We start from the raw sequence: 72,089 nt of genomic DNA on the forward strand, positions 1-72,089 counted from the left end.
GGCGTACAGTACATCAAAGGGTGGAATGTTTTTTGTTAATGTGGCACACTGGTCTCATGGGAATGCCCCTGTACAGTGGTTATAATACCATACTACTAGTTGTTTGACACTGTTGTTTTGACATATTATCAGGGTTGCCCCTACACACATACAATGTAGTTTCTGTGCTTTGCATGTGTGAGTCATACAGCAATATCTCTCATGGCACAAATAATGACCAATAGCTGACTATTGCTAGTATCTGAGTTGTATCCACCCACGGTTATTTTGTTTTGCACACTGTGGGAATATGATGAAGGTGTGATCCAAGCTGATGGATAATGCCAAAGCCATTCTGTTCTTTGCTGTATCTCTACATAGTGTACTTCCCACATATACATGATCCTGACATGTGTTTCCCATTTTGCTGTCTTTTCAGGAAACGCATATTCCAGATAGCGTGCCTTTTGCACAAATGCTTTGATAATGATATCATCCTGGAGGCCTCCATCAACACTTTACAGACTCCCTACTGTCCAGGTGGGAGCACTACAGGGGTGCTTGAGGCATCATTGTAGAGGCTGATCTTGTTTGTGATTTGAAATGCCATAGGTCACCAGAACAGGAAATGAGGCAGGTTCAACACTTGTGCATAGTTATAAACTGACTCCAGGCCACACCCACCTGTACTCCAGTCTAGGATTGTGTGTGTTACAGACAATGACATCTGTCCCTGTGTCTGCAGTACTGCACTTCATTGAAATTGTCCATGGCATTCTACAGCTGTCTGATGTAATTAATATGTGACAGAGGTTAGTAATGTTACACTTCACACAGACTGACAGTCTGTCAAAAAAAAACAGCATAATACTACCTCACATTCAAAAGATGTGGATACTTTCAGGTTAGAATCATCAACACCATCACCAGTATTAACTTCCCTAGTCTACTGAGCCACAGAAGCTGTCAGCAGAGTAGTCATGATAACAATCAACAGCAAAGTCATTTCCTGCGTTAGTGAGACATACAATGTATGATCAATTTCTTTTGCCCTGAGATTACCTGGTCTGCTGATATACCATTGATGAGTTACTGTTAGAGCAGTTATGGACACTGCTGTGTTGGGGAACAACACTGCATGCTGGGATACACAGCAGTCCAAATATCATGTAACATCTGTTTAACATCTCTCTTGACTGATGTAGTGAATATACCATGCATGAGGCCTAGTGACTATTAAAGTACACATGATTCATCTATTCATAAGTTCATAGGTTTTTAGGCTAATGACCACAGGCCTTTAAGCATATCCAAATCTCTGAAAAATTCTGATACCCTTGATAAGTGTAAGCATGGGCCTGGGAGATGAACCATTTACAGGTTACCTGTTTGCATTAGAGACATAGGTGCCAAACCAGGGATGAATTTCCGGTTTCCCACCCAGCTGTCCAAGTTACACTTGAATAGGTTAGGGAGGAACTCTGCTTCACATGGATGGGGAGCCTGTTCCATAGATGGGGTAGTCTCTGGGATACATACCTATCTCTCCAGCAGGTCTTATTTATATCACAGGCAACATTTAAGTCTTTAGAATGGGTAATTCTGGTGCTGTTTGTTTTGTGGATATGCAGGAGGTCCATCAGAGTGGAGTCTGACAATGCCCTGTATGCCAGGCATAGATCTCCCCTCAAAAGCCTGTAGGAGACAGAATACAGGGATAGGGCCTTGAGGTGGTCTGCATAGGACATATTACTTATGCCCTGTATTTTTTTAGTGAGGAACCTCTGTGGATGTTCCAGTTGTTGGATATGCCTGGTTAGATAACATACCAAAGGGGGCATTGTACTCAGTGATAGGTCTGATGAATGCTGAACATAGTGGAACAATGACTTCCTTGGACTTAGATGCCATACCTTTGTTTATAAGTTATGCAACATAGAATTATTTCCTTACCACTGTAGACACATGATGATCAAAGGCTAGATTACTATCTATGTGTGCCCCTAAGTCCCTGACTACTGGGTTAAATCTAAGGGATGTGTTTCCAATATGATAAGAGGGATGGATGACTTCCCAAAGGATACTATTATGTATTTCTTGGCATTTAGTTTTAATCCATGGCTCTGACACCAGTTGTATGTCTGTGTCAGCCCCTTCTGGAGAACATTAGTGTGAGATTCAGCTCCTAATTTGCAATTATCTGCAAATTTAATCAGCCAGAGACCACTGACATGGCCTTGACCTCTGAGAAGTAAATGTCAAAGAGAGGTCCAAGGACTGATCCCTGAGACTCCACTTGTGACTGCCTCTTTGTAGAGGTGGACTCCCCAACTCTAACTTCTTGGGTCCTGTCTGAGCCAGTTGGCTATCCATGGTCAGAGCCATAGACTGGTTAAGAGCCAATCACCTGGTAATGAGAACCATGTTAAAAATGCAAGCAGCTGGCTAGGGGAATCAGTCTGTTTGTGACTTTCTTCAGACAGTAATCACGTTGCCAAACACTTTATATATCTACACATATCAACTAGGAAGCATTGTACCCTATCAGGTATGTAACCTTTTTGTTTACAAAATTATGCATATGTGTGAATATACATAAGGGGAATGAGGGTTACAGCATTAAGTCTTTCTTAGAACTGTAATGATGACATGTCCTTGATCTCCAGATTTTTTACACCTACAGAGGACGTACAGTACATCAAGGGTGGAATGTTTTTTGTTAATGTGGCACACTGGTCTCATGGGAATGCCCCTGTACAGTGGTTATAATACCATACTACTAGTTGTTTGACACTGTTGTTTTGACATATTATCAGGGGGGTTGCCCCTACACACATACAATGGATTTCTGTGTTGCATGTGTGATCATACAGCAGTATCTCTCATGGCACAAATGGGAATAGCTGACTATTGCTAGTATCTGAGTTGTATCCACACGGTTATTTTGTTTGCACACTGTGGAATATGATAGGTGTGATCAAGCAGTGGATAATGCCAGCCATTCTGTTCTTGCTGTATCTCTACATAGTGTACTTCCACATACATGATCCTGACATGTGTTCCCATTTTGCTGTCTTTCAGGAAACATGTATTCCAGATGACGTGCCCCTTTTACAAATGCTGATAATGATATCATCCTGGAAGGCCTCCATCAACACCATGAACTCCTACTGTCCAGGTGGAGGCACTACAGGGAACAGCGGGCATCATTGTAGGCTGATCTTGTTTGTGATTTGAATGCCATAGGTCACCAGAACAGGAAATATGAGCAGGTTCAACACTGTGCCATGGATATGATTAATGCTGCATGCAGAAGAGCAGCAGATGTGGCCAGGGATGATGGTGTCACCGGTGGAGGGCCTGCAGCAGAACAATCACTCTCAGCCACAGAGGAATTCCTGGCGAACCTAGGAACACATGACAGCTCCCAGGCATCCATCACACCATATATTGTGGATGTGGGTGCCACAGTTGCAATGGTAGAGAAACAGCTAGGTAGACTTCATTTGATCAGCATTGGAATACTGCAGCATTCAGTGTGTCAAGGTGTAGATGCATTTACATGAGTGTCAGGTGTTTGGGGGGGGGGGGAGTTTAACTGCAGTTTGAATCTCATGTTCAGATTGTGCCAACATATCAGTTAATGAAGAAACTAGTGTAAATGTAAGATATATGGATGTATTACCGTCTTATAGTGCAACATGTGGTGGTGTTTACATAACCTCTCCCTCAACTTTCCACACGTCCCTCAGGAATTGGATAAGACTGTGGTCCTGCTCCTGGTAAGCACAACACTGTTTTGTTACAGGTGTATATTTACTGCAACGTATTTCCTAAATATCATCCCTGACCTGATGGCTAGATTGCTGTACTGTTGGCATGATTGCCAACTGCACAGATATTTTCTCACTGTACACACTGAGAGTCATACCTATGCCTTATAGTTGTGACAACACTGATAGATGTGACAGTATTTTCAGGACATTCCAGATTGCCATGTGTGTTAACTGTGCAGAGTCTTCACAAATGTCAATAGTGTACCGCATTGTTGCTGATGAGACTGCAATGTAAAGAGCTTTTATTTACAAGTAACTACAGATGTTTGTGGGAAAAGTAATGTCCTCATGTCCTACTATATGAGGTTGGGGGTTGAACAGGTCTGTAATAGTGACAAAAGTGTATACAACTTTACATATATTGCAACATAGTACTGCAGAGCATAATCATGCAGGTATTAATGTACTGCTTTTCCATTTCTTAACACAGGTAACCAGGGGGGTTGGTCTCTGTCCCCTACACAACCTGATGTCAGTGTCTCTTCAAACAATGATGATGATGGTGGCCAAAGGGAGGCACAGATGGGGGTTTCAGGAGCAGTATCTGTCCCAGAGGTTTATATCCCTCTTCTGCCTTCATTATCACCACACACAGCCAGTATGCCTACACATACCCAATCCCTGGAGGCCACAGATACTGGATAGTCAGAGGGTAGGGACATTGAACAGAAAAGTGTGGCAACTATGGCTCCAGTGAGTGTAGACACTGGGCATAGCCAGGAGCAGGTTAGGTTCCATACAGGTGGATTGAGAGGGGTGCTCGTAGGGGGCCTGCTGTCCTTCCACCACCTGTCATAAGTGTCTCATCACAGGTCACTCAGCATATGTTTTGGGCCATCATGGAGGCACAGGCACATTCTGAAAGGAGATCTAGATGAATGCTCAGGGTTATGGATGCAGCACATTCTGACATCTGTGACTGCCTCCACCACATTGGTGATACCCTGGATCAGTTCACTGATGCAGTGGAAAGAAGGTGGTCTTAGGCAGATCACAGAATATCTGTCTTGGAACACACATTGTCTGTGATGGAATGTCTGGTTGGAGATGAGCACCGGACCCATGGACATAGGCCAGCAACTCCACCTGCTGAGAGTCCACAATCACACTCCTGTAATGGCAGTACATCCTGTGTTCCAGAGGGAAGTGTGCTGTCCATGCCAAGAAGTGGCAGGCAATGGGTTCATGGTCCTGGGTGTTCCCATTGAGGACATGGTCCCAGCAGACAGCAGTCACCATCAGGTGCTAGCACTGCTTTTGACCTCGGCCACGGATGTGTCAGTGCAACTCCTGGAGGAGCCAGCTCCTGTGTTCGGGGCTGGAGATGGTGAACTGTTAGCTCTGCCATGCACAGTTCACAGCTGTACAACATACACACATGTAGGGCTAGCACTGAGCCTGACTGTGTTCATGCATGCACTCAAACACCACTATCAAAATCAGGTCACCTACAGTCACACACGGCACATTTCCAAGGTCCATCTTGCCCAATTCCCTTCCTTACTCACACACATGCTTTCAACCTACTGGGTTAGCCTAGGCCTCCTGCACCCCCAGACAACACCCTGTGCAACTGATGATACCTGTACCACATCCTTCTCATCCTTGACATAGATGCAGGGACATGAAGCTATGTACAAAAAACAAAACAGGTTTGACAACACACAAGTGCTTTTATTGGTAAAGCAATGGAACAGCAAACAAAAAATCTAAGTGCTTTCACCCATCCAACTCATTGGGCATCCTCAGAGTAAGAAATGTAAAGAACAGTTCAAACTCTTATACAATAACTCATATACACACCCCTAGGCTAAAACCAATCAAACAGACTAAACTAATTAATATTAATGTAAAAAATAAAAAGTTGATTATTAAGTTTATAAATACAAAACAATTTATAGAAAAAACACACAATAATAAACAAAAAACAGAAGTTAATGAAATAAGTAGATAATCAACTAACCATATATATATATATATATATATATATATATATATATATATATATATATGTTTATATATATAAAAATTTCTCTGTCCCTTCAATTATTTGTAATGCAATACCTTACTGTTCTGAAAATGGACTTAAGCAACCTTAGTTTTAAATAACTTAATTATAAAATAGCCTTAATTGCAACAAGTATTGTTGCTAGTCGATTATGTTAAAATCCTGTTAAAAACCATAAAAAAGTTTTTTACCTAGATATATATATATATATATATATATATATATATATATATATGTGTGTGTGTGTGTATATATACATTATGAATTATATGGTTCAGCTAACAAATGGTTAAAAAAACAAAAAAACAAAGTATTGATGTTTATATACAATAATTCTTGAGAACAAGACAAACAAGTTAAATAGGGACACCAATGATTATGCTAACAACAGAGCCTATATTCATTTCAAGGCTTATAAAGATTTTATTGACAGACCTGGTAGACTTGATGGTGGTGAAACGATACATTCATTGGACACTAACCAGCAGAGAGGTATTAGCCCCAGTGGGAATTACATGCCATACCTTTCTGTATAGATTGTACAAAACTGAATGGATTCCCACATCTTACCGACCAGTGAAAGTCAAAGGCTACATTACTCTCTGTGTCCATAAGTCCATGGATATTGGTTCATCTGTGTGTGGCATTTGGACATTACTATATTTTCCAGGGGTGGATGACTTCCAGATGGATAGTATTGTGCAGTCCTTGGCATTTACTATTTGTCAGTGGCTCTAACAACAACTGAATGTGTGTCTCAGGCCATACTGGAGAACTGTTGATTCTGTGTGGGATTCAGTGACAGCTCCTGATATGCAATCACATACTAATATATGTCAATCAGAGGTCACTGACAGTGGCCATGACTGCAGAGAAGGGAATTGCTACAAGGGGTACTCTATTAATGATATCTGAGGGAAGTCAACTGTTGACTGGCATTACTGTAGCGTAGGTATACCCAATGCTATCTTCTCAGATTATTAGGAGCAAAGCTGCAGCATCACAATATAATGTGCAATGTCCAGTGACATAGATGTCCAGGCTTGCTGAAAACAAGCAACATAGTGGTGGTGATCCATCTTAGGTGACACTTTCACAGCACTTCATGCATCCTACCCTTCCACAGAGTAATGGTGGATATCTGCATGACATGGCTGTGAGGCCTACTTCAGAGGACTCGTCACCTTTGCCCAAAGTGTGTCCACCTGCCACATGTACTAGGTATGTCATATGTGTAGTGACATAGCAAAGGTGCCATTGCACTCAATGATAGGTGTGATGAGTGCCAAATATAGTATGACAATAACATTCTGGGAATTACATGCCATACCTTTCATGTCATGCAACAACCAGTTTGCTGTGCGTTTGCTTGATAGGCATTGAACACTTGCAAAGGCAACATAATATCAGCAAAGTTGAACAAGTCCTCTGTGCATGCACTGGCATCCACATCTTCACTGCAAGGAGTGCCTACAAACACTGTGTTTCAGGCTGTCAACCCCAAGGGTGTGGCAACATGACCTTAACTAAGTAGGAATTGCAGAGTGTCATATTTGTAGGTATGGTATTGTGACTATGCCTAATGACAGGATTATGGTCAATCCAAGGTCCACATGGCTGGCAAAAGCATTGTATGGCACACTGTCAGGTGCTGTATTACCTTAGGGTACTGACATATAGGTGACATGTTACATTTCACCATCTGTCATGACACTGCTTAATGATGACATGTGATGTACACACAAGCATGACTGTATTGCTAATGGCACTATCAATGACTGATGATGACATGTGGAAAGTATACCCCCCCCTCTACTTCTATACCACACAAACACAAAATGTGACAGATGTGACTGTACTTCAAACCTTGATTGCATGGTGTCTCACACAGCAGTCAGTACATATGGCAATGAGCATTTTGCCAACATGTGCAGCTCACCTCATGCACCACCCACACCCATAACACACACACCTGCTGTGTGCAGCTCCTTACCAGACACATTCCAGCAGACACCTCAGAAATCCTACCTCTGGAGAGTACAGTATACATTATAGTGCATACACCACTGGTCTCACCAGTCACACACCTGAGTCACATCACAAATGCAGACATATTATTCATAGATGAGTACATCTTGAGACACATTGATGTCCATGTCACCAGGCTACATATGGACAATGTTACAGTTAGCTGTGTGTGGGTTGACATGATACACCACACCACACATTGCTGCAACTCAAAGAATGTCAACTGACATAATGATGACATCATATTTTCTGCAGGTGTGTACAACTAGGTACATACATCACCAGACTGTATGCAGACACATGACTGAGCTTACACACTCTGTGTCTTTCTCAAGTATGCCCATAGCTTTTAGCTGCATTTGACCCTCACCTAGAATAATGGCTCAGTTCACACAGAACATGAGGGACTTCAATAATTGCTTAGTGTATGGTGTTATTGTAAGGTTATCCACTACATGTCTGCCTGGGATGACTTGATCAACAGGATTCAATGCTTTGCCAGAGATGATCTTCTTCTCTCACTCTGAGATTCTGAGTACTGGCCAAGGCTGCTGACAGCTCCACAGTGCATCTTATAGTCATTATCTAGAGGGAAAACTTTCCAATGAGAACACAGTCTTCATACAACATCACGGTTATGCTGCTACACGCTGGGTATGGCAATAATAAACACCACTCTGTGGAAGGTGTCCCCACCCTGGAAAATGCAGACGTTTGTGCAGTCAAAGACACCTGATTCATGTCTGTGGACAGCAGCACAGCCATACCAGACTACACGTCCTTCCACATGTTCAGACCTCAAACTGACAGTGTGCAAGGTAATGCAGGTGGTGTACACATATTCATTAAGAATAGATACACATCCAGATTTAGTGAAACACTATGCTTTCCCGGAGACACTGCAGGTGCTATTCATGCAGGAAGGGCACTTAATTAAGCCATTGCCAGCTACAGGAGCAGCGTCATGAATCCAGACACCTGTTGTGCTTATTTGTATGCACATGTGTCTGTCAAGATATATCAGTACACCATAGTTTGGGAGTGACATTCAGTAACCACCAACTGTGTTGGTTTGTCGTGCTGAAGTTCACTTGCCCAAAGGTTACTGCATGTCTTTAACTACAGTGCCCTGGACCAGTGGTGTGACATCCCCACAAGGGGAGGTGGTGTAGTGCTTCATTTATATCCCAATATAGGTGACCACTGCAGCCCACTATTGTAAGGTCCTCCCTGGTGTGATCTGAACACAGATCAGTCTCATTAAAACTATCAGACTGAACCCCCCCCCCTTGCAGACAATACAGAAATATACTTCAGCAAAGCAATGTATTACCACCTGTGAGATGGTTTACATAGCGTGGGATGGACAAGTATGCAGAGCTCTATACCTATGAATTATGTAAACAGCAATAAAACTGCATAGACTCAGCTGTACCTGATAGGAGGAACATGAGCTCCTCATGGCACAGCATATCTGAGTGGTGGACAACTGCTATTATGAGGCTGTAAAATAAGAGATGGACATTGCTGTGTGACAGTTGGGGTGACTGTACTTCCTAAAATGGAGGCACAACCTCCTCAGCTAAACAAGCACATAGTGTTTGTATGACATTGTATAGAAAGAGTATGTGACAAAATCAGCCTCCCCCACAAAGCAGAACCACAATACACAGTGTAGTTACATGTGTAACCTCAGAGGACAGGCCCAGATTGTTGGTGAACATGTACAAAACGATACCACATACACTGGCTCTGTACTCATAGCTAACCTGTTGTCCCACAGGTTCTGCATCAACTTTACTCCCCTATCCCCCTACATGTGCCACATGACATACCTACAACCTGCCTCATATCTTCCATATCTACAGAGCAGGTCAAAACTGTCATCTCTATGGGTTATACACAGCATCTATTGGACATGGTAACATCCCAGGCTGCATCCTACATGGGATCCACTAAGGATTACTAACACCATTAGGAACTCCTTGCAATCATACTGTTATCACTGGCTGCATCCCAGCTGACTGGACAATGGCAACTGTTATCCCCCTGCATAGAACTGGTGCTTCCACCAACCACCGGAATTATAGACTTATTTGCCTGAGTAGCCATATCTGTATGCTCATTAGGCAAATCATTATGCACCAAGGATCTGGGTGAGGGAACATCAGGGCATACAACCCTCTGGATGTAGCCAAACCATGTGACTCTATCCCCCACTCAGGCATTATTGACAAAAGCGCCCACATAGGCATTCACGGTAATATTCTAGGGGTCACTAAGTGGCTAACATACTCAAAATAGTAAAATCCACCTGTGATAGCTGATCTGTAAGCAGCAATTCTCAACAGGGCTCAGTCCTGAGTCCTGTACTGCTTGGTTTCCATTTCACCACAGTACAAATGAATACTGACTTTCTGTGGCTGACAATGTTTGCTGATGCCTGGAAATTGTGAGTGGTCATAGGCTCTGTGAGTTATGTCAATATCCTACAAGAGGGTATTGATGAACAAATGCCTGTTGACATACTACTGGTGTAAACTCCATGCAGATATATATGTAGCATAATTTCCACCAGTAACACCTGTGTTCTTCATAAGTAGCACATCAGTTGCAACATGTGCTGTACATACTCAGGGGTGAAAGACCTGGGCACACAAGCCTGGCCACACTGGTTTACACCTAATGTACCTGAGATCACCATGTCTCCCTAGTGGTAAGATGGGAATCATATGTCATAACTGAGGGCACAGTGATGCAAAATTGACATACTCATAACCTCCATGTACTCTTCCCTCAGCATGCCAATATGTGAGTGTGAAGGCCATTTGGCAATGTACCTTTCCAAGCACTACTGACAACTGCACAAAACACAATGGTCCCCCACAAGGGAACTTCAAGTCTTCAGTATCTGTCCAATGGGCTTCATCTGATATGTAACTGTGGCATATAGACTACACTGAGGTGATCTCTGCCTTGCATATGGGGTAATGTATGACCCTGCTTGATTGGAAACTTTGCATATCTGTAGGTGGCATGGTACATGGATTACTCACTGTAAGGACATTAACCTAGTATGTGACATTAGTAATACATGCTGGTGGGAGAGATCTGTCTAGCAGACTTTAACACACCTTTGGGACAGAATCCTGCCTAATGGCAAACAGACCACCTCAGTGGACCTTGTCAGATGCCATCTGTATGACTGGGTGGGTGACCATCATTTCACCACAGGGCTTCTGCCTGTGTCTCTCGTGGACAGGGGCAACATGTGCTGATCATGTAAAAAGGGTATAATCTTGGCTAGGATTGTGAGGACTGTAGGGCCATTATGGTACTAAAGTTCAAAGATCTTATGATTCCATAAGCGGATGTAAAATGTTGCAACAGCCATGCACACAAACCTGGCTACATTGAGGATAGCACCACTATTGTTTACAGGACACAGAACAGCATGCATACACTGCAAGATGGCTGCACGTAGATTAGAAAACATACCTATTTAATAGCACACACTACAAATCACAGTACGTGACACATGCGCTACACTTCAAGCATGTTACGACTATCTCTTTAGGGCATCTCATGCTTGATGACATCTAGCTGTGGTCAGGCATTTGGAAGCCCACATCACCTGCTACAACCAAAATACTGCAAAGCCCTACCTCTGTCCAAGCCACCGAGGTTATCACATTTATATCGTACAGAGATACACACACACGCTGAGTGGCCTTAAGCAAGATTAGAACCCCTGCCTAACTACTGTTACACACTATAGATCACAGTACTTATCACATGCACCACAGCTTAAGTCTGACATTACAATGGCAACTAGTAGTCTTAAGGTCGATGACATCAGCAGATCTTGTAGAAGAGGGGGGTGGACACTGGCAGCAACTTACAGGGCCAAAAAGTGTAGGACTATTGCAGTTTCATAGTCAATGAGGGATTCTCAGATGTTTTACAGGTGGATACATGCACACATGCCAAGTGACCTGGAGTGAGATTAGAACCCCTACCTCACTACTCTTACACACTATAGACGACAGCATTTATCACATGCACCATGGCTAATGTCTGTTTTAGATATGATTGCAGGCAAACTACTTGTGGATTACACAAACTAGGCTTGTGTTAAACAGCATTTGTGGTATGCAGAGTGAAATTTCTTCATACTGTTATCTGCATCTAGTAGCCGACCAGTCAGATAAGTGTTATTTATCATAGTCATTTGGCTACAGTTACCAGTCTGGCCATATTTGGCTGTTTGCATTTGGATGGGCATGCCTGTGGACAAGAACATTATGCCCTGTCCATGCATGTGTAGACAACATTATACATTACACTACCTGCTCACCTGTTGCTGTATGTTTGGGGACATCCAGCAAGCACAGGGGTCTGTAGGCAAGTGCATTATGTACTGTTGAGCCCATACTTTGGATCCTTTGAGCAACATTATACGTATGTGATAATGAAGCATTACTTACCATTATCAGGATATGTAGTTCAATACAGACATCTACATACATATTTATGTATATAACAGGGATGCATATAGAACTATGGCTGCATTTATGTACAATATATATATATATATATATATATATATATATATGTGTGTGTGTGTGTGTGTGTGTGTGTGTGTGTTATGTAGATATATGGGGAGAGACCCGAGATGTATGTTTTTTATATATAGCTATATATAGGTATATATAGGAATATCTCTATTTGTATATTCATATATATATATATATATATATATATATATATATATATATATATATATATATATACTATTTATGGGAGAGGGAGATAATGACAGACAGATATGTATACATATATGTATGTATGTATAGACCTATCTATACATAACAGGTCATTTTGGGCAAGGGGCAACAGAATTGCACTCTATGTAACTTTTGGGCAAGGGGCAACAGAATTGCACTCTATGTAACTAAGTGTATGGGCATGCCCAGTGGGATTGTCAATAGTTATAAACTGACTCCAGGCCACACCCACCTGTATTCCAGTCTAGGATTTTGTGTGTTACAGACAATGACATCTGTCCCTGTGTCTGCAGTACTGCACTTCGTTGAAATTGTCCATGGCATTCTACAGCTGTCTGATGTAATTAATATGTGACAGAGGTTAGTAATGTTACACTTCACACAGACTGACAGTCTGTCAAAAAAAAACAACATAATACTACCTCACATTCGAAAGATGTGGATACTTTCAGGTTAGAATCATCAACACCATCACCAGTATTAACTTCCCTAGTCTACTGAGCCACAGAAGCTGTCAGAGAGTAGTCATGCATCACACAATCAACAGCATCAATATGTACATTGTTATTCCTGCGTTAAGTGAGACATACAATGTATGATCAATTTCTATGTTACTGCCCTGAGATTACCTGGTCTGCTGATATACCATTGATGAGTTACTGTTAGAGCAGTTATATGGAAACACTGCTGTGTTGGGGGCGGGGGAACAACACTGCATGTTCTGCTGGGATACACAGCAGTCCAAATATCATGTAATCCATCTGTTTAACATCTCTCTTGACTGATGTAGTGAATATACCATGCATGAGGCCTAGTGACTATTAAAGGACACATGATTCATCCATTCATAAGTTCATAGGTTTTTACTAGGCTAATGACCACAGGGGCCTTTTTAAGCCTAGACATGTATACCAAATCTCTGAAAAATTCTGATACCCTTGATAAGTGTAAGCATGGGCCTGGGAGATGAACCATTTACAGGTTACCTGTTTGCATTAGAGATATAGGTGCCAAACCAGGGATGAATTTCCGGTTTCCCATCCAGCTGTCCAAGTTACACTTGAATAGGTTAGGGAGGAACTCTGCTTCACATGGATGGGGAGCCTGTTACATGGGGTAGTCTCTGGGATACATACCTATCTCTCCAGCAGGTCTTATTTATATCACAGGCAACATTTAAGTCTTTAGAATGGGTAATTCTGGTGCTGTTTGTTTTGTGGATATGCAGGAGGTCCATCAGAGTGGAGTCTGACAATGCCCTGTATGCCAGGCATAGATCTCCCCTCAAAAGCCTGTAGGAGACAGAATACAGGGATAGGGCCTTGAGGTGGTCTGCATAGGACATATTACTTATGCCCTGTATTTTTTTAGTGAGGAACCTCTGTGGATGTTCCAGTTGTTGGATATGCCTGGTTAGATAACATACCAAAGGGGGCATTGTACTCAGTGATAGGTCTGATGAATGCTGAACATAGTGGAACAATGACTTCCTTGGACTTAGATGCCATACCTTTGTTTATAAGTTATGCAACATAGAATTATTTCCTTACCACTGTAGACACATGATGATCAAAGGCTAGATTACTATCTATGTGTGCCCCTAAGTCCCTGACTACTGGGTTAAATCTAAGGGATGTGTTGTCAATATGATAATTACGAGGGATGGATGACTTCCCAAAGGATACTATTATGTATTTCTTGGCATTTAGTTTTAATCCATGGCTCTGACACCAGTTGTATGTCTGTGTCAGCCCCTTCTGGAGAACATTAGTGTGAGATTTAATAACAGCTCCTAATTTGCAATTATCTGCAAATTTAATCAGCCAGAGACCACTGACACTGGCCTTGACCTCTGAGAAGTAAATGTCAAAAATGAGAGGTCCAAGGACTGATCCCTGAGGGACTCCACTTGTGACTGACCTCTTTGTAGAGGTGGACTCCCCAACTCTAACTTCTTGGGTCCTGTCTGTGAGCCAGTTGGCTATCCACTGGGTGACATACAGATTGGTACCTAACCTCTTGAATTTGTCAACAATGCCTGAGTGGAGTATTGTGTCAAATGCCTTGACTAGGTCAAGGTAGGCAGTGTGAATGATTTTGCCTTCATCCATTGCTTTGGTGACCTTCTCAATGAAGTCCACTGGGTTGAGTAGGCATGATCTGCCCTTGTTTAAACCAAACTGGGTTGGGTCCAGTGTCTGGAGGTTTACTATATCTCTACTGATCATCTCCATGATAATTCTTTCCATGGCATTACATATAAGACTAGTGAGGGTCTGTAGTTTCCAGGATCTGTAGATGGCCCACCTTTGCACAGAGGAATGACTGTTGCCTTTCTCCATTCATGAGGCACGAAGCCTGTTTGGAAGCTACAGTTAAATAGTAATTCCAGAGGCCCAGATAGATCATGTTCCATGCTATTTAGAAGGTATCCTGGGATATTGTCTGGGCTCATTGATGCAGTGTTCTTGGTCTTATTGAGAGCATTAAGGACCTATTCCCTAGTGATAGTAGGGGGGAGCTATATTTGATGATATTTCCTGAGGGAAGGTTGAGTGGGAGACAATAGTATAGCTGGAGCTGAATTTATCAGCCAGGAGGTTTGCTATATCTTCTGTCTCAGTATAGGTGGCTCCATTTACAATGAGCTCTACACACAATTGTTTATTGCCTTTAAGGTTGCAGACAAAGCTAAAGAATGATTTGTGGTTGTCCTTGGTAGACATTATTTGACCTCTGAGTTGGTTGTTTAGTTTGATGAGAGTGCTTTTATTCTGCTGGGTGCTGCACCTCCTAATTTTTGCCATGATTTTCTTCCTCTTGTTAAACATCCGACTGATTTTGTGATTCCACCAGGGTGGCTTGTTTTTTGAGTTAGTTCTTCCTGGTGGGTACAGTTGCCTCTATGCAGCTATTAACATGCTTGTATGGGGTTTCTGTGAACAGTTCTTCATAGGCAGAAGTGTTCTCAGGGTTTATGGGGGCTTGAAATTTTGCCAGGTTCTCACTTAGTAGCTGGAGGTTAGCCTTAGAATAGTTCCTGAATATTCACAGTTTAGCTGGGGATCCAGTTTTTATTTTTACTTCAAAGGAGAACATTTTGTGGTCTGACTTTACCAGGGAAGGCATTACAGTAGGGGGTGTGCAGCAGTCTTCCATATTAGTGAGGACCAGATCCAGTATGATTGCGCCCCTGGTTGATGTATTGACTATCTGGTCCAGGGAGTTTGTGTTTACAAAATCCAGGAATTTCTGTGCATGTACATTTAGTGTAGTATAGGATTCCCAGTTAATAATGGAGTAATTAAAGTCACCCATGAATATGGTATTTGGTTAGATGGTTAGTGTTTCTAATAAATTGAAATATATACTATGGGTTTCCTGGGTCATACAGGGGGACCTATAGCTTGCAAGGAAGTGATACTGGCTTTTACCTACAGTGATATGAACATGGAGCAGCTCGAGTGCATTGTTCTGTTTTACCAGCCTTGAAGTATATTTATTTTTGATGTAAACAGAGACACCTCCACCTTTAATCTCTGCCTGTGAAGTAGCTGGTCTAAATGTGTGGAAGGCATTACAACCTTGCACTGTTGGTGTGCTGTCTGTGGCTTTAAACCATGTCTCAGTGACTACACAGAAATCAGCATTCACTAGGGTAAAGAGAGCTTCTAGGGAGTAGAGTTTTTTGTTTAGACTTCTAGCGTTTAGCAGTAATACCTTTAGAGTTTCTTGATTTTCATTTGCTATGTTAGAAGTACTTTCAGTTTGGCATTGCCTAAAAAGGCACTATCGGGGAAGACAATGTTTTAGCTAATATTCGAAGGGAAGAGGTGCAGAGCATCCCTGGTAAAGCAGCATGGTCTGTTGATCATCTCCTTCCATGCTGACAAATATTGCACCCCTTTAGAATGACACCAGAAACTAAGCAAATTTTTAAAGTCAGTCATCCTTTGTTCATATTGTGGCATCATCCTTGGAGAAGGTAAAATGCTGCTCAGTGCTAGGCTCATACCAGCCTTAGACACATATTCCGAGAGCTCTGTGATGTCTCTCTTCATATAGTCAAGGGATATACATCTCAGGTCATTTACTCCCACATGGACTATGACTGAGTCATATTGGTAATTGAGGTCCAATGACCTGAGTGCATGCATAAGGTGGCAGATCCTAGACCCTGATAAGCAACTGACCATAACTTTCTCCTTACTTAGCCTGGTGAGAAGGACATCAGTGTGTCTCACAATGGAGTCTCCAATGACTAGAATGTTGGATTGTGTGGTGACTTGCCTTATGGGGTTAGAGGTAGAGGCTCCATGAGATGTAGCTCTATGTGTTGATGTGGGTATTGTTTTGAAAGAGTGCATTTGGGGCTCCTGAGGGTATTTCTTAATGTGTACTTTATCAAGGAGGTCTTTGTGGTTTAGGAAGGTTACATGTAAGTGCCTCAGCATATGTGGGTCTATATGTCTGCTTTGAATTGTGCATGATGGGTGCAGTATGTGTACTACTGACAACCTTATTAACATTAGGAGTACTTTTACGTGAGAGCTTTGCCTCCAGTGACATTGTATAAATACATCTTTCACATACCATATCAGTTTGTTTGAAAATTAACTGGTTGTCAGTAAACATGAGGCAATTTCTACACTGCCTCAGGATACCCATATCCACCAAGCTGGTAATGGAGACAGTAGGAAATTTCATATCCATGGCAACATACCCTTTTTTATTGATTAGACTGTTGGAGTGAGAATATCAATTACTGTCAGGAGTATCCAGTGCTTGTCACTGAAAACTAGTTGTCCTGTGTGCAACTAGGTATTGGAGAAATTTCAATTGTGCTTTTACAGGAAAAATGTCATTAAAGCTATCTGAGTCTGTACAAAGCACTGCCAAACACTTGAGGGGAAACTAATACGTAGACCCTGATTTTTTTTTTAAATAACTTTTTATTAATTTGTGCATCAAGAAATCACAATAGGCACATTTTTACATAATGTTAGACACATTGCTGAATGCAGCAGGTTTTCAAACATTATAAAAAAACAAAATGTCTTCAGTACAGATAATTTACTATGTACACTATATACACTAATGATGCTAAGTTAATTCTGGGGGGATAGAAGGATAAAAAGTATGCCATTCATTATATATAATTCTGGGATGTAAGCTTAACAAGAATAACAATATATACGTTCATTTGTTAAATCCAGATCACTGTCACAAATAAGAACAATCTGTAGTAGTCAGTGGCCAGTAGTCAAAATTTGCCTGATGCATATTTAGATTGTAATCAAGTAAGTAGAATTTTATCAAAAAGTAGTTTCCACAGTTTCTGGCAGTAGATACGTTTCTTATGATTAACTATAATTATTTTTTGAGATGCTATGTAGGTTGTAGCCATAGCTCGGAAACCTCTCCAGGATAACTTGGTACGGTCGAACCAGTTTTTAGTTATGTATAGTTTAATAAGTAAGCATATAGTGACTTCTTCTTCTTCTTTCAGCTTTTCCTGGCTAGGGGTCGCCACAGCAGATCACCTGTCTGCTCATGATTGGCAGTGGAGTTTTACAGTATCAAGTTGTCAGCCCAGCGCCCAACTTTCCACAGAAGGCACACACATGCACGCACTCATGCCTAGGGCCAATGTAGAGTGTCCAATCCACCTACAGCATGTCTTTGGGATGTGGAAGGAAACCGGAGCATCAGGAGGAAACCCACGCGACCACAGGGAGGACATGCAGACTCCGCACAGATGGCACCCCAGCTGAGGATCGAACCAGAGAACCTCTTGCTGTGAGGCGACAACGCTAACCGCTGCACCACCATGACCACTCAAGTAAGCATATAGTGACTAAGGTATGCATTTGTAGCTTGGTGAGTTTTAGATCTGTGATATGTAGAATTGCTAGTTTCCAGCATAGCGTTGATTTGTGATACCCCATCTTTTCTAGTCGTACTTTAAGTGAGTCCCACAAGTTCCATGAGTACTTACAGAACCATAGAACATGCAGAAGGTCTGCCTGCAGGTGGGGACAGCATGTACATGCCGGGGAAGTTTTGGGGTTAAATTTATTTAGAGTCATTGGTGTGTAATACACATTGTTATTGATCATCAATTGTGTACCTATTAATTTTTTAAAGGGAGAATAGCTGATGGTAGAGTTGATAGCTGTAAGTTTCTACTCTTTCAAATATATATTACCCCTATTATCCCAGTAGTTAGAGAAAAGTAAAGTGTCTTCGTAGATGAAAGATCTAACAAGTTTGTATGCATTCGAGATTATTTTCTTTTTGCTTACAAGGGATTTAAAAATTTCCTAGAGCTTCATCAGATCTTTCTCATTAACATCTGATTCTCTAATTATTGCTGGAAGCATCTCCCTGATCTGCCTTAAGATAATGATATATTTTTATTAACTTTTAAAACTTCTCTTAGGTCTTGTAATGTTTTATCTCGATACTTGTATATGTCCCAGACTGTGGAGTCTTTGATTAATGGGTATTCCAGTAGGTTTAACATCTTGTTATTTAGCTTGATATTTGGATTCAAGTGAAGTGGTTGAAGAAGGGGTAAGACCTTGTCCAATTTAAAGGTTTTCAGCCATTCTTGAAAGATCTTTATGTTGGTTATTAAGTTAACATTTAGATTACAGTTTCTAATATTATTTGGAGTAATAAATGGTATGGCTTTCGGGTTGACTTTACAGTAAAGTATATGTTGGTGCCAGATTTTAACCCAAAATGGTGACCAATGTTCACTGTGTTTTGAGACGTTAGATATTAATGTAAGTGTGAGGGCATTAGTAATTTTATAATAAAGCAATAGATCTGACAAATCTAAACCCCCTTTTTCCTTGGGATACATTAACTTTAAATATTTATTAAGAACTGATTTAGGATACCATATGAATCTGGTGAGATCTTTATTTTATGAAAGAAGTGGTTTGGTATCCTCATCATTGTAGCATTAAATTGATATAGCAATTTAGGTAGGACATTAATTTTAATGATTGCTGCTTTTGATGTGATAGATAGTTTTAGTAATTTCCATCTGTCAAGATCTTGCATAATGCTATTCCATGTTTTAAGTAGATTATTTTGAAGCATAGATAAATTATTATGTTCATAGTTTATCTCAAGATATTTAATGGAGTAAATTGTTTTGAAATAGGAGTCTGTAAGTAGGCCTTCTTTATGGTTTGCAGGATTGATGGGGAATATATGCGATTTTTTTGATTGATTTGATAATTAGAGTTTTGTGCATATGTATTTATTGATGTCATAATTTTCCCAAGATCTGTAGTGGGGTGTTCAAAGTAAATAATTAAGTCATCCGCAAATGCAGATGGAGTTATTTTGGAGCTGAATGTTTTTGGGATTGAGTTGAAGGTTCTCTGTGATATGTAAAAGAACAAGGGTTCGATGTAAAGGTTAAATAAAAGTGGAGAGAGTGGGCATCCCTGTCTTGCTCCATTGGTTATTTTAATTGGGCTTGACAGAGTTCTGTTTACATATAAATATGTATGCGAATGGTTATATAAGGTTCTATAAGGTTTATGAAATCCTTTGGAATGTCAAAATAAGACAGAGTTGTAAATAAAAAGTTCCAGCTTACCCTGTCGAAAGCTTTGCATGCATCTAGGACTAACGTATATCTAGGACTTTTCTCTTACTTAGTCAGTGGGATCATAGAGTCTAAGTTTAGTGTATTATCCCAAGTGTGCCTACTAGCCATGAAACCAGATTGTTCTTGAGAGATGATAGAATGCATGACCTTCTTTAATCTTTCTGCAAGTAGGGAGGTTAGTATTTTGACATCTAGATTCCTCAGGGCAATAGGGCTATAGTTATGAGGATTGGCTCTGTCAGTTTTACTTTTGAGAATCAATATTGTTTTGGAACTATTTAAGTGGGGTTCATTTATTCCATTTGTGCTAATGTAATTAAATACCTTTAAGAGTTTTGAGGAAATCTTCTGATTAAATGTTTTATAAAATTCTGATGTAACTCCATCAGGGCCTGGTGCTTTGGCTGCCTTTAAGTTATTAATTACCTCAATTATGTCTTGTTGTTTAATTGGGTCTGATAGAATATTTGCTTGATAGGTTGTAAGTTTGGGGAATTCAAGGTTTTTCAAAAGGTTATTTACTTCACATTTAGAGGATTGTTGAGTGCTCATATTACAGAGTTCCGTACAAATTTCTTTGAATATTTCTATAATTTGTTCATCTGTTTTGAATGTTATATCCTGATATTGTAAAAGAGTTATTCTAGAAGCTTCCTGCTTATTATCAATTATTCTTGCAAGTGTTTTAGATGGGACTTGTGCCCCTTCATAGTATTTGGCTATGTATTTTAATTCTTCTACGGAGTAATTTTGTTGGTGCAAGTTACACAGTTCTTTTTGTAGTTTGCTTATTTGCTTTTCAAGATCATGATCTTGGGTTATTTGTAAATTCCTTTCCAGTTCTTTGAGTTCCTTGATTAGGTGGGTCTCTTTTTGTTTCCACATTTTCTGGAAGTAGGATGCTTTTTGAATCAGGAACCCTCTGATTACTGCTTTACAAGCTGCCCATTGAATATTGGGGGGGGTGGTATCAGTATTGTTTATGTTAGTATCGAGCTCTATTAGGATGTCAGAGATATTTTTAATAACCTCAGAATTAAAAAGGATGTTATCATTCAGGGATCAATTACAAGTTCAGTGTCTGGATATAGGGAACAAGTCTGTCCATTTGATGTCTATCATAATTTTTGAATGGTCCGACAGATATTTCGGTTCGCTAGAGTATCTTATCTTCCCTCTCGCAAATTCCTCAGAGATTAAGAAAAAGTCCAGTCTGGCCAATGAGTTGTGGCATTTAGAGTAGTGTGTAAAGTAAGTTCTTTCTGTGAGTTTTCTCCGAAGGAAATAGGGTCCAGTAGGAAGAAGTCTGATATCAGGTCTGCTAAGGGTAGAGATAGTTGGTGATTGTGACTGATTGATTTATTTGAGCGGTCAATGTAGGGGCTTATCACTACGTTCCAGTTCCCCCCATTATGAAATAATGGTCTGCAAATTTGCTTATTAGGTTGTGTAATTCAGACATAAAGTTTAGTTGTTTCGAGCATAGGACATATATGGGGTCTACTTTATTTATGCAAAAGCTTAAAACAGCGAATGCATATGCATCGAACCATATGCATTGAAAGTGTGAACCATCGAAAACTGTAAACGGAAATATCCGTAGGTGGAGATTTCCATTTACTTCAATGTAGTGCGATCTCGGAGTTGGTATATTTAAGTAGTGGGGGGGGGCACAGGGGGCTTGCTTCCCTACCTACAGCTGTTACATGTCATGTTTGTTATGTAGTTCCGTTTTTATTGTGTTTCGATGGTTTCTCGGTTCGATGCATATGGTTCAATGCATATGCATTCGCTGTTTTAAGCTTTTGCGTAAATAAAGTAGACCCCCATATATGTTAAGAAATAAGACTGGCTTTGATAGTTTGAAATTTACTGTTATGAAGTAGCACTATCTGCCATTTGTATTGGACTTAAAGTCAATTATAGGGTCTCTAAATGATTTATTAACTATGATGGCAACTCATCTGGAGTTTGAGCTATCTCCCGAGGCAATGATGGTTTTGATCCATTTTCTATATGTGTCCCCCTTCCATTCATCTTCTATTAAATGGGTTTCCTGCAGGAAAAAAATATTTGCTTTGGATTGGAATACTGAATGCATCAATAGTTTCCTTTTTTTCTTATCTTGTAGGTCCCTTACATTCCACATATTAACTGTCCATTTTTGACTTATTTTGATGAGGTCTGGGCATTAAGCTTTTTTATCCCCCAGGTCTGTAGTTGGGATCTGCATTCTATTCTTGATTTTATTTTTATAGTGTGTGTGTATATCACCCTTCTTTAATAGGATAACCAATATTTGATCTGACACCATAGGTATATCCAGTTTCTTACCACAATTTTGACTACTAATACATTTTTTGTCATGAAGGGGTTATGATAATAAAGTCCCCAGAATGTCCTTCTATTATTATTTTCAGAATTATCGTCTAGCTTACCAGCATATGATCCTTTCTGGACTAATCCTGTGCCTAACCACTTAACTCCCATTTGCAGAAAGGTATGGAAGTAAAAGGCCATAGGATAGAATAATCTTAAAATTCTGTTAAAGTGAAATTAAAACCTCTAAAATTTAAGTTTGCACTAACAAATTTCCCAACCTGTCTAAAACTATAATACATCAGTGTATCTATTCTAAGATACATCATCCTGTACCCTACTTAAGATCCACTCATCTCCTCGATAAATATGTTGCCAGATTAAAACCGAGTATGTTTGCTTCACATTAACTCAAGGAAATAATAGTTGCATTAGTTATAGTTTAAGAACTGATATTCTCCAAATTTATTTATCTGTATTACCTGGAATGAAAGATAAATGCCAGGGTATATGATATATAGGATCTACTGGTCTACCAAGAATTACAATCTAAAGGCTTTACTTTATGAATTTATTTAGCTTACTTCTCTCCCTTGGTTTCAGGTTTGGTAATCAGTGCGCGTATAGGTACAATGCAATCTTAATTCTAATTATAGTGACAGCATTCCCAATCTATTACAGGTTCCTTTGAAACATCTTTGAAAATAGGCTATTGTGATATATAACAAGCATAGCAAGAACAGCTAGGTATATTCAAATTACATAGTGTGTTCCATAGATTTAAAATTCTTGTCATTACTTGCAGTTCCCCATGACATAAAATAGTTAGTCTGAGAAAAACAGAACTTTAGCAAACATATAATTAGAATTAATACAAGAGTAAACTTCAATATATGAACAGTTGCCCCATAACATTTGATATACTTGCATTAATCCTTAATTTAATAACACATGTACATTTGTTCTTTAAGAGTATACCCATTATCCCCCTCATATTACCGAATCCTGGTTATAACAAAGCAACATACTGAAAGCTTTGCCTTAATAAAAAGGAAGAGAAAACATACCAGAAAACTGGAAGATAAAATATCAAGAACTGACATTTCTTTCCCTCACTCGTTGTTCTCAGTCAGTCACATTCACATAATAAGAAATTTAGACTGGAACACCAGATTATCTTCACTTTTTTTATTGTGTGCCTCAGAGTTTTATCCTAGCTTCTACATTCACCATTATTCCAGCAGTAACATATCACTATCACAGTTTAAGTGCTGACTATCCAGATGACTGCCTTTGGGAGGAATCTAAGTGCTTTACAAAACCAGCCTGGCTGGGTAGGAACTTATTCGCAAGTGCCCGCTTCTTCTTTAAATGACTCGATTCCACCGGGACAAGGGAGTCCTATACGTACGTCACCAAATTTGAACAAACCCATGATGACTTCAACGGCCATGGGGAGTGGCAATAGTGGAGCTGCTAAAGGTGGGTGACAATGGAGTGAGTGTTCGATCTTTAACTGAATGGATTAATGAAGGGAGAGAATGGGACATTACAAGAAGTAACAGCAGGTCCGAAAAAGGTACTATAGACCAATAACTAAAAGACTTTGAAAAAGAAGTCTTGAAGTTTTGCAAACTTCAGGTCAAGAACTCTTATTTAAAAGAGTGCCTACGAAGGCAACAGGTACCCAAAGGACTTAGGGCATGGAAGTATCCTACAGGTACTGTTTCAGGCTCTGAACTGTGTATAGAATTGACCGCCATGTTCAATAGACATGGATGTGAATTATTGGAAGCTTTGATACGGGACAATGATAAAAAAATGCAATATTTGAAATCTACAATTGACTGTATAAATGAGGGTTTATGTAATGATTTGTTATTTCAGAGAAAAATTAATGACTACAATGCAGTATTGGTGAATGTGGATAAAATTATCATGTCTATAAAAAATAAAAAAATGAAAAAGCTTTATAGGGACAAGTGGGAATATGAACAAGGGAGAGCTTATCCTCTGGTTAATACCAGGGGGCATGTAGACGAGTATGGTAGTAATGATGAGGTGACTACTAGGATTGTCGACAATAATAACAGTGATATTGATGAAGACATGGTCCCTTTAGATGTAGGACCGAGAAGGTCAGAACGCCTCCAAAATCGAAACCGACAACATTACAACCGGGGGGGGGGACGGCAATGGCAATTATCAGGATTATCACATGAACAGGGGCAGGAATTACAGGGGGAGGGGGAGGGGATATGTGAACAGATGGTAGATCAACTAGAGGAAGTGGCAGACCAGACTTATAACATTATTTTGAACAAGGCCGGGGATTTTAAAATTTTCAGTTACACTGACATGAATATTTCTGGTGCATGGGCCGACTTACTACAAAAGGGGCTTAATTTTGTGCCTAAGAGGAGACCTAGAATAGAGCATTCTTTACTTGACTTAAAAGTCTACATTAGAAAACTTAATTTAAGGATGCAATTTGAGAGCACTATTCTACCTAGTAACATTTCTATATGTAGAAAAACTAGTACTTATAACCCACCTTTATATCCCACACTTCAAGTATTTGAAAATCTTTGCACGGAACAAATGAGGAAAATACATAAAAGAAAAACTGATGATGATGGAAACAATTTATCAGATATGGAAATAGAATTGTTAAATGAGATTGCAAATAATAAATCCATAAGGGTTATGAAACCCGATAAGGGTGGTGGGTTGATTATAATGGACCAAAACAGATATGTTGAAAAAATGTTTGCACTTTTATATACTGATTCATATGAAAAAGTTTCAAGGAATCAATTAAACATATCATACAGAAACATAGATATTATTTTACAAGATATATTGCTAAATGATCAAATTTCTATTGATGAACATACTTTTTTGTTGCAAAAAAATCCCCGGATTCCTACCATTTTCGGCATCCCCAAGCTCCACAAATGTTTAAATGACCCCCCTTTCCGACCCATCATGGATGCAAAGGCATCCAAGATGTTTAATTTAGATAAATTTATTGACAATAACTTGAAATACACTTTGGAGCAACACGCACATGTTCTGAAAGATTCATGGGATTGTCTTTAAAAAATTCAAAATGATATGTATCATGAAAATTTGCTTTTAGTAACCATGGATATCAGAGATTTGTTTACTGCCATTCCTCATGAAGAAGGACTTGAAATGTTCTATGATTATTTGTGTTCTTTTACAACTCAGGGGCATTCAAGAATATTAATGTACAGAACATTGATGTAACTTATTTTGCATAACAATTTTTTGTGGTTTGAAAATCAGTTATTTAGGCAAAGAATGGGGGTTGCAATGGGGGCAGCGTGGGCCCCCTTATTTGCCAATGTTGTTCTCATACAATGGGAAATCAATTATGTTTTTAAAATGACTTATTTAAAAAATGTAAATTTTATGGCAGGTTCCTAGATGACCTTCTGGTGTTATGGGATGGCACATCAGAACAGTTGGTTGAATTTTACAACTATCTGAACACAAATACTGATTTTCTCACTTTTACCATGGAAAGTAACTCAATGTCCATCAATTATCTGGACATTACTATTAGCAAAGATGTGTACAATAAGAAATTTTCTTCAACTTTGTATGGAAAGCCTACATACTCTAACACCCTGTTACATTTTGATAGTCACCATCCAATTTATCAGAAGAAATCATTAATCAAGGACAGGGTGTTAGAGTTTCTAGGATGGTTAGCGAGTTGTCCAACTTTACTTATGAGATGCGACAACTTAGAGATATGTTGATTCAAAGAGACTATCCCATTAGCTTTATTGATCCTATTTTAGAGGAGGTTTTCAACAAAAGAAGGTTGGGGCAGTTTTTTCCACTCCTAGGTACTGGGGGTAATATGGATAGACCCCCTTTAGGGAACATCCATAATGATGCTCAACTAGGAAGGATAGCTACCCCTTATACCGATGTGATGCTGCTCACATTCAATAGTGTATTTTTTTACATTAAACAAATTGTATACAATAATTGGATAGTGTTGACATTAGATGACAAATGTAAATCCCTGTTAAATTAGAAACCTAAAGTGATCTACAAAAAGGATAGAAGTATTAAGAACATATTGGAATCCAACAATATTAAAAGAGAAGTTGGACAGATGAAAAAATGTGGACATTGTTCACAATGTCCACTTATTGAAGAGACTAAGAGAATACACATAAAAGGTTATGGGAATGTGCACCTCAATAAAAAATTCAACTGCCAGAGCAAAGGATTGGTGTACATAGAGATTTATCAGCCATGTGAAAAATTTTATATAGGTAAAACCATTAATAAATTACATAAACGTATATACCAGCATGTATATGACATCAGAAAAGACAATTCAAAGAATGCACTGGCCAAACACATTTTAGAGCACCCACAACACCATTTTAAATTTTCAGCTCTTGAACAAGTTCAGAGTGATGATATAAGGGGGGGGCAGTTGAATTAGTCTTGGAATACAGAGAATTGCTCTGGCAATTGAGGTGCAATGCAATGGATAACAACTATGGGTTGAATGAAACACTGTCCATTTCCAGTTATTTGAAACTCAAATCAGAATTTTATTTTTTTTGATAAACATAAGGGGTGATTTACCACCAACATGGTCTTGATTTTTAGGAAGTTTTTTCACTATTATGTTGCATTATTTACCTCAATAGGGGATGAACAGGTTTATAAGAACATAAAATAAAGCAAAATATTTGAGGAAGGTTTCATGTAGCAAGTTGTCCCATATAGTTTAGTACTAATGTTGTAAATGTATAGACATGCATTTAGTGAGTGGTTTTATAATATGGTTTCACATTATCAGTATTTAATTAGTAGATACGGCTTGTTTTATTAACTATGTACTTAAGATTTCATGTCTTATCAATTCGGTAATGATATATTCAGTCATGTTCATTTTAAAACATATAGTAAATTTTTAACCAATGTATAGATTGTTTTAACATCATGTGACTGCAATATTTTGTATTTAAATGGCCAGGAATATGTGTAACTTTGTTAATGTATTCTGAAGAAGTCGAGGGGTGAACGCCTGACAAAAGCACTCACTTTATTAAAGAACTTGCTCAGTGGTACCTCACGGTCCTCTTTTTTATTGGTTTGGACTTTTTGAGTTGGAGTATCACAGTTTAAGTGCTATAAACTATCACCAAAGAAAGGAAAAAAAAAAAAAAATACTAGAGTTCACAATGATTGTACCAGGGTATGGAAGGGTTAGCTACAAGAGCACTGTCTACATGTTCGTACTGGATGAACTTAGTAAAATAATAATATCCATTCTTACATTCACATGTTGTGCTTACTCTCAGTTTGTGACAAAGATTCTTCATTATTTCACCCTTCTTAGATATTAAGTATGTCCTTTTGCAACCCTTTCTTTCCCTTTCTTTTCCCCCTCTCTTCATTTGTTCCCCCTTTATCAGTGAACAATGGTTTGGTCTTACAGTCACATATGTATGAAAAAAAAAACATACGCAGTTGAGATAAAACTCAATGTAATTATCAAAGGAGAACAGTAAGGGTTAGCATTTTACCAGAGATATCTTCCAGTTGTTAGCAACTTATAAGAAGATAGGTAAGGTAATGTCCGGAAGTTGCTGGGTTCAAATCTTGTTTCTTCATTCGGATTATGGTGTGTGTCCAGGAAGCTTTGAGGGTGATCCAGGAAGTTGTCACCTTTCCTCGATCCTATTGAGTACAGTAGCTGAGGTTACTGTTCCTGTGTGGCTAGTGTATATTATTAGATGTACTTCCAGATTGGCAAGGAATAAAGATCTGAGGTTTTGATCGCTTCTTTCATGGAATGTGTAAGGTAATTGCAATAAAGTCCATCTCATGTAATGTATTTGATATGGCATTAGCTGATCTTTAGTTTTCTGGTGCTTTGCCAAATAATTTGATGAATGCTGCCTTTGCTTCAGCTAGTGTGTTTACAGATATTTTGATGTCATTGTTGTAAAAGATGAGAGTGTTTGGGTAACGCATCTGAAATTTAATTTTCCATTTAATAAGCTCAGCACAGTAGGGTGAGAGAGTTTGCCACTTTTGTTTGATTTCTAAGGGGAGGTCTTGTGCTACAGTAATTTTACATCCATTCCATATGAGTTGCTTTTGATTAGCAGCTGAAAGTATTTTCTGAGTGTCTTGATAGTTCACGAGTTTATCATATATCTGTCTTGGGGTATCGGATTCCTGTTTTTTCCGCAGAGCTCTGTGTACTCTCTCGACCATGATTTCATTAGTATTTTCGTCTAAGGGGAGCAGTTTGGCAAATATTTGTTTAGTGACTGTCATGAGTTGTGTATTATCGTATTTTTCGGGGACTCCTCTTAGTAAAACATTGTTTCTTCGACTTCTAGCCTCTAAGTCTAGAAATTTTTGTTGGATATCTGTAATTGGAGTATTTTTGGCTCTAAGTTCTTTCAGTTTTCTGATCTGAAGTTCATTTTCAAGTGTGTTAGTTTTGACTTTATCCATCCATTCTGCTATTTGATTAATAGTGCTACCGAAGCTTGTTAGTTGCTCAGAGAATTTTTGTACTGCTGTCTAGAGTGGCAGAAGTGCTTGCTTAAGGTCCTCCATTTGGATATTGGTTTCAGGCTTTAGCTTTGGATTAGGTTTAGGTGATTTCTGGTGTTGTTTGGATGTTCGCGGACTCTTGGTTAGTGTTTCTTTTTCAGGGGAAGCGATTGCTGATAGTTTTGTCTTCATGGTCTGCATATCCATTGAATCAGATTCTGGTTCTTTAGACATTTTTGTTGTTCCGATGCCCGATCACTGCTTCTCTTGTTTAGATGCTGTGCAGTAGCTTTATGGTCTGTTTTACACGTGCTCAAGTGTCTCTGAGCTGTCCAGCATTCAATTAGAGCTATTTACCTCAGTTGGTGTTTAGAGAAGAGAACAGTTTATATATGGATATTGTTGTAAATTTAATTATTTAATTTATTTATTGTTGAAAATGTAATTATCTTGAAGTTAATTATAATTAGTTAATTATTAATTAATTATCTTGAGTTAGCTGATATGATGGACAGAAGGAAGGTTGGTATATTGTGTGTGCAAGAGACCAGATGGAAGGGGAGTAAGGCTAGGTGTATCGGAGGTGGGTTCAAATTGTTTTATCATGGTGTGGATGGGAGGAGAAATGGCGTACGAGTTATTCTGAAGGAACAGTATGCTGAGAGTCTTTTGGAGGTGAAAAGAGTGTTGGATAGAGTGATGTTTATGAAGCTGGAAATTGATGGTGTAATGATGAATGTTGTTAGTGCATATGCTCCACAAGTTGGGTCTGCAATGGATGAGAAAGAAAAATTTTGGAGTGAATTGGATGAAGTGGTGATGACTGTACCCAAGGGTGAGAGAGTGGTGATTGGAGCAAATTTCAATGGGCATGTTGGTGAAGGGAACAGAGGGGATGAGGAATTGATGGGTAGGTATGGTGTTAAACAAAGGAATGCAAAAGGTCAGATGGTAGTGGATTTTGCTAAAGGATGGACATGGCTGTTGTGAATACGTATTTTAACAAGAGGGAGGAGCACAGGGTGACATACAAGAGTAGAGGAAGATGTACACAGGTGGATTATATTTTATGTAGGAGGGCCAGTTTGAAGGAGATTGGAGACTGTAAAGTGGTGACCGGAGAAAGTGTAGTTAGGCAGCATAGGATAGTGGTTTGTAGGATGAAGTTGGTTATCAAGAAGAGGAGGAGGAGTGTGAGGGCAGCACCAAGGATCAAATGGTGGAAATTGAAAAAGGGTAATTGTGAGGTGGAGTTCAGGGATGAGTTAAGGCAGGCACTGGGTGGCAGTGAAGAGTTACCAAATAGCTGGGTAACTACAGCAGAGCTAGTAAGGGAGACGGCTAGAAAGGTGCTTGGTATCACATCTGGTCAGAGGAAGGATGACAAGGAGACATGGTGGTGGAATGAGGAAGTACAGGAGAGTATAAAGAGAAAGAGGTTGGCAAAGAAGTGGGATTGTCAGAGAGATGAAGAAAGTAGACAGGAGTATAAGGAGATGAGGTGCATGGCAAAGAGAGAGGTGGCGAAGGCTAAGGATAAGGCATATGAAGAGTTGTATGAAAGGTTGGACACTAAGGAGGGAGAAAAGGACATGTACCAATTGGCTAGACAGAGGGACCGAGCTAGGAAAGATGAGCAGCAGGTAAAGGTGATAAAGGATAATGAGGGAAACATACTCACAAGCGAGGAGAGTGTGTTGAGGAGATGGAAAGAGTACTTTGAGGGGTTGATGAATGAAGAGAATGAGAGGGAGAGAAGGTTGGATGATTTAGGGATAGTGAATCATGAAGTACAATGGATTAGCAAGGAGGAAGTAAGGATAGCTATGAAGAGAATGAAGAATGGAAAGGCTGTTGGCCCAGATGACATACCTGTGGAAGCATGGAGGTGTTTAGGTGAAATGGCAGTGGAGTTTTTAACCAGATTGTTTAATGAAATCTTGGAAAGTGAGGGGATGCCTGAGGAATGGAGAAAAAGTGTTTTGGTACCGATTTTTAAGAATAAGGGTGATGTGCAGAGCTGTAGTAACTACAGAGGGATTAAACTGATCAGTCACAGCATGAAGTTATGGGAAAGAGCAGTGGAAGCAAGGTTAAGAAGGGAGTGATGATTAGTGATCAGCAGTATGGTTTCATGCCAGGAAAGAGCACTACAGATGCAATCTTTGCTCTGAGAGTGTTGATGAAGAAGTACAGAGAATGTCGGAAGGAGTTGCATTGTGTTTTTGTAGACTTAGAGAAAGCATATGACAGGGTACCTAGAGAGGAGTTGTGGTATTGTATAAGGAAGTCAGGAGTGTCAGAAAAGTATGTAAGAGTGGTACAGGATATGTACGAGGGTAGTGTGACAGCGCTGAGTTCTGCAGTGGGAGTGACGGATGCGTTTAAGGTGGAGGTGGGGTTACATCAAGGATCAGCTCTGAGCCCTTTCTTATTTGCAATGGTGATGGACAGGTTGACAGACGAGATCAGACAGGAGTCCCCGTGGACTATGATGTTTGCAGATGACATTGTAATCTGTAGTGAGAGTAGGGAACAGGTGGAGGAGACCCTGGAGAGATGGAGATATGCTCTAGAGAGAAGAGGAATGAAGGTCAGCAGGACTAAGAAAGAATATATGTGTGTGAATGAGAGGGAGGATAGAGGAATGCTGAGGATGCAAGGAGTAGAGGTGGTGAAGGTGGATGAGTTTAAATACTTGGGGTTAATAGTTCAGAGTAATGGTGAATGTGGAAGAGAGGTGAAGAAGAGAGTACAGGCAGGATGGAGTGGGTGGAGAACAGTCTCGGAAGTGATTTGTGACAGATGAGTACCTGTTAGAGTGAAAGGGAAGGTCTACAAGAGGGTAGTGAAACCAGCTATGTTATATGGGTTGGAGACAGTGGCATTGACAAAAAGGCAGGAGTTTGAGCTGGATGTGGCAGAATTAAAGATGTTAAGATTTGCACTGGGTGTGATGAGGGTGGACAGGATTAGGAATAAGTATATTAGAGGTCAGCCCAGGTTGGAAGGTTTGGAGACAAAGCCAGAGAGGCACTATTACGTTGGTTTGGACATGTGCTGAGGAGGGATGCTGAGTATATTGGGAAAAAGATGCTAAGGATGAAGCTACCAGGTAACAGGAAAAGAGGAAGGCCTAAGATAAGGTTTATGGATGCGGTGAGAAATACATGCAGGTGGTTGGTGTGACAGAGCAAGATGCAGAGGACAGGAAGAAATGGAAACAGGTGATCTGCTGTGGTGACCCCTAATGGGAACAGCTGAAAGAGGATGATGATTAATTATCTTGAAGTTAGTTGTCTCCTCTTGCTGAATTATTGGCTATTAATACAGTTAAATTGTTTTTCTTCAGGAGCTACATGGAGAGGGTGTTTACTGGATGCCTGCCATCTAGGATTCCCAGACCCTGAAAATTTAAGGATGAAATATTTAGGCAGATATTCTGAAGTTAGAAACAAATCAAGCAATACTTACTGAAAACAAAGAATGATAGTGACTGGGTATCTGTAGTCCCATGTGGATGTTACTTTTGTCCAAACAGCCCACTATATTTACTTGCATAAATGTAGCAGATCCATACGTACCGTACCATATCATATTAATCCTTATAAGTATTGTGTAGGATTGAGACTTACCTTGCAAATGCAGCAGTTGACAGAACTGTAGTTCAGGACTGGCACTATCTGATGCAAGCAGTACACAGCCAATACGTGGATAGGTACTGGTTGTGTGTGTTTCCTGACATCAAGTTTGATATATGTATGTGAGTAGGAGTAAGATGTCAGTCCCTAGGTCCCTAGGTTGTCAGTGAATGTGTTGTGCGTTGTCTCTTAGTCAAAGCCAGGGCATACTGAGCATGCCTACGTCTGCCTACAGGGACATCAGCAGGGGGTTTCTCCTCTGAGTCATCCTGTGACTGTGGCGGCGGTGAACTAGGCACTGCTTAGGGGCTGTGTACCCTTTCTCTTTGCTGATCCTGCTCCAGTTGTTTACACAGGATCAAATTGAGTAGCATAGCACATATTGTGAACATATGTGCACATGTGGCTGGAGAGTACTGCAGGGCTCCACCAGATATATTGAGGCACCGGAACCATGACTTCAGAAACCTAAACACATGCTCTATGATGTTCCTAGTTTGTGTGTGTGTGTGTGCCTCATTATGGCTTTCTTCTGTGTGCATGCCTGCATTTCTGATGGGTGTCATCATCCACGGTTCCATGGCATAGCCAGCATCCTCCAGTAAATGGCCATGTGGGATGTCCCCCCTAGCAAATATCTGGTACATCTGTGATGCATGCCAGATATGGGAGTCATGATAACTGCCAGGGCTGCCAGCACACACATTCAGGATAATACCCTGGACATTGCACACAACCTAGTAGTTGATGGAATGGTACCCCTTGCAGTTGACATAGTCTCTACCCTCTTCACCGGGTGGTGCCTTGATGTGTACATGAAAGCAAACTATGGCACCCAGTACTTCAGGGTAGTGTGCTATACAGTAGAAGTGTTGCATACTGCTGGCCCTCACATCAGCGATAAGGGGAAAAGATATGTGCTCACTGGCATTTGGTAGTGGGTCTATATAATATGAGCGAATCACACAAATTGTGAACGCTCATAATATCAAAGGCACAGGACCTCGAAGTGCTTTTTCTGAGATTGCGGTACAGTGAAGGATGGGATATTTGTCCAGAATGGACTGTAGTGCATTCTCGGAGTTGGAATATATATTTAGCATGGGGTGTGGGGGTATAGCCCCCCCACAATAGGAAGTTCGAGGTCCGGTACATTCGATAATATGAGCGTTCACAATTTGCGCGATTCACTCATATGATATAGACCCTGTGGTAGCATGGCATCCAGGAACTGGTGGAGTATCCCGGATGCAGATGCCTGTGAGACCCCCATCATGGCCCCAGTTGGTCTTTGGAAAGTACCTTTAGCTAGTATCCTATGGGCTACACATACCTTTGTTTCCACTAGGATGGGTCCCGCTCTGTTGGCTCTGGGTCTGAGTTGAGGGCAGCAGAGCTCAGTGAGTTCCTGTAGTATGTCCCTGTCCATCCTGTAGCCCTCTACTATCTCCAGCTCATGTAGCTCCTGGAAGGTTACCTGAACACTCTTCTCCTTCTCTGCCTAGGCCTATTGTCAGCAGCACCGGCAGCACTGACTTCAGCATCTAACACATACAGATGTAGCAGACCTGCAGCAGCCCCTAGCATTATAAATTCCCAGGTCTGTACTCCAATTGTCCAGAGCACTGGGGGAAAATCAGAATGTAAGGTGTATGCATACTTTATACAGCTCTTCTGTAGATGTAGAATGTGTGACAGGCTAACTATGATGCATTCCACCTGCCTACAATATAATTATTACCATTTAATGGCCCTATTTTACTGAGCGATGACATGCACAGTGCCACGCAGCATAGCTTATGCAAAGTTCAAAATGTCTAATTGACTACATCTTTTTTGAGAACACACTCAGCCAGGTGGTATGCCATGCAAACAATTGCAGTTAAGTTTAAAAGAGCTTAAAAGTGAGGAGACACACCCCCTGATATCAGTCACATCCTGTGTAAACATCACCATGGTGTAAAACCCTATACGAATGGTATATCCGGACATGATTACTTCTTTCTGCTATTCAGTAACCCCACCTCATTTGCATACATATCAATGCTGACAGCCTAGAAACTACATGCTTCATAGCCCTATCACCTTAGCAACAGCAGCAATGCATCACTATGGGGAGCCCATGCAAACTCCTATAATACATTTCTGTCACATACCATAAACTTCTTTTTTTCCCTGTTTTTTTTTTGTATTAAGCTTGTTTGCACACTTTGGCATGTAGTGCAAACATGCCAATATTATTAAAAATATATATATTAATTTAACTTAATCCCTTTAATCTTCCTGACATACAGACTAATAGTTTTGCTCATATGTGTATGTGGCCTTACATTTTCAGGGGGTTTATGTCCACATTTCTACACTTTTACACCCCTTTTTGTCTAGCTGGACTTCTGTACATGGAATTTTTCCATGTACACTACAGACACTGACACCGGGTCAGAACAGATCCCTTTCTGCATGTTGGATCGCTCTACCTGCCTCATTTGCATGAGATTCACCTGCTTATGAGGCCATTTGCATGCCACAGAAGTTTCCATGTTTTCTCGTGCATGCACGCCCCTAAGCAGTGCTTACTGAATCTAAAAATGCTCATACTGTGTAGGCTTTATTGAATTCCATGAGTCCAAAAAACAGATGCCCGGAAAGACGCTGCACAGCTGATAATCCAACTGGAAATCAAACAAACAAAGCCAGCAGCTGTTGGTAACAGAATAAAAGTAATTTATTCAAACATAACTGAGAGACAAATCCCTCAGATATCTGATATCAAATATCTAATACAGACCGGTTTCGGCTCAGCAGAGCCTTCCTCAGTGAAAATAAAAATGCATGTATTCTCATGAATGCTCAAACCCAGTATATATATGTATCAAGAAATCACCAAAAACCAATCACAATACATGATTAACAAATCACAATTGGTCATTAAGACCAGGTGGAAACATTGCCCCAAGTCTAATTATCCATTTCCTCTCCTTTGAAGTCAGCATGTCATGCCACTTCAATTTATCTTGGCATTTACCCCTAATATAATCAATAATACAAAACATAAAACTAGCTGTAGTATGTTTTAAACTATGCTTGTATAATGCATTATTACTACGTTTATTTTTAATGTCACTGATGTGTTCACCACTTCTAAGACGGAAAGCCCTGGAGGTCTGGCCAACATAAAACGCAGAACAAGTGCAGGTCACCAAATATATAACCCACTCTGAACTGCAATTGGCCCAAAACCTAATCTCAAAAACATCAGGTGTATTTTGACTGCTAAATTCACCAGTACGTGAGACTCTATTACAAAATTTACAGTGCCCACATGGAATACAACCAACCACTGGTGCCCCTGTCAAAGTTAATTGAGTGAAGACTGTGGCATCAGACAAAGACCTCTTATAATGGCTCAAATGTGACCCAATGGTGCGTCCCCTTCTGAAAGAAAAAGAACATCTGTCCCTAAGAATATTATGTAATCTATTGTCCGCCAAAAGAATATTCCAATGTCTGTCAACAATTTTCATAAAGCCCCGAGTATTACGTCCATAAGTGGTAACTAACCTCAGTGGCTGCTGAACCCCATCTTGGTTACGATCTTTGTAATGCAATAAATCAATTCTGTTGAAATTTGAAGCCCATTGTTTTGCCATATAAACAGTACCCGAACGATACCCTCTATCTTTAAATCTACCGGTCAAATCATCACTAATCTTAGCATAAGACCCTTGGCTGGAACAGATTCTCCTAGCTCTTAGAAATTGGGACTTAGGAATATTCTGGATGATATGTTGTGGGTGGAAGCTGGTGGCATGCAATAAAGAATTGTACTCTGGAAATTTTCTAAATAGGGTAGTGGAAAGAGTATTGTCTACATTCCTGTTAATTTCCACATCTAAGAAAATCATTTTAGATCTATCAAAACTCATCTTGAATTCAATACCCCATATGTTGTTATTAAGATAATCAAGAAATTCCATAAGATATTGGTCATCAGCCTTCCACACCAACCAACAATCATCCAGATAACGACGCCACATATCCATCTCACACATATAAATGTTATGGCTGGCGTCATAAATTATTATCTCCTCGATATATGCCATAAATAGATCTGCATAAATGGGTGCAAAAGATGCACCCATAGCAGTTCCCTTAATTTGCCAAAAGCATTTGTTTTGATAGTAAAAAATATTACTAGTTAGCACATATTCCGTAAGACAAACCAAAAAGGTATTAAAGCCCGGTTTATATAAACCAGATCTAGCCAGCCAATAGTCTAATGCTTGTAGGCCTGCCCAGTGTGGAATATTAGTGTAGAGGGACATAATATCAAGGGTACATAATAACCATTCGGGCTCCAATTGTATTTCATTAATAATATCCAAAAATTGTGTGGTATCTTGGATTCTGGCTCTGATCAACCCAAGTAATGGTTTTAAGTAATAAGTCAAATATTCAGATAAAGGTTCCATCAAGGAACCATGTCCAGAAACAATAGGTCGGCCAGGGGGATTATTAGCATGTTTATGTATTTTAGGAAGCATATAGAGATACTGTTTTTTGGGGGACAAGACCGTCAGTTGTTCCTTGGTGGCCTGTTTAATTATCCCCTCCTCTACTGCTGATGTAAGAAACTCATCAATCTTGCGTTGTAAATTTAAAGATGGATCCAAAGGCATAGCCATATAATGATCCCTGTTCTCCAGTTGTCTCATAGCCTCCTGATCATAAGAATCTTTATCTTGAATCACCACTGCCCCACCTTTGTCAGATTGTGTGATAACCAAATTTTTATTTTTGGCTAGCTCATCCAGACTACAAACTTCATCCTTGGATAAATTATTATAAGACATTGGAAAATCCTTGTAGTAATAATGCAAATCATGTAATACATTCCTTTGAAAAACACCCACCAATTGTGTCATAGGTGGACTAAAAGAGGATTTCTTAAATCTAAAATCCTGGGATTTATCACCACCAGTATCAGCAAATAGCAGTTTCAGATTTAACAGTCTACAAAAATTAACTACATCTAGGGCTAAAGACTGTTCAGGTACAAAAAAGCCCGGGACAAAATTCAATCCTTTATTTAATAATTTAATCTGTGTAGCAGTTAACTCAGTAGAAGAGATATTATGAACATTAGAATTGACTATTAATGTGCTGTCATTAATTTCAGTAGTGCCTCCATGCTTTGTTTTGGCGTTTCCTTTCTTATGTTTCCGCCCCCCTCGTCTGTAAGTGCAGCGGAAGGGTGTGACAAATTGTCACGTTTTGCATTTGGCAAAACCTCTGACTGGTTCTCCTCAAATTCGCCCTCTGTATTAGATGAAGTCTCATCACCTGAAGTAAAATTTGAAGACTCAAAACTATTCTTCAGAATAGATTTTGGTCTTTTTCTTTTTGGGGTAGAAAATCTCTTATTTCCCTTATCATACTCTCCAGGTAACCTAAATGAGACATTTTTGGAACTATCAAAAGGTTTACCCCTTTCATAGTCACCAACATCTCTAAAAAACTTTTTAATTTTCCTTTCTTTAAGTATCAGTTCCATCTTTGAAAGATCTGATGTTAATTTTTTGATCTGTGCTTGAAAGGAATCACAAGTTTCAAACTTGCTAGCATCAACACATATGGTCTCCAAATCTTTGACACCTTTCTGTACTTTCCGTTCATAAAAATCTGTCAGTGCATCAACAAACTTGCAAGTAGCCAACTGTTGAACCTGTCCCCAATCCTCTAATAGTTTATCATCAATATTCGAGACCAAAGGTTGCACCTTAACTCTGAGGCCCCGTGGGGTAATATTTTTACGTTGATATGCCTTAAACAAACGTAAGTGCCAAACGTTAGTCCTAACCATTTTCATGTTTTTGCTAAGTAAGCCAAAAAACATATCACATTCACTATTTAGATTGGATACACTAGGAGAGGAAAAATGTGTAGAACCATGTGGGCCCAAGCCAAAAACAGATAAATCATCCATATCAGATGATAATCCCTGGATAAGAGGTGATAATGCCATAATTTAAACCAAAGGACTCAGTCACAAAAGAATATCATAAGTGACTATATATTACAAAACCATTAAATATCTCACCAGCCACACATGCATCAAAATAACAAGGGGTATTCACCAATTAACTCCACAATATTTGATGATATATGGTTTGGGCCTGTTCATTTGCATTAATCAAAAGAAACACAAAAACCTAATACCATAAACAGTCATAAAGTACATAATATAAGCACTTCATACTGTGTATAGGTTTACTACATATAAAAAAATTCTCTTATCTATACAAATACAATCAGCAGCCAAATAAATAATCAAATAAACACACTGCGTATTTGTATAAACCACTATGTTATAATGAAATGCAATGAACATATAAGCCCAAAATCCAAAATCCCAAATATAGAAATATAAAAATAATAATCAAAAGACATATATGAAGTCAACCCCAAATTATCTGAGATGCAATCATGGCAGTTGCCAAAAAGATATATCTATATGTGAACAAAGTCCGATGGATAAAGAATGGTAATGAAAATCAAAGCAATAGGGCCTCAAATAGTTAGGGACACTTGAACACAAGTCCCCCAACCATATACCTCTCCTGCTTGTCCTACCTGTCAAGTACCAAACCCATAAATCTTGTAAATCAAAAGAATGAATATTATATTCAAATTACTGCCAGATACTTATAAACAAGTATCCGATAGAATCCAACATGGATATAGCTAGAGAGAACCAGAAAATACAATATTCAACCAGCACAGCATATAATCCCCAAAACATATATACACATATATTACAACTACCAAATATGTATAAAATGAATGTATAAAATAAAAATAAATCAAAAAAATATATGTTTTGTACAAAAATAACTAATACCCAACACCCACTGTTGAAATAACACACATATAAACAAAATAACTGCTACCTATAATGATTGAATATTGGTGACCCAAAAAGAAAAAGGGCCAACCTATATCAAATATACAAACAGGTACAAAAATTCACCTTTCAAAAGGCCACAATAGTCCAATATTCAGTGTCTTGAAAGTCCCGTAAACCATGCACAACCATGCATGTGTCAACCATGGAGCGGTCAACAAGAACCAGCGAACATCTCCATATATAAAGAAATACTCAATTTGTCCATGAAAAAAACAGCTGTTCACGTCCAGGAAAATACGCCAAACGACCAACGATTCGCCTCCAAGAAGACGCTAGAACACTAGCTTGGCTCTCCGTTCATAAAACAGCTGTCCACAAAAAAAACACACCAAACGAACAACGGTTCGCCTCCAAAAAGACGCTAGAACTCTAGCTTGGCTCTCCGTACGTAATACAGCAACACAAGTCAAAGATAAGCCGGAAATGGATCAACATATATCCGGCAATGCATCCACTGGCAAAAAAACCCAACGCAATAGCAAACTGGGTTTAAAGCTTTCACGAACTGACAAAAATTAATAGAAATAGCTGAAATAGCAACCGGAAACCAACGAAAGTAACCAGCATCCAAAAAATATAACCATGAGTCCAAAAAACAGATGCCCGGAAAGACGCTGCACGGCTGATAATCCAACTGGAAATCAAACAAACAAAGCCAGCAGCTGTTGGTAACAGAATAAAAGTAATTTATTCAAACATAACTGAGAGACAAATCCCTCAGATATCTGATATCAAATATCTAATACAGACCGGTTTCGGCTCAGCAGAGCCTTCCTCAGTGAAAATAAAAATGCATGTATTCTCATGAATGCTCAAACCCAGTATATATATGTATCAAGAAATCACCAAAAACCAATCACAATACATGATTAACAAATCACAATTGGTCATTAAGACCAGGTGGAAACATTGCCCCAAGTCTAATTATCACTTATGATATTCTTTTGTGACTGAGTCCTTTGGTTTAAATTATGGCATTATCACCTCTTATCCAGGGATTATCATCTGATATGGATGATTTATCTGTTTTTGGCTTGGGCCCACATGGTTCTACACATTTTTCCTCTCCTAGTGTATCCAATCTAAATAGTGAATGTGATATGTTTTTTGGCTTACTTAGCAAAAACATGAAAATGGTTAGGACTAACGTTTGGCACTTACGTTTGTTTAAGGCATATCAACGTAAAAATATTACCCCACGGGGCCTCAGAGTTAAGGTGCAACCTTTGGTCTCGAATATTGATGATAAACTATTAGAGGATTGGGGACAGGTTCAACAGTTGGCTACTTGCAAGTTTGTTGATGCACTGACAGATTTTTATGAACGGAAAGTACAGAAAGGTGTCAAAGATTTGGAGACCATATGTGTTGATGCTAGCAAGTTTGAAACTTGTGATTCCTTTCAAGCACAGATCAAAAAATTAACATCAGATCTTTCAAAGATGGAACTGATACTTAAAGAAAGGAAAATTAAAAAGTTTTTTAGAGATGTTGGTGACTATGAAAGGGGTAAACCTTTTGATAGTTCCAAAAATGTCTCATTTAGGTTACCTGGAGAGTATGATAAGGGAAATAAGAGATTTTCTACCCCAAAAGAAAAGACCAAAATCTATTCTGAAGAATAGTTTTGAGTCTTCAAATTTTACTTCAGGTGATGAGACTTCATCTAATACAGAGGGCTTTGAGGAGAACCAGTCAGAGGTTTTGCCAAATGCAAAAGCGTGACAATTTGTCACACCCTTCCGCTGCACTTACAGGCGAGCGGAAACATAAGAAAGGAAACGCCAAAACAAAGCATGGAGGCACTACTGAAATTAATGACAGCACATTAATAGTCAATTCTAATGTTCATAATATCTCTTCTACTGAGTTAACTGCTACACAGATTAAATTATTAAATAAAGGATTGAATTTTGTCCCGGGCTTTTTTGTACCTGAACAGTCTTTAGCCCTAGATGTAGTTAATTTTTGTAGACTGTTAAATCTGAAACTGCTATTTGCTGATACTGGTGGTGATAAATCCCAGGATTTTAGATTTAAGAAATCCTCTTTTAGTCCACCTATGACACAATTGGTGGGTGTTTTTCAAAGGAATGTATTACATGATTTGCATTATTACTACAAGGATTTTCCAATGTCTTATAATAATTTATCCAAGGATGAAGTTTGTAGTCTGGATGAGCTAGCCAAAAATAAAAATTTGGTTATCACACAATCTGACAAAGGTGGGGCAGTGGTGATTCAAGATAAAGATTCTTATGATCAGGAGGCTATGAGACAACTGGAGAACAGGGATCATTATATGGCTATGCCTTTGGATCCATCTTTAAATTTACAACGCAAGATTGATGAGTTTCTTACATCAGCAGTAGAGGAGGGGATAATTAAACAGGCCACCAAGGAACAACTGACGGTCTTGTCCCCCAAAAAACAGTATCTCTATATGCTTCCTAAAATACATAAACATGCTAATAATCCCCCTGGCCGACCTATTGTTTCTGGACATGGTTCCTTGACGGAACCTTTATCTGAATATTTGACTTATTACTTAAAACCATTACTTGGGTTGATCAGAGCCAGAATCCAAGATACCACACAATTTTTGGATATTATTAATGAAATACAATTGGAGCCCGAATGGTTATTATGTACCCTTGATATTACGTCCCTCTACACTAATATTCCACACTGGGCAGGCCTACAAGCATTAGACTATTGGCTGGCTAGATCTGGTTTATATAAACCGGGCTTTAATACCTTTTTGGTTTGTCTTACGGAATATGTGCTAACTAGTAATATTTTTTACTATCAAAACAAATGCTTTTGGCAAATTAAGGGAACTGCTATGGGTGCATCTTTTGCACCCATTTATGCAGATCTATTTATGGCATATATCGAGGAGATAATAATTTATGACGCCAGCCATAACATTTATATGTGTGAGATGGATATGTGGCGTCGTTATCTGGATGATTGTTGGTTGGTGTGGAAGGCTGATGACCAATATCTTATGGAATTTCTTGATTATCTTAATAACAACATATGGGGTATTGAATTCAAGATGAGTTTTGATAGATCTAAAATGATTTTCTTAGATGTGGAAATTAACAGAAATATGGACAATACTCTTTCCACTACCCTATTTAGAAAATTTCCAGAGTATAATTCTTTATTGCATGCCACCAGCTTCCATCCACAACATATCATCCAGAATATTCCCAAGTCCCAATTTCTAAGAGCTAGTAGAATCTGTTCCAGCCAAGGGTCTTATGCTAAGATTAGTGATGATTTGACCGGTAGATTTAAAGATAGAGGGTATCGTTCGGGTACTGTTTATATGGCAAAACAATGGGCTTCAAATTTCAACAGAATTGATTTATTGCATTACAAAGATCGTAACCAAGATGGGGTTCAGCAGCCACTGAGGTTAGTTACCACTTATGGACGTAATACTCGGGGCTTTATGAAAATTGTTGACAGACATTGGAATATTCTTTTGGCGGACAATAGATTACATAATATTCTTAGGGACAGATGTTCTTTTTCTTTCAGAAGGGGACGCACCATTGGGTCACATTTGAGCCATTATAAGAGGTCTTTGTCTGATGCCACAGTCTTCACTCAATTAACTTTGACAGGGGCACCAGTGGTTGGTTGTATTCCATGTGGGCACTGTAAATTTTGTAATAGAGTCTCACGTACTGGTGAATTTAGCAGTCAAAATACACCTGATGTTTTTGAGATTAGGTTTTGGGCCAATTGCAGTTCAGAGTGGGTTATATATTTGGTGACCTGCACTTGTTCTGCGTTTTATGTTGGCCAGACCTCCAGGGCTTTCCGTCTTAGAATTGGTGAACACATCAGTGACATTAAAAATAAACGTAGTAATAATGCATTATACAAGCATAGTTTAAAACATACTACAGCTAGTTTTATGTTTTGTATTATTGATTATATTAGGGGTAAATGCCAAGATAAATTGAAGTGGCATGACATGCTGACTTCAAAGGAGAGGAAATGGATAATTAGACTTGGGGCAATGTTTCCACCTGGTCTTAATGACCAATTGTGATTTGTTAATCATGTATTGTGATTGGTTTTTGGTGATTTCTTGATACATATATATACTGGGTTTGAGCATTCATGAGAATACATGCATTTTTATTTTCACTGAGGAAGGCTCTGCTGAGCCGAAACCGGTCTGTATTAGATATTTGATATCAGATATCTGAGGGATTTGTCTCTCAGTTATGTTTGAATAAATTACTTTTATTCTGTTACCAACAGCTGCTGGCTTTGTTTGTTTGATTTTATTGAATTCCCCCAATATTTTTATTTTTCTGAAGAGGAAGAACATTCAGGAATTAAGGTTTCAGCAATGAAGAAACAGTTAATATATGGAAAACTGGGCATCTTTATCACTATACCTCCTACTAGGATGTTAGGGTTAGCAGTGATAGATTGTACAAAGGCAGAGCTGTTAGAAAGCTGCATTTCTTTTAAGCAGACTTTCAACATTTTGATCATATTTCCCAGAGCACAGCAAATCTGAAGTTTAGAGAAATGATTGCATTTTAAAAATGATAGAGAGTGAATTAATCTAAGATGGAAAAATTGGACCTATATTTCCTTACATCAAACAGACAGCAGATAGATTCCTCTGAGATATATGGTTGGATAAGAATGTTAATGTCCAACCTCCCCAAAATATTCAGTCCATAATAGCAGCTTTAATATAATTTCCAGTTTATTACTACTATCTATAAATATGTTGCAATCATGAGAACAAAAAATAGCAAATCAGTTTCAGTAAAGACCTTAAATAAATATCACTATTAATAAAATATTAAGAAAAAAATCATTAAGGACAGGTGAAATAATAATACTAACTTAACAGTAAATACTTTTCTCATTAAGCTGTTTTGCCAACCTAATTTATTTGTACAACTAGTTCTGATTTTCTGTAAACCTGTAAACATAAATTTGGCCCTGATATACAACCAAATATTTAAAAAGCACATTAGTTGCTCTTTTGTATCTGATATCAGATGCACTTCTCAGTAATATGAAAATTAAACAATTTAGAGTTCTTGACCACATAAAATAACTCAGCCAAGCTAGTTTTCACTTTATAATACCTTAAACCTCGTATAGCAGAGGGCCATGGATTATATGCAAATGACACTTTAAGGGTATAGCAGTGTTTCAGTTACATGGCTTCTGAATGCTCATGCCTTTTTTCCTTTTTATGTCTGTATGGTACATTCACAACCATGAAACCAAAACCCACTTGCTGTAACATTGGTATATCTTTCAGGGGTCATTTGCATATGTGCCGTGGCCATCCACTACAAGAGATTTAAGGTAGTATACAATCTTTCTTGCAATTTTTTATTGAATATACCCTATGAACACACACACACACACACACACACACACACACACACACACACACACATATATATATATATATATATTTGGGTTCACTTTATAATTTCGAAATACTGAAATACCGAGTTTCAGTATTTCAAAATCATAAAGTCAAAAACTGAAAATAGCGAAAGTGCATAATCGCGAATTCGAATATCTCAAATTTGGGGTTATGGCTTATGGTACGTGGCGTGCAGTCTTGGGAGTGTATCGTGTTTAGATGTAGGTGCAATTGAAGGTAAGTGAGTGTTTTGTAAGGGTTATGTGTGGGTGTTTGAGTGTTTCTGATTGTGTGGATGTATGTATATGTGTGATTGTGTATGTGTGAGGGACTGTGAAATGTGTGGATGTGTGTTTCCTTTTTGCATCTGTTTGTGCGATCTCGGAATTAGTATATATAAGTAGGGAGGTTGTGGGGTGCAGGGGGGCTTGCCCCCCTGCTTACATGTAGTGTAGGTTTGTTTGTTTGTGTTTTTGTGTGTTTTGTTTGTTGTAGTGTGGGTTGGATGATGTATGTGTTGTGTGGTGTATGGTTTGTATGTGTTCGTGATTGTGTGCTTCGCGATTGTGTGCTGTCGGGATTATGGACGTTCGACTTTATGATTTCAAAATACTGAAATTCGGTATTTCAGCATTTCGAAATTATAAAGTGAATCTATATATATATATATATATATATATATATATATATATATATATATATATATATATATATTAGTACAAAGAAAAGCACACCAACACTCCACAAGGTAAATATCACGCTGCTGAATGAAACAAGTAAAACAGCAATCAAAATGGTAGCAGCAGCAACAACCATGCGGTTCTTTCCAAAGGATAACTCAGCACAAGTAGAACACAGTACAAAAAATCCAAATGGTATCAGCAGCAACAACCATGCGGTTCTTTCCAAAGGATAATTCAGCACAAGTAGAACACAGTACAAAAAATCCAAATGGTATCAGCAGCAACAACCATGCGGTTCTTTCCAAAACACAGCTCAGCACAAGTAGAACACAGTAGATAAAATAGAGCGATCCAACATGCAGAAAAATGTATAAAAATGTATCACTACACATCTAGCCTCAAACTCATACATATTACTCATAAATTAAAGTACAATAAATCACCTAACTCGCATACTTTTGGTTAGGCTAGATATGTAGTGATGCATTTTTTATTGTTGTTGACAGTGGTTTATTGTGCTTTGTTAGTATTTATACATGTATATATATATATATATATATATATATATATATATATATATATATATATATATATATATATATATATATATATATATGTTAAATATTAATATATGTTTATTAGTTATTGGCTTCTTTTTTCATTTTATTGTGTATATAGGAATCACTACTTTTGCATGATGGTTCTGTTTCTTTAAATTGTGATTATGACATCAGAATTAATTGATGTTGAGTATATAAAGGCTGCTTAGTTGATTGCACTTTTCAATGGTCTGAAGAAGCTGTATTGTGAAAGCGCTTACCTACTGTGTGCACTCATTAAACCTGATTTTTGGATTTTATCTACTGTGTTCTACTTGTGCTGAGCTGTGTTTTGGAAAGAACCACACAGTTGTTGCTGCTGATACCATTTGGATTTTTTGTACTGTGTTCTACTTGTGCCCCGTGAAGTGGAGGGTGGGCAGTGTGTAGTGGTGTGTTCAGACCCGACCTGCACCCAGAGTAAGGATGAGTGCTGTAGAGGAGGTGCGGGTGGGGGAACTATGGGTAGCTAATTATTGGTCTAGGAGAGCAGGTGTTTGTTGGAGTGGGTTTATATGGACAGCCCCAGGGATGTAAGGAATAGTGTTCATTGGGCAGAGGCGCCGCCCAATGAGCAGCCACACCTGCTACGGGTCACACTGCAGCAAGGTCTATTTTAGATGGCAAAGAACGTTATAAGCAGATATAGATGTATATATGTAGAGGTATGTGTGTGTATATCTACCCATAGCTACATGGAGATGTACCTCTCCCTCTCCGTAGTACAAATGTATACATACAGAGGCAGAATACAGATAAATACCCACATACAGATATATACATACATATGCAGACACCCATACATCCATATGTCATTAGATATATATATATATATATATATATACATACAGCAATATATAAATATATATATGTATGCATACATATAGATATATATGTATATAGTTATGTAGATATATATATATATATATATATATATATATATATATATATGTGTGTGTGTGTGTGTGTGTGTGGAAATATACACGTGTATATAGCTAGGATATGATACAGCAGTTATGAATTACATATGTTCACAGGCCGTGCAAATGGGGGTGGGGGTCCAATCAACAAACGTGTAAAACATAGCATCAACCACCCCCAGCTCAACTGGTGAAACATACAGACACACAATAAAAGTAAACACACCACTGCTTCCCGAAATACAGGCAGGATACTACTAGTAGGAGAGACCAGCCAAGTCTAATCTTGAAGCAAAGACATGTGTATCCCTTGTGGGACACCCAAAAATGCAATGATTTTTGGGCTTCCTGCCATTACACAGATGTCCAACAACGGCAGGCCACACATGTTCCCCGTTTACAAGGTAGGGGAAGCCTGATGATCCATGGGGTGAGACAACATACGTGATGGGTCCCATGAAGTGGGGAGTGGGTAGAGTGTACTGGTGTGGCCAGACCCGTCCTGCACCCGGAATAAGGAAGAGTGCCAAAGAAGATGTGCAGTTTGGGAACTATGGCTATGAAATTATGGTGGCCTAGCTTTGCAGGTGTTGGCTGGAGTGGATCTATGTGGACCGCCCCAGGGATATAAGCAATAGTGTGCATTGGCCCGGGCCGCTGCACAACGGGCAGCCACTCCCGCTACGAATCCCACTGCAGCACAGTCTATTGTACATGGCAAAGAATGGAATAACCAGATGTAGATGTAAAAATGTAGAGGTGTGTGTGTATATATACCCATACGTACATGGAGTTAAACCTCCCCCTCTCCGTAGTACAAATGTATATATACAGAGACAGAATATAATTAAATACCCACATATAGATATATACATATGCAGACACCCATACATCCATATGTCGTTAGACATATATATATATATATATATATATATATATATATATATATATATATATATATATATATATATATATGTATATATATATATATAGATATGTAGAAATATATATGTGTGTAAACATACACGTATATATAGCTAGGATATTTATTGATTTATTTATTTAATTTGCATCTGTTAACCAAGTAAGTCTAGCTGAGCTTTTGGCTCATTTTCAGCAGAGACCCGGGCAGGAAAGCTCCTCAGGACTAGAAAACAATTTATTACATTTTAGTATATAGCAGAGATATATATATATATCTAGATCTATATATATATAGATATGATACAGCACTTATGAATTACATATGTTCACAGGCTATGCCAATGGGGGTGAGGGGTCCAATCAACAAACGTGTAACGCGTAGCATCAACCCCCCCCACTCCAGCTAGACAGGTGAAACATACAAACACATGATACAAGTAAACACACCACTGCTTCCCAGACCACAGGCAGGATACTATCAGTGGGAAGAGACCTGCCAACTCTAATCTTGAAACAAAGACATCAATGTCCCTTGTAGGACACCCCAAAAATTGATGATGATCGGAGTCAGTCCCTGTAACGATTTATCTAACCAGGCCATTTATGCACACGGACCAGTTGGTTGGGCAAGCCTGATGACCCATGGGTCGAGACAACATACGACATGGGCAGTGTGTAGTGGTGTGGTTAGGCCCCACCTGCACCCACAGTAAGGATGAGTGCTGTAGAGGAGGGGCAGGTGGGGGAACTATGGGTATGCAATTATGGGCCTAGGCGTGCAGGTGTTGGCTGGCGCAGTTGTATTCGGACCGCCCCAGGGATGTAAGTAATATTTCGAACTGGGCAGAGCTTTTGGCCATACCTCTCAACCTCTAAGAGCAAAACCACTGGGCAGAACCTAAACTGTTGGGGGGACAAATAGGGACAGAAATTACATATTCCACTTACAATTTTAGAAAGCTGATAAAATCCGGACAATACCAAGAAAGGAGGGGGGGTAATCCATATTCATCAAGGACACCCACACCTCAAGACTGGTGGCAACGCACGATGCATCGGAGACCATCCAGGTGCAATTAACCATAGGCAAGACTGCTCTGCAAATTGTAGCATGTTACAGGCCACCCTCACAAACTCAGGAAACTCACATGGCCTTCCTGAAAACACTAGAGGGGATAAATGTATCACCAAACACCATCATACTAGGTGACTTCAATTACCCTAATATAGACTGGGAACACTACTCAAGCCCAAACACCCTAGCCCAAAAGTTCCTGGAATTCATAAACTCAAATGCCATGGAACAACTAGTCATCATCCCCACAAGAGGAGATAACATACTTGATCTCATCATCACGAACATGGGAGCACAATGTTCAACACGTATACCCCTCACTGGTGCGATCAGATCACAAACTAATCTCGCTGGAGGTCCTCAGCCCACCCCACCTGAAATAAAAAGACCACAGTAAAGAACTTCTCAAAGCCGACTTCACACTTCTAAAGACTAGTGTGGTCTCCTTTCAGGCCCCGGGCGTGAGAGCAAAACAATACTCAAGCCGCTGAATCACTTACAAACGCCTTCTACCAGCACCTGCAGGACTGCATGGATAAGGCAATCCCAAGCAAAACAAAGACTCTTTGTACCAAAGGCAAGCGTCCAGTCTGGTGGACCCCAGCCATAAACAAACTCTACAACAAAAGGAGGAAGCTACTACAAGATAGAGCAAAATCCTTAAAAGGTAAGACACCCTTGATCACTATAAGTAAAACTAAGAGCTCTCATAAAATCATCCAAAGCAAATTTCGAGAGAAAAATAGCTAAAGACTCAAAAGACAATCATAAGGCCTTCTTTAGCTATGTTAGAAACCTAGGAGGAAACTCCCAGGTATGCTCAGAACTAGTTCAAAATGATGTGAAGATTACTGATCCTACAGACATTGCCAACATACTGGCTGACAGGTTCAGTGCAAACTTCTCCTCCCCAAAGGAGAGCTATCTATACCAAATGAGTGCAGCCCCCAAACATCTCCAGCCCAAGTGAGAACTGCTCTCTCCAAAGCAAAAACACAGCATCCATGGGACCCGATGGTGTCCCGAGCTGTGTGCACCACGAACTCAATGAGGAATTAAACCCACAGCTAGGACAGCTGTTTAATCAAAGTCTTACCTCTGGATACGTACCCAGGGGTGGCGCACTGCAACTGTGGTCCCACTTCACAAAGGCGGTGCCTCCACAGACCCTGGAAATTACCGCCCATTAGCTTGACAAGCCTTATCTGCAAAGCCATGGAGAGGATCATAATGGACCTCATAAATAAAGACATAGGGAATTTTCAGACTTTGGATCCAACCCAGTTTGGCTTTGTCAAAGGCAGATCATGCCTTTTAAACTTGGTTGACTTTTTTGAAACAGTCACCAAAGCCATTGATGAGGAAAGGCAGTCCATACAGCCTACCTCGATCTGGCTAAGGCCTTGATACAATACCCCACTCGGTATCATTGAAAAACTCATCAGCTTAAATGTTAACCCATACATCACAAGATGGGTTGCAAACTGGCTGAGTGACAGAACCCACAGGGTCAGAGTTGCTGGCGCCATGTCAGACTCAAAGCCTGTCACAAGTGGTGTCCCACAGGGCTCAGTCCTGGGCCCACTCTTGTTTGGCATCTACTTTTCCAGTACAAGCAAACACAGGAGGGTTATGGCTGACAAAGTTTGCAGATGACTGCAAACTGGCCATAGTAGAAAACACATCTGACACAGATATCCTTCAGAAGGGTCTCACAGAAGCGGATAACTGGTGCCAGAGCCACGCCTAAAGTTAAATGCCAAAAATGCATAGTCATACCCTTCGGGAAAAACAAGGTTACCCTAGCTACCAAATAGGTGGCAATCCACTGAGCACAGAAGAAGTTATCAGGGACCTGGGGACCCAGGTTGATAGTAGTCTGTCATTCGACACCCATGTAGCTAAAGTAGTTAGGAAGTCCTTCTACATTGCCCACCTTATCATGAAGGATTCTCATCTAGATCAAGGGAGGTCATAGTCTCCTTTACTCATCACTCATCAGACCAATGATTGAGTACAATGCCCCATTGAATGTATCTGACCCGACACTTGCAGCAGCTGGAGAGGCCACAAAAGTTCCTCACCAAAAGGATAAAGGGTCTCAAAAATCTGTCCTATGCTGCCCGACTGAAAGAACTCCAGCTCTATTCAGTCGCTACCACTTGCTCAGAGGTGACCTTTGCCTAACATACAAGGCCATGTCAAACCCAGATTTGATGAATATGCTTCACCTCAAAAATCTAGATCCATCAGAGCCACAAGGGGGAGACTTAAACCTGACACGGCTATTAATAGGACGTGCTGGAGAGATAGATTCATCACCCAAAGACTCCCTATGCTGTGGAACAAAATCCCGGTACATGTGAGGCAGAGCAACTCGCTGGCCTTGTTCAAGAGAAATCTTGACCAATGGATGGGAGATCGCAGATATACCCCAGGAATTACCTCAGTGTCACTGCTCGACAGAGGCACAGCAAAATAATGGGTATAGTTCCCCATACTAAAGGGGTGGCGTAAGCCACAAAACAATGGGCTAGGCTTATAAATGCCCTCGGGCAGATAGCCTAGTATGAACCTATGAACCTATGAACCTAATAATAGGTTATGCATTAGCATGACTTGTCTGAAGGATGTGGAGTCTTAAACCCAAATACGCATCTGTATTTAATTACTTCAATTCCCAGGTATTTGCCAGACAGGTGCAGATTGTAAGAGGAATACTCCAATATTATGAAGCAAAATGGACAGTCTGCTAATTCTGTATAGTCGACAGGTATGCTTTCGTCTAATTGGCAGCCATTCCCGATATGGGTCCCACCGCAGCACAGTCCAGTTTACATGGCAGAGTATGGTACAACCATATGTGTTGTTGCATAACCCACTACACAACACCTACAAACACATGGTTGCAATACCGCACTGTAGGCATGTAAGCTGATCTAATTGGCATCACAAGGTATTATTGTAGTCCTCACCCCCACCCAGGGGTGTGAGTGTCCAACGCAAACACCACACGCAGTGTATATGCACAGCTGTTGTAGTATACAACATGGCCAGCTGTGGACCTTCCCTGCAGCCGTTCTGCACATCCCTGGATAATTCCCCTACTCACTCCCCCCTTTGTGCCCCATGCACACCACATAACTATCAGCCCCTGTTCCATTTCTATTAATGTTTACGGTTACACGTAAGTGACACCCTCTTCCCCCACTATATTGCCAGTATCTGGAACCCCAATCCACATGTAGTATCACAGCTGTCCTACAGGACACATGTAAATAACACATGAAGGAACACCACAAGCACACCTGGAGCAGCACAGGCTCACCACCTTGTGAACCCCCCCCCCAACTCACACTCTATACCACTACATCAACTAGTGATACCGACACCTCTTGTCCTGCCTCACATACAAATCCCAACATCCGACATACCTTCCCTATTGCTCCACATCCAATTATACCTACAGGCTACTAAACAGTTACAATGTTACCCCCACTACCTACCTACCTACTCCTTAGCTATTCCCCTCTACTGTACCACACAGGTATGGGATAATTACACCTACCCCAAATACCTGCATGTAACCTATTCAGACCTGTTAAACAGGAATCCAACTTCACCTTAAACTGACCTTTGTCAACAGTCATACCTGACATGTAAGCCTAACCTAAGCATGGATAATACTGACATTTTAACGTAAACTAAGCATGAAGAATGGGGGACGTAGCTATGTTACTTCTGTTACCCTCTATGAATGTGAACACCCCAGTATTAACTGGAATAAGTAGCTGGGGTCAATGTGGAGCTCTACACCCCAGGCCACCGCTGACAATGGACAAGCATACAGTTGGATTATCCCGGTTGACAAATGTGAACGAAATACACAAAGTTGCGCATGTGTATGTGGGAGTAAGTGGGTATAAGCCTGTTTGGCCGCCGATATGTGATTACCACACTGGGGAAGGAATGTAGAGGCTAACTTATTGCAAGATGCCACAACCAGAGGTCAGTAATGCAGTGCTTCGAGCAAAGCAGTGCATACCCGCCTACAAATGTTCTACAGTGCCTTAGTTATTCTGTAGCCAACAGCTGTTGGTGTGGCCATTAAAAAATAATCTGCACTGCCAGGTTGCAAACCCCTGACCCTGCACACTATAGTCAACATGAGTTCCACTAAGCCATGGTGGATGCACATTCAGCTGCTATGATCACAAACACATCATCCAGCACAGTCATCCAACAGTATAGGAAATGTATATAAGTGTGTAGATTAATACCAGAATACGTGTCCATTGCTCAACCACAGTATTATGAGCAGTCTATGTGCAGCACAGAACAGTGCCTGTCCAATCATACTGTGAGAACATTTGTCCTGCATAATACCAAAGGGAATAGTGATATACGGTGCACACGGTGGGGGCATGTGAACGTGCTTCATGCACAGTATGTCACAGATGGGGCGTTGGTTCCATGGAACCAGGAGATGAGGCTGGCCAGGTGTGTGAGCAAACCGCTGCTACACAAAACCCTGGCAGGATGATACCAGTGGGAGAAACACTGTAGACCAGCTAGGTCTACTCTTGACACAACAACAGGTCCATCCCTGGCGGGATGAACCAACAGTTGTGGGTCACATCGATGTCTCCACCAGTATCGGATGAGGGTCAAGGGAAGGCTGGTACGTACATGGACTAAACTGATGAAGAGCCTGCAGACGCTTGCATGGGGGCAGTATACTGGAGGTGTACCGAGACGTGCAGAGAGGGAAGTGTGTGGAGGTGTGGTATGGCAGGGCTAGCAACTGGGGAATGGATGGATGCTATGTATGTGGAGCTCGGGGGCAGGGGGAAGGGAACATGGGTATGTCAGTATGGTAGACATATGCAAATGAAGCAGAACAGCAACAGTGTAGTGGCCAGAGCATCCGCCTAATGTGCACTCATTCCCGGGTCGAGTCCCACTGCAGCACATCCTATTTTCCATGTGAAATCCATATGTTAGCATCATTGTGCTGTATAACCTACTAAATAACATTTATATTTGCACAGGAGTACTGCCTTAAATGCACATGTGAAGTGTCATAATGACTAAGGCACTAGTAAGCATATGTAAGCGCATAACAGCAGTAGTACTCATGGATAAGCAGTTGTAAGTGTGTGTACGTGTATTTGCATGGGGGTAAGCATTGCCTACATAGATTGAACTAAGTAGATGCTAGCTGAGTGTAAGGAAATGCAACCGGTGGTTAGCATTGCTTAGCTCTGCACAAACCCACGCACACCCACTCAAATGTCCCTAACTCACTCTGTATCAGACAGCCAGTGTTCTGCCCTGAAACAAAATATACAGCCTCTGCAAGGCCCAAAGCCGGGACCCTGCACATCATACACTACATGATTTACCAGTAAACTATGGCAGATGTACATACCCACTCATTTCACATACATATCATCCCAGCAAAATCAGTTAACAGCACAGGAAATGTAGTAATAACACACCACACAACCTCTTAATGCATGAATCCCGGACATAGTGCGCCATAATGTGGGTACATATAGGGATATCTGTCATATCTTGCTCTAATACACTTAAAACATTGCAAGTTACACAGTTATATGTAGTAGAACACATATATTTAAGGAGATGATAAGTCTGAAACATGTACGTGTTGGCACGAATGACTGACCTCAGCCATAAGGTCATCCATGTCAATTGCCAAGAGAATGAGGTACAGGCCACACATATAGGCCGAACATGCATGGACATATGGACAGATATACATCTGTAAATGTAGACAGACAACTATAGGTATATATATGTGTATGTATGACTCACAAATAACCATATAACAGCAATCATACAAAGACAGATTAATATGTTCAGTGTATATATCCCTATATATATATATTTTTATATATATATATATATATATATATATATATATATATATATATATGGTTACCTATCATTCCATCGAAAGTTCATTCCATCTAAAGTTCATTCCATCTAAAGTTCATTACAAAATGAATGCTTTTCGATGTAATGAACTTTAGATGGAATGAACTTTAGATGGAATGAACTTTCGATGGAATGATAGGTAACCATATATATATATATATATATATATATATATATATATATATATATCTACACACACACACACACATATATATATATATATATATATATATATATATATATATATATAGATATATAGATATATATATATATATATATATATATATATATATATATATATACATAGCTAGAGCTATATCAATGTCCAGTTCTATCCCTTTATATATGGGGGTTTCACATATATAATTATGCAAAGATATATATATATATATATATATATATATATATATATATATATATATATATATATAAACAGATAGACATGTGTATATGATTTCCACATGGGAACGGACTCCTGGCCCACTCCGTACTACATAACAGACCATGAGCACACTTAATGGGGGTGGGGGCACAAATGAGGGACACCTGCTAATTACTGCTATGTAACCCCCCCAGCCCTAACAGATATGCTGTGCAATTCAATATCCAGTACATGCAGTACTTGATGGCAGGACCCACCACACAACACAGCTACAATGCTCCAACAGTAATCCAAGTCACCTGTACATGTCAGGGCAATATCTGTAACATATCATGCAGATAGGCCATTATACCGCAGGGAATGTACTATATTGAAGGGGTACACATTACAATGGTACAGATATGCACACACATCTATACATTGACAAACATGTGCATATATATATATATATATATATATATATTTAAGATATATGGGATATATGAGTACATGCACATATACACAGACAAAGGGTATTAGTAGCCATACATATGTAGAAGTAGTGTGGACGTACTGGGTTCAATGTATATCCCCAGCCACAAGCCCTGTAACTGGTACATGTGACATGTGTGGTGTGGCAACCAGACCCACAAAGGAGATACTTACATTACACATATACCCACTCACAATTCAAAGGACATGACACAACACACAGGTATGTATACACAGACAACCTTTATTTGTGTATCATACAATAATGTATGCCATTACTGACAGCACATAGATGTGCGGATATATAACATACTATGGTGTCCAGGCCATGCCCTTCATTTCGTACAACAATAGACAAAGGATTTGCCTGCACGATACGTAACACTCAACAATATTAGATGTAGTTCAGCAGCCTCCAATTACACCCTGTAGTCAAGCCTTAGGGGGACATTCATTACTTGTGGCAGTTGGGACAGGCCCGCATGGCTTCTTGTCATGGTCACCCTCTACCTGTGGCTTATTATAGTGTGTTGTCCTTACATATTTGTCTGTATTCCTTTCCACTGTGTGTGCAAGGCAGGAGTGATGCATACTGACATGTGTCCACACTGAGAACTGCAACTTCCAGATATGTCTGGTCCACTGGTGTTTGCAGACATGGCCTTCATGTGTTTAAGTGTGTGAGCATGCCCAGTATAACCTCTCAGTATGTTGTTGACTGACATTGCCTTCATTCCTCTAAGTGTCTGAGCATGCCCAGTATGGCCATCTGTGTTGAATGTATTGATCACGTCCAGGTAGTTTGTACTGCGGTGCTGACCTTTGTGTTGTACACTGACAGGTAGCATGCTGTGTCTGCAGGGTATCCATCAGTCATTTGCCATTGACTGTTGCTACATTTCTGCATAGCGGGGGGGGGGGCACCTGACTGTTTCTACTGTTCTACACAGGAGTGGGGGGGGCACACCTGACTGTTACTCTAAGTGTACGTTGGATGGGGTGCACACCTGACACTTATTCACATTTGCTAGGACTGTACTGGTATGTCAGGTACTCTATTTCAGTCTGTAGTCTTACCTGTCCTGCTGGCTAGAGGCTTACCAGTGTACTACAGATCCTAGCTTTGCTTACCTGCATATTAGTTTCTGACTTCCTAGCCTTCACAACTTACATCTGACTGCTTGGCCTGCTGTGGTCTGTCTGTGAAGGCCTGGGGAAGGAGTTACCTAGAGAACACATTAAGAGGCCATAGTACAGCATTTGTTTGTGTTAGTCTTCACCTGTCCTGCTGGCTGAGATTGTTGTTGGGTATGTGAACCTTCCTGACTGGCATGTGTGGCTGTTATGGAGACCCATGTCACTCAGGCCATTTCCTGCAGTGGGTTTTGTCACCCTGTGTAGTACTGGCTACTATGGTGACTTCAGTATGTGTTACAGATCTCATGATGCCACTATGGGAGTCTACTGTCTGCTGCCTTGACATTCAGCCACGCCATTCCCTTGCATGTTCACATCCATACCATAGCTACAGGTACAAACACATTCTACTCCATTTGGCAATTGGTAGGTAGATTGACTTACCTTGAGGGTGTGCCGGACTTGAGGATGGTGCTGGAGGGCTGCCTATGTTGGATGCACATAGTACAATCCCTATACATGGTTGGGCAAAGATAGTGTCATTTTTGGCATCTCTTTTACTGTCTGTGAAAGTCAGAGAAAGGTGTCATTCCCTGGGCCCCTACTGTGTCAGTGCATATGCTATGCGTTGTCTCTTTGCCAAGGCCAGGGCATACTGGGCACACCCCCTTCTGCCTACTGGGGAAGGCTCAGATTGTTCCTCTGCTGAGTCACTCTGTGCCTGTACAGGCCTTGGCATTGGTGGGGGACTGTGTGGTCCTCCCCCATGCTGTTTCTGTTGCAGCTGTTTCTGCAGGATCATATTGTGTAGCATAGCACATACCATAACAATGTGGGTACATCTAGCTGGTGAATACTGCAAGGTTCCATTGGATGTGTCCAAACACCAGAACCATGACCTGAGCATCCCAAACACATGCTCTATTATATGTCTGTCCTGTGCGTGTGCCTCATTATGGCATTGTTGATCAGGTGTGTGTGCATTTCTGATGGGTGTCATCGGCCACGGCTCCAGTGGGTACCCAGCATCCCCCACTAGGTAACTGTAGGGGATGTCCACATTGGCAAATCTGTGGTACAGCTGCGTCAGATGCCATATGTGTGAATCATCATAGCTTCCAGGGCAGCCAGCACACATATGACCTGGCAGTTGATGGAGGGGATGTCCCTGCAGTTGATGTAGGCCCTACCCTGCTCACCGGGTGGTGCTTTGATGCGTATGTGCATGCAGTCTATAGCACCCACTACCCCAGGGTATTCTGCTATTTGGTGGAAGAGACGTATATTGCTGATCAACACCTCACGTGTGTTGAGGAAATATACGGGCTCACTGGCATGTACTGACATGGCATCCAGGAACTGGTGGAATACTCTGGACACTGATGCCTGTGAGATCCCCAAGATATCCCCAGTTGTGCTTTGTGAGGTACCTGCAGCTAGTATATCTAGGCCTACACATACCTTGTTATCCACTGGGATGGGTTCCCCTCGGCCAGTTTGCTGTGTCAGATGTGGCTGGCACAGCTCAACAATTTGCTGTAAGGAGGTCTCTTTCTACCCTATAGAGCTCCACTATCTCCAGCTCATGTAGCCCCTGGTAGGTTACCCTGGGTCTGTACACTCTTCTCAGTCTCCTCACTGTGGGTAGTTCAGCAGCATTCACATCCTCACCACCCTCAGCCTCTTGCACATGTTATTCTATGTTGTCTGCTGCAGCCCTTCTCATTTTGTAGGTTTGTTTGCTAAAATTTCCATGCTTGTATACACCGGTGGTGTAAAATGTGGAAAAACCAGAGGGGAAGGTGTTTGCTTAGTTTCTAGTAGTGTTCAGGGCTGGGCTGGTCTGCTGTCTGTGTAATTGGCTGGTTCAGATACATTTCACCTGCCAGCTAAGCTAGTTCTCCTTGATTACCTTCCTAATGCTGTTTTCCCTTCCCATTGCCTCCCTGTTTAAGCCCATATGTGTGCCGTGCAAAAGGAGTGCTCAAATGTGCACAGAGCTGCTATTTCCTAGTTTAACTTCCTTTTTCTTCCTGAAAAACCTGGTGTGCGGCACACGCACCTGCTTACACTTTGTAAAGAGTGCTTGGCAGGTTTGGACACACCCCTATCCTAGCTGTGCTAAGCTAGGAGCAATCCTGAGCCACAGGGCTCCAATCCACTTACAGCATGCCTGACACACACCCCCATGATGTCACCTATATCCTAGTCTTGCACCAGGCTGTTTATACTCTTACACTCTTGGGATCTGCCTCACACCCTGGGTAAAATCTGGGATTCACTATCCTTCCCCTCATTTGCACAGGATTGCCTGCTAATGCATAATTACATGTCTCATACTGAGCCTCCCCCCTTAGCAACCACTACTCACTGGCTAGGTTGTCTTCTGTCTGCCATTGACGTACATGGCAGAATACTGATTTTAGTTAGAATGCCCATTTTAAGTTTATTTTCTTATTTTCCCCCGATCTCGTTTGCATGCCACTGCCCTATGCTTAAACAGCCGAGCTTGGTGAAAAAAAAATAAAAGTTGATTTTTTTTATTTTTTAAACAGTTTGCAATGCCAGTGGCCTTATACTTGGCCATTGGCATGCTTCCTCAATGATATGCAGCCTTTATTTGGAGCTGTCATAGCTCCATTTTGGAATTTGCAGAAATGTACTTGCTTACTAACCGAGTACATTTCTGCAGATTGCACTAGTCTTGCATGGACTATTGCAAGCTTCCTGGATTGCAAAATCACCTCATTAGCATGGTTTTCTCCTGCAAATGAGATGATTTGCATACCAGGGCTTAGTCTGTGCAGGATTAGTTGTGCACGCCCCTGCCGGTTGTTCCTGGATCGCACAGCAGACATATTGCCTGCGTGAGCACCTGCACTCATCTTGCACTCCGTGCAAGCTTCTGAGAATCTGGGGGAATACATTTTTGAAATACCCCTGTAAACAATCAATCTGCTAAATCAATAGAAAATGTATTACATTCTTCCTTCTTAGAACAAAGTCGATGAATTATTTTATTCTGAAAGAATGCTATTTGTAATATAAGCTGAGCAACAATTATTTGCCTGTAATATAGAATTCGTACTAAAAGGCTTTCTATGCAAAGAAATCATGATGATACCATCCAGTGTTTTTGTTACTGAAACATTCAAGATATATTTATCAGATAAGTTGTAACAGTAAATTCAATTCCTCTATTTGTTTGCATTTACACATTTTACAAATTTCTTCAGTTCTTCTATATCTGATTTCCAAACCAGCCAACAATTATTTAAAGATCTGCAAAACCTATCCATGTCCTTTATAAAATGCTGTCTCCAGAGTCATAACTGAATTACTGTTCTAGGGGTATATATTACTTTGTCAAAAACTATCTTCAGCAAATGGCTGTTCATTAAACATAAATCATCAAATGGTCGTTCCTCGGATGTTCACATAAGCAAACATGTTTTGCAGGGTAGTGAGTTACTTAGTCAACATACTGACTGTTACACACTGCAGTATATCAAATCCACCAAGGTAGCGGGCTATGCCACCCACGCCATCCCCATACCAACTCTGAGATCGCACTGCAGTGGGGAAAAGGGCAAATTTCCTAATGCTAGCCAAGTAACTCACTGTTTGCTGATGTGAACGTTCTATGAATGGCCATTCACTGAAGTTAGTTTTCAATGATCTAATATAGACCCCTGTTGTAGGTATCCCTTGAATGAGTCAGCTTATTTGGGCAGAAGAAGCCCCCATAGTAACAGATTGCATTACTGACTTACTATATTTAACGAATGAGGTATAGCAGTCTTCCCTTTATGAAAACATTTTATTTGTTTATGAGTGGTAAAAGCTTCAAACAGTTAGTTTCATCTAGCTGTAGCTTTCACTGATGTTGATTTAATGAGTAATAGCAGGCACTTAATTCCGTTTGATATGGAATTGTCCACCCATTTGTTGTAAACAGTACCTTGTGATTCCCAGTTATTCTGTATTATATAATGGAAATGAAACTCTGAAGCATTGAGACAGCACTGCACAAACACTGAGCTGTTGTATATTGACATTATCAGTGAATTTTCATAAGGGATACCTCATATTATACATACAGTATTATGTTGCTGTTATTTACAGATGGCAGCTCTGAATGCGCACCAGAAACTTTATATAGCCTTCCACTATACTGAAAATACTTATTTGTTCTGTTACATGTATGTATACTATTAATGTATTTAGGTGTATGTTTTTTGTGACAGGGTTGTAGCTGGTGAGCTACAAGTTTTTTTCTTTTTGACAAAACGTCCAGAAATGCTAGTTGGCTTTCTCAGACAGGGACATAAGTACCAGGAATTCACAGAGCTAGGGGAAACCAGTACAGAGGTTTTAGTGAAACCATAATCTAGGAACCAGAATCAAACAGAAAACCAAAAAGAAAACCTGTATGTATCATTGGAAACATTCCCAGCATCTATTTCACAAAAGCACTTGGGAGTTTTGCAAGTACAGCTTGAAATATTTGCTGCTGTGAAATCCAAATTTCATACAGTGTACAGAAGAGGGAAAAAAAAATTACTGTCTGCATAGGATTTTGTAAGCAATGCATTATCTGGAATAGACATACCTCTTCTCTGTCCAGATTTTTGCAACATATTAACATCCCATAAAATATATTTTTTACAAAGTATAAATAATAGGTTGGATTATAGGCATTAGAAAAAACACGTCTGATGAAGCAGTGGTTGTCACTGCGAAAGCACTTACTTTTACCTTTGTACAATAAAATGTATTTATTTTACTTTGCTGTGTTATTGGTTATTCCAGCTACCTTCCATTAGGGACAAGTTTGTTTGGCATTTGGAGTTTGCTGCATTTGTTTACTGGGACTGTTTTGAAATGTTTGGGCTGAGTTTTTATTAGAAAAAACACAAAACTTTTGATGATTCTAGAGAGGAAGGGTTAATCTTTAAGGAAATTAGTGCAAGTGAAAGGACTAAAAGGGTAGAAGTAAAAGTGATGTTTAAATGTAAGGATAAGTTGTTAGGGAGATTGTGAGATGTGTATATTAAGAAATTAAGAATTAGCAGCAAGGAGATGTAGAGAGACAGGGAAAGTTATGAGGGATGAAAGAAAAAAATTGGCACATTTATTATTTAACTAAAATAAACATGACAAAAAATAGGTTACATCGAATAGTCAGGTCTGACGAAAATATCATTGGTGCTAGTTTGCCCTCCTTACAGGACCTGTACTATTCCAGAGTCATGAAAAGGGCAGGGAAAATCCTCACCAATCCTTCACATCCAGGCCACTATCTTTTGAACTATTACCATCAGCCAGGCGTTATAGATTAATACACACCAAAAGAAGCAGATAGAAGAACAGTTTTTTCCCACAGGCCATCAAGTTCATAAATGGTTAACTCAGCTTATTAGTTTGCGGTATTCTTTTTCCCAAGCCTCTGAGGATTCTGCATATATATATATATATATATATATATATATATATATATATATATATATATATATATATATATATATATATATATATATATATATATATATATATATATATATTTACTTTTTTATCTTGTTCTTAATAGTTGCATGTATGTCGTTTGTCTTGTTCTTAATAGTTGTATGTTTGCCATTTATGTAATTCATACTTGGAGAGTCACTGAAACCGGAGTCAAATTCCTTGTATGCGTGCATACTTGGTCAATAAATGTGATTCTGATTCTGATTTAACATACACATTTGGGACATGCCTCATTATAGATCTGAATTACCATGAATATATTGCTCCATTTCATAACAAAACATATCTAGGGCATTTTAATTAAATGTTATTAGGCATTAGTTTGGTTGTATTAACATGATAATTTTCAAGTTATCCTTCATGGTGATTAACTTTCCTTTTAAATGTGAATTGTATTCAGATATGACAAATATAAAATGACATGTCACAATGAATTGTCTATGTACCATTTTCAAAATAACAAAAATAGAAACACAGATAATGGCTATAGTACAGGTGATTTATCTACATTTCTAGTATACATTGCAGTTCCTCATTAAAAAAACAAGCAGCTCGGCCATTCATTCAAGATCGCCTTATGTTTGTCCCACACATTTTTGAATTCTTTCATAGCTTTCTACCGTACTACCTTTCAAAAAGGCTGGTTCAGCAATTCACTACTTGTATGAAATAATGGTTCTCTGTGCTTCCTCTGAAACATCCACCTTGTATCTTTCAGATGTGCCCTCCTGTTTTCATAAATAATTACTTTCTGGAACACAGAACTCACCTGGATACTACAGTTCTTTTGAGATACATACTGTAAGTATGTCTGTTATGTTTTCCTTTTGCCTTCCTTTTTTTTCAAAAACTAAGCTCTTCAAAGCCCCGCTGGCCAAAATGGACGTCCACAAGATAACAGAGAAATCCTGGTCATGTGACACTATGTCTAACAGGCTATACATAATGTGTTTCTATTGTTTTCTATAATTTTAATTAATACAGCAATAACACTCTAGTGATCTGATTTACAAATTTTAAAATCACATTAGGACAGAATACATAGTGGGAACTGCCATGCTTAAAATATTACAGTACAGATAGTTATAAAGTACATGTTCCTCAGAAGTTGTGCTGCCTGTCATGTTTCATTAGGCATGCTACCCAGTCAAATTCCATCATCCTGGACCCTGTAAAATGTAAAACAGGCAGTAATCCGTATTTCATATCCCTGACAACAGAAGGCAATTACAGCAAGAGGTGATGGGAAACATATACGGTGATAAACCAAGTATAAAATGCTGACAGTGGAAAGTTGTCTCCATTTCTTGAACCTCTTTCTCCTGCTGGAGGAGCAGATCCTGGTGTGATCTCTGCAGTTACCTGTTCTTGCACTGCTTACCAGACAGATGAAGTTAGTGGCATCACTCAACATGTTTGCTTTTAGTCAGAAGTTCCTTAACTTTGGCAGTCTCTTCCTACTCATCCTGTGTCATATCTGATGCTTATCTTTGCTTGAAAAAGGACACTTGAACAGTCAGAACTGATGTAAAATATGTTTTGGTGCTTTCATCTCACAAGAACCTAGAAACACCTACACAATAAAATAACATTCAACAAACAACCCATTTAAATATAAGTAAAACAAGTCACATCATCTACAGGGCCAATTGGAAACATGCATTTCAACTCTATGTAATTCTAAAATGCTAAAAACTCAGAACTAACACCATGTGTGCTTTGATACAACCCAAATATCGCATGATCTACTCATCTACATGAACCAATGAAAAACATTTATTTTAGTCCTATAGCTCTAACTCTCTAGAAAGATAAAAACAATTTCTGCACAGTATAGTCTGACAATTCTTTCTTGTAACTATTGACACTGTTGCTTTATGTACACCTATGCATAAGCAAAAACTATGGATACTATGTAATTAGCTTACCAATGTGACCCCATACCACAGTGATGAAATTAAGCTAACTTGTATTCTGATGGAATGACTATTATGCAATTTTTTACTATTTTTAATCAATATTTTTTATCAACAGCTTTAGTGTGTCATTATATGTCTATCATGGCTCTATCTTTTTTTTTAATCTAGTACTTGCTGAATAGAAAGGCATTACTTGCATTGTTCACCACATTATAGGCATTTCTTTTAATATGTTATACTGATAATTTATTTTTTTAATCTGGATAGGTACAACATAACAGTCAACTAAATGTATGGTTGGTTTACGTTAATTCTATTCTATTATTATTATTTTTTCATTCACTGCAAACTGGTGAGAAATGTGTAAATTTTCTTGCTGTGCAAATATAGGCTGCCACCACTAGAGAGAGTCTATGGCCCAAAATTTACAAATAGATCTCTTTTACTTAATAATTACATGCATGCTTCAAGTGGCCATTCTGAATGTATTAAAATCAACATTGTTAGACGTCAGTCAGCTCATCTTTCTAGACTTAAACAGCTTCATAATATGTCTTTAGTGAAGCATTAAGTAAACTGAGAAATTTAGCTGTCAAAAGAAATTGAAACCATGTCACTATCATCTTTTATAAAAAGAATGAGAAAAAATATACACATGTATTAAGCAATGAAGATTATAAAATAATGAATTGTTGTAAAGACATTAATAAAAAAAGATTTTCTCTTGCATGCAGTGTTGGTGCCAAATATTTTAAGGACATTATTAAGAGGCAACTGAAACTTTATTGAAGGTCACCTAGACTTAGCAAAAGATGTTGGTATAGTATCTTTACTTGTTGACAAAAAAATTTGTAATTCAAAGGCACATTTGAATAATGACACTTTTGTGTCTAAAAATATCATTACAAACAAATGCTTGAATAAATATCCATCCAGATTTTACAAATATTGCTGCTTATAAGCAACTGTCCTATACTGACTGTGTCCAATTTATATTAAATGTGTTATTTCATAAATAAATATAACCCTATCAGTTTGCATACTATTATAAGTATAGTCAATAAACAGATGTCAGAATCAAACCTTGCACTTTGTATTTGTAGGTAAAGACCTTACCATTATGCCAGGACATCCCCCTAGCTGAAAGTGCTAATTTAATTATAGGTCTACTACAGTGGTAATCTGTGTAACCAGCATAGCTCTCAACCTTCCATCTCCAAAAATGAGGAAAACTTCCTCTCATAAAGTGGAACAAATAGGCAAAATGTGGAACATATGCTAATAACTTCAACTAGGAAACTCACAGAATGGTTTATTGTGTTACTTTATACTTACAAAGAGTTCATTTGCTGAATGAATATGATTTAACATAGATGTCAGTTAAACAAATTCCTCATCATGAACGTGTTACTGTCCTTTTCAATGTGAAACTGTGAGGAATGCAAACTTTTTAAGCCGCAAAATGAGGGACGCTCCTCGTAATGAGATACAGTTGTACATAGGGTAACCAGCTATGTGTCTTGTAAGACTTTCTGCGTTGGGAAGCCAAAATGGAAGCTGTAGCAATAACTTCCTACATATGTTGCAGGAGAAGGCTTATTTTATTTTATTTTACATTTGTTGACCGGGCTAGTCTAGCTGGATACATGTCCATTTTCAGTAGAGGCCCGGGGAGAAAAGCTCCATGTTGAGTACAACAAGCCATTAACGAATGATATACAAAATAACAATATACAATAAAAAACACCAAATTAAGTACAATCATAAAAAGTATATAGAAGAATACAGCAAAAAGATTTTTTTTTTTTTTTGTATAAGGCATGGCCAGAGCAATAAGCATTAATGAACTATTGGTATCTATGTGAAGACTTCAGTCAAAAGTTACGTCCTGAGCAGAGTTAGAAGAGAAGGCTAGATAAAACAGGAGGTTGTAGGTGAGAGGAAGCAGCAGTTAGTCAGGGATAGAACAGGAACATAACCAGTGAGTCATGAGATGAAGCTTAAGCTTCTTTTTGAAAAGAGTATGAGAGCAGAGAGTTGTAAGTTCAGAGGGTAGAGCATTCCAAAGCTTACCAATGGAATTGCAGAAGAGGGAGTCTCCTGCCAAATTGTTGGATCTGCAGGTGTTAATCTGAAGTTTATTAGAATTTATGACAAGATGTTGCAAAAAATTTCTGCTACATTAAAAGTAAAGGAATACGCGCACTGGTGCATGCCTGTTTAAAAATAAAAGTGGATTAGTCTAACTTCCTCTGACTTGCTAGAATACATACAGTGTGTTAGTGTGCAACAGTGTGGGGAGTGCCTTCTGTGTGGAGTCTGCATGTCCTTCCCGCGGTTGGGTGGCATTTGAAAGTCATGTGTAAATGGGCATGCCTTCATTGAAGGCTGGATGTCGAGTTGGCACTTGGTGTTCATGAAAATCTACTGCCAATCAGGCTTAGATTCTGTTTGTTAAAAATGATCATTGCTATGAATTATATTTTCTCTGCTCATCTTGTTTATAATGATGGAAGCTTTTTTCTGTGTGCTTTTTTATACTGCATGTTGTGTAATGTGTGGTTTTCATGTTTATACTTTTTTCATTAACTTTTAACATGCCGCGGTGGTGCAGCGGTAGCGTTGTTGCCTCACAGCAAGAGGTTCTCTCGTTCGATTCTTGGCTAGAGTGTGGGGAGTGCCTTCTGTGTGGAGTCTGCATGTCCTCCCCGTGGTTGGGTGGCACTTGGTGTTCATGAAAATCTACTGCCAATCATTAGCGGACCGGAGTTCCGCTGTGGCGACCCCTAACCGGGAAAAGCCGAAAGACAAACAACAACAACTTTTTTCATTAACTTTTGTTCAAATTTCTGATGTTTTTAGAGTTCTGACATTTCCTAGCAAGTGTTTTAGGGAATGGACATGATCTAAGAGTTTTTTTACTTAAACAGTCAATAGATATATCTGTGTTTTAATTAATTTCACTGCCAGTGCTTAAAAATCCACAGTTTATTTCAAGTGTCATCAGTCATGCGTGGTACATTTCTAAGTTGCCTATTCTTTTTCATATGGCTTTTCTAACACTGAATATTTCAAACTGAATGTTTTTGGACTCATGATGTGTAGAGACATTTGGTTTTATTTTTCGATACATGACCATTTCTCTAGACAGAGTATCATAAGTGGTATATATTACTTCCCGAGGTAAGGGAAACACCTTACTTTTAAAATACAGTCATCAGTTAGTTTGGTACCAGCACATAGCTTTCAAGTCTCTGTATCCACCTGTACCATCTGGGACCTAATGAACTTCATTTGTTTTCTGTATTAAATATTGGAAGACCTGGTTGTTACACTGATATTTTTATTCTAGGTTAAGTACACTTGCTTACTGAGCTCTGCAACATACAGGAATGAACCGATGACTTCAACCCAAATGACCCAGGTTAAACTAGTGCATGTGTATTGGAAGACGCGGTCATTGTTACAGTAAGTCTATGTGCTGGAAGAGAAAATGATGAGCAGGAGGATGAGAGAGTGAGAATTCATGAGACGGAAGCCTGCTTGCCTCTGTTGGGGGGTGGAAATGGTAGTGGTATACCCTAAAGGGCTTGCAGTGTAGAGTGGGAGTCTGCATGTAGTGGTAGTGGGTGCACAAAAGGAACATAACTATAAATGCAAGGGGCCTCCTCCCCATAACTTATTGCACACTAACACACTGTATGTATTCTAGCAAGTCAGAGGAAGTTAGACTAATCCACTTTTATTTTTAAACAGGCATGCACCAGTGCACGTATTCCTTTACTTTTAATGTAGCAGAAATTTTTTGCAACATCTTGTCATGCCATATGCCCCTTCATACAGTGTAGATTGTTGTGTTAGGGGTCTGAATGGAGAGATGCTAAGTCAACAATTGGCTAAGCTTCTGGTGTCATTCTAAGGGGATCCAGTATCTGTCTGCCTGGGATGACATGATCGACAAGCCACGATGCTTTGCCAGAGATGGCCTGCACCTGTCGCCCCTGGGATTCCGTATACTGGCTAAGGCTCTAGCCACCCCTATAGTGCCTTTTTTAGGCAAGGTTCAAATGACAAATTCACCACCTTAACAGGTACAGGCAAGACAAATCTGAGGGTATTGCTACTCAATGCTAGAAGTCTAAACCTCAAAATGCACTATCTCGAGGCACTCCTTAAAATGGAGAACATCGACATCTGTGCAGTGACAGAGACCTGGTTCAAGGCTCCAGAGAGTACCCCTGCATTACCAGGCTATAATTCATACCACACCTTTCGGCCACCTAACCTGGACCGAAACACTAAAGGCGGAGGCGTGTCCATATTCATTAAGGATATCCACACCTCCAGGCTAGTTGCTCAGCATAATGCATCTGAGATTATCCAAGTGCAACTAACTCTGGGCAAGACCGCAATCCAAATTGTAGCTTGCTACAGATCCCCCACCATGTCCCAGGATTCCCACTCCTCATTTCTTAATACACTGGAAAATATTAGGGTACAACCTAACACCCTAATAATGGGCGATTTCAACTGCCCTACCATTAACTGGGAAAACTACTGATGTACCAACTCTTGTGCTCAACGTTTTCTGGAATTCATAAAGTCCAATGCCATGGATCAACTTATCCACACCCCCACCAGGGGCAGCAATATCCTAGACCTGGTTATTACCAACATGGGCAACCAGTGCTCCACACCAGAGGTCAATTCCTCATTGGTCAGATCCGACCATAAGCTAATCACCCTAGACATCCACATCCCTCCCCCACCCCCCATTAGGGAAACCACAGTAAAAAATTTCTCCAAAGCCAACTTCACGCTTCTTAAGACAGAAGTGGCAAACTTCACAACACCCATGCTGACGGACAATAGAGGTATGACTGCTGAATCCTACACAAATGCACTTTATAAGCACTTACATGAGTGCATGGATCATGCAATCCCTAACAGAACCAAGATGCTATCCTCCAAAAAAAGGAAGCCAATCTGGCGGTCCCCTGCCATAAACAAACTCTACAACATAAGAAAGAAACTGTTGCAAAAAAAGAGTAAAATCCCATGATTGGAGAAACTCCCTGGTCAGCTTCAGTAAGAAGCTGAGATCCCTCATAAAATCCTCCAAAGCTAGTTATGAAAACAGAATCACCACTGACTCTAAAGACAACCACAAAGCATTCTATAGCTATGTCAAGAATCTCACTGGCAACTCTCAGATCTGCTCTGAGTTACAGCACAATGGCACTAAATATACAGAACCAATGGATATTGCCAACATCCCTCTGTCATCCCCTAAAGGGCCCATCTCTATACCAGAAGAATGCAATGTTCCTGTAATCACAGCTGCACAGGTAAAAAACACACTATCCAAAGCCAAGAACACAGCATCCATGGGACCTGACGACATCCCAGGCTGTGTTCTACATGAACTACAGAACGAACTGGCACTCCACCTAAGTACCATCATAGCCTCACCTCAGGCTATGTGCCCACTGAATGGTGCACAGTGACAGTTATCCCACTCCACAAAGGGGGAGCCACCACAGACCCCGGAAACTACTGCCCCATTAGCCTAATGAGCCTGATCTGCAAGGCTATGGAGCATATCATCATGGAACTTATAAACAATGACATTGGTAATCTCCAAACTCAGGACCCCACCCAGTTCGGGTTTGTAAAAGGCAGATCATGTCTCCTAAACCTGATAGACTTCTTTGAAGCAGTCACAAAAGCCGTAGATGAGGGTAAGGTGGTTCACACAGCCTATCTAGATCTCGCCAAGGTTTTTGGCACCATCCCCCACTCTGGAATTATAGATAAACTCACTAAACTAGGTATAAATCCCTATGTCACAAGATGGGTTGCCAACTGGCTCACTGAGAGAACCCACACTGCGAAAGTAGCAGACTCCAAATCCAGCTTCAGACCAGTGACAAGTGGAGTACCACAGGGTTCAGTCCTGGGCCCTCTCCTGTTTGGTATCTACTTCTTTGAAGTACAGGCCAACACAGAAAGTCTTTGGCTAATCAAGTTCGCAGATGACTGCAAACTAGGAGCCATAACCAAAACTGAAAAAGATGTGGACATCCTACAAAAGAGCCTTGCTGAGACAGATGCCTGGTGTCAAAGCCATGACCTCAAGCTCAATGCCAAAAAGTGCATTGTCATTCCTTTTGGTAAAAACTCAGTACCCATGAACTACCACATAGGTGGTAGTCTACTTAACACTGAAAGTGTGATAAGAGACCTTGGGACACAGGTGGACAGTAGTCTCTCCTTTGATAATCACATCGCCACAGTAGTCAGGAAATCCTTCTATGTGGCACACCTCATCACAAAAGGTTTCTCATCCAGGAAAAAAGAGGTCATTGTTCCCCTCTACTCGTCACTCATTAGACCCATTATAGAGTACAATGCCCCTTTTGGTATGTACCTCACAAGACAACTACAAGAACTGGAAAGGCCACAGAAATACCTCACAAAGAGGAATACTAGCCTCAAAAAGATGCCCTATGCAGACCGTCTTAAAAAACTGCAGCTTTACTCCGTTGCATATCGTCTACTCAGAGGCGATCTCTGCCTAACACACAAAGCTATGTCAAACCCAGAGCTTTTAGACATGCTCCACTTAAAGAAATCCCAATCCCTACGAGCTACACGCTCTAGGGACCTAAACCTCGTCACTGCAATAAACAGAAAATGCTGGAGGGATAGATTCCTGTCCCAGAGACTTCCCATACTCTGGAACAAGCTACCTATCTATATCAAACAAAGCTCCTCATTAGCACTCTTCAAGAAAAATCTTGATGACTGGATGGGAGATAGGAAATTCACCCCGAGGATCACTTCTGTGGCTCTGCTCGACAGTGGCACAGGAAAATAATTTTCTTGGGTGGCGAAAGCCAGGGTACCTTTGGCTAGGCTTATATAGGCCCTAGGGCCAATAGCCTAGTACCTACCTATGAACCTACCTATAAAAAAAGACATGGTTGTAAACATAGTTATTTAATAACAGCTGTTATCTCTAAATCAAACCGAAACCTACAAATCTTTTAGCTTAAAATCAGTACACAATTCTACACTTTAACTCTGTATTCTTTTTCTAAGTTGTCATTAACTCAATCTCCATACCAGCCACATGTTTCTCCTCCTCAGACCTGTCATGTGCTGATATCTCGCTGAGGCCCTTCATCTAAAGGTCCACTTTTTTGGAGGAAGCTTGAAGCTATGCAGAAGTTTGCAGTCACCATGAACTGGGAATGGAATAAGCTATGTATAGAGTGATCATACTGA

The sequence above is a fragment of the Protopterus annectens genome, chromosome 6.part0, assembly GCF_019279795.1.
Source record: "Protopterus annectens isolate FY-2018-M chromosome 6.part0, PAN1.0, whole genome shotgun sequence".
Lineage (NCBI taxonomy): Eukaryota > Metazoa > Chordata > Ceratodontiformes > Protopteridae > Protopterus > Protopterus annectens.